General features: G+C 51.0%; 2 protein-coding genes across 5 annotated transcripts; one reads left to right on the top strand and one right to left on the bottom strand.

Moving 5' to 3' along the window:
* The first annotated feature begins 322 nt into the window (after nt 1–322).
* Nucleotides 323–13,649, top strand: EDA2R (ectodysplasin A2 receptor). Its single transcript, XM_079319230.1, has 10 exons — nt 323–551; nt 5,485–5,593; nt 6,173–6,351; nt 7,041–7,126; nt 7,275–7,439; nt 7,901–8,047; nt 8,190–8,668; nt 8,903–8,951; nt 9,337–9,645; nt 9,838–13,649. Exons 1-9 carry the CDS (start codon nt 331–333, stop codon nt 9,630–9,632), a joined length of 1,731 nt encoding a protein of 576 aa, XP_079175356.1. The 5' UTR covers nt 323–330; the 3' UTR covers nt 9,633–9,645; nt 9,838–13,649.
* A 7,192-nt stretch (nt 13,650–20,841) lies between these two features.
* LOC306808559 (G-protein coupled receptor 83-like) lies at nt 20,842–30,094 on the bottom strand. Of its 4 annotated transcripts, none has more exons than XR_013776062.1 (6): nt 30,051–30,094; nt 27,975–28,656; nt 27,072–27,197; nt 26,305–26,438; nt 22,255–23,318; nt 20,842–21,629 (listed from the first exon to the last, which is right to left on the bottom strand). XR_013776062.1 is itself a non-coding variant. In XM_079319235.1 (6 exons), the coding sequence occupies exons 2-6, from the start codon at nt 28,547–28,549 to the stop codon at nt 22,724–22,726; spliced, it is 1,230 nt and encodes a 409-aa protein (XP_079175361.1). In that variant the 5' UTR covers nt 28,550–28,656; nt 30,051–30,094; the 3' UTR covers nt 20,842–22,723. The 4 variants fall into 4 exon arrangements, 3 of the variants coding, with proteins under 3 accessions (XP_079175361.1, XP_079175362.1, XP_079175360.1); XM_079319235.1 differs by having other exon boundaries at nt 20,842–23,318; nt 27,975–28,245; nt 28,446–28,656; XM_079319236.1 differs by having other exon boundaries at nt 20,842–23,318; nt 27,975–28,337; nt 28,446–28,656.
* Between the last annotated feature and the right edge of the window lie 24,482 nt (nt 30,095–54,576).

Raw genomic sequence — 54,576 nt, forward strand, 5'->3', positions numbered from 1 at the left:
ACACAGTGTACTCCCACCGAGCGTGCCACAGCACTCGAAACCCGTGAATTTGTTATTTCTGGGGCATGTTCCCCCACGGCTGGACAGGGACGGCCGGGCCCGGCGCTCCTTCAGCCTCCAGGCGCCGGACAACCTCAGCTCTCCGGGAACAAGGTCCCGCACACCCGGGGGTCTCCAGTGTCACACCCCGGCCGGTGACAGCGGCACGCCCCGTCCTGGGCGCTGAGCTCCGGCCCCGCCGCCCCCAGATGCCGGTGCCGGTGCCGCCGCTCCCCGGCCGCCCCCGCCGGCGCCGCTCCCCGGTGTGGCCCCGCCCCGGCGCCGCCGCCAATGGAGCAGCGGGGCGGGGCGCGGGGCGCGCCCGGTGCCCGGCACGGGACGGGCTGGGACCCGCTCCGCTCTGCGCGGGGCCGCCGAGTCGCTGCGGTGCCGGTCCGGGTCCGGGTGCGGGTCCGTGCCGCCTCTCCTGGTCCCGCCGGTCCCGGTGCCCTGCCGATCTCGGTCCTGGTCCCGGTTCCGTTCCGCGCCGTGCTGCCAGCACCGGCACACAGGTAAGCTGCGGGGGTCGCGCACCTGCCCGCCCGCCCGCGGCGGTCCCGATCCTCCCCGGTACCGGTGTCACCGCGGGGCAGAGGCGGCTCGGGCTCGGGCGGACCGGCGGGACCTGCGGCGGGTCCCGGTGCCGGCAGCACAGCCCCGGCGATACACGTGGGCTGTAGCCGGCTCCGTGATCACCGGGCCGGGCGGCACCGGGCCGATCCGTGCCGGGGGCGGCGATGCGGAGAGCGGAGCCGGGCTGCCGGGGGATGCGGGGCGGCCGTACCGCACTGGAGCCCCTGCGGGACGTGCCCGGGCAAATCCCGGCTCGCTGCCGCCTTCCCCGGGCGGGCGGCGGGGGGCGCCGCGGGGTCCGGCCGCGGGGGCGGTGGGCGAGCCGCGCCGGGCCAGCGCTCGCCCACGGCCGGCACCGCGTGGGCGCTGACCCGAACCCGTCCCGCCGCCGGCCTCGCCTCGGCTGTTTCTCCAAAAACGAGCGGCTGCTAGATGCGTGGGTTGGTAGGTTTAGGTTGTGTATTAGGAGCAAGTTTTACCCCCGCCAAAGAACGTTTAGTCCCTCCACAGGCAGTAGTGAAGTCACCGTTTGGGAGATTTAATGCACGCGTGGGTTTGTGGTAGCCTAAGCAGTGCTGGGCTCCGTGGTCTCTGTGAGCTTTTACAGCTTCTGTGGTTCTCTGATTATTGTGGGAAGGTAGTGAAAGTTACTAAGAGTTAGGTGTGGAGCGAAAAACAGCTGGAAATGCAAAGTTTTAGAAGATTTGGAGGTGTTACTTGGTACCTGATAAGGCAGAGTGTGTGGTTCCGAGGTGGGCAGCTCTAATTTGGCACAAATCACTGGAAAGTGGGCATTGTGCCCTGGGGACTCCTGCTGTGTGCTAAAGAGGGGTGAGAACAACCCGGAGCACTTCCTCTCCCACCCGAGCACACGGTGCTTTCAATTAAAGCAAACACAAGTCCTCAGCCACTCCAGATAAAACAATTCGTGGGCAATTGTGTGCATAGAACCTGCAATCTGGGAAACCTGCTGATTTTCAAGCCACGTGGAAAGCCTCAGATTCCACCCTTTTTCCTCTTTTTTTTTTTTTTTTTTTCTTCTGTGAGAAGCCCTTTGCCCAAAGGAGTCTCACTTCTGCATGGATCTCCCGGGATGGTTTGTAGCACAAGGAGATGAGGAGACATTGGCTGGACCAGTGAGGGAATGGCTGAGCAGGAGACTGGAACTGGCTGTGGCCAACCATGAGGCATGCACTCATATTTTCCAGATAGCATTTTTTTCCCCCTGCTTTTCACTTGCAGTTCTTATTTAGGATTTCAGCTCTCTGTTCTTAGGTTTCAGTGTATACAAGTGTCTCATCTTGAGGCGTTGTGCTGCCTGGATGTGCCAGTCAGTCCTGCAGCAGAGTAGAAACCTCCTGTAATGTGTGTGCTGGCTCATGTGGTGACATGAAGAGTCACTGCTGGGCTGTGGGTGTCTGGGCACCTCCTGTCCCATGGCTGAAGGGGTCAGGGTCTGTGGCTGGGATGGGAAGCAGCCCACCCCATCTCCTTCTGTCCTGCCTGCATCCCTGCCAGCCCCCTCTGCCCCAGAAACTGCTGGGAAGATGGGGAGAACCAGCAGTACTGAAAGTTTCACTGATTACTTTAATTTTGTGCCCTTTCACTTACTATTTTCCTCACCCTTGTTTTCCTCCCAGAATCCTTTAGCTGAACACAAAAGAAATAGATTGGACTCCAATACTGTCTATTTTTTTTTTTTTTTAATTATACTTTCAGAGAGAAAAGACAATGGCTGGGGTGTAGTGTTGTCACAGGGTGAATGAACTGCAGCTCATGCTGTGGCACTGCTGGAACAATTTTGTCTCACGCAGTGAAACTCATTCAGGAGCTTGTGGTTTTGGTATCTTAAGGGCTGATGCAGTAAGGAGCCCATTCTTCTCTCCTGCTCAGGCAGGATGTCCCTTTAAGGCAATAAAAGAGCTCTTTAACAAATTAATGATGTTTTTAAGTTAGATCTCATGCATCTGGGACTGTTCTTCTTCCCCTCAACCTCTAACTACATTGATACTGTGTCTCATATATAATCATTGTTACCTTTTTCCCTTTATATTCCCCTATGGCAGATAAAATCTGTGGCTCTGGCAGTCTCAGGGAGACTCCACGTGCTTCCCAAAGAGGTGGGAGTTGTTGGTTTTGGCTTTTCCCTTAGCCTCAGTGAGACCAGTTGTCTCAGTCAAACATTAGGTGTTTCAAGGTTGCTGCCATACCAGGGCAGCACCAGGTGATTTAGATGGGTCCTTCACCTAAAAATCAAATATCTTGGGGCTGGTGGTGTTGGAATAAGAAGCACAAAGATCCCTCAGCTTTGAATTTCATTCCAGATATTCAGCAAGATGCTGTTTCCCTGTATTGCTGCAGCTGAGCAGCAGCAGAGCTGCGCTGTGCCCAGTATCCTGTGGCACGTTGGGTCTGGCTGTCTCCTCCATCCTGAGCAATTCCATCATCCTGGCAGATGTCCTTGTGCTTGGAGCAGCTCTGACACAGGATTCCTTTGGCCTGTGTAACTTTCTGTATTTGGCAAACTGCTTTAAACCGGGTTCTTGTGGGGAGGGGGCTTTGAGGGCATTGTCTCAGCTGCAGGCCCTCTGAAAGGCTGGGGAATTCTGTAAATATATGAGAGGAAGTGGCAAAGTTGTGTTCACAGGACAGTTTCACCAAAAACCTTGCCAGTTTGGATTTTGGGGGTTTTTTGTTTTTTTGGGGGGGGTGGGTTTTTTTGGTTTTTTGGTTTTTGGTTTTTGTTTTTTTTTGTTTGTTTTCTTTTTTTGTTGTTGTTGTTTATTGTTTCTTGGGTTTTTGTGGGGGTTTTTTAGGGTTTTTGTTTGTTTGTTTGATTTTTGTTTGGATTTTTTTTTTGGGGGGGGGGATTGTTTGTTTGTTTGTTTTGGTTTTTGGGGTTTTTTTGAGGTTTTTTTCACCAGTACTTTTTTCCTTGCATTATAGCCCTTTGGAGAACTGGTTAAAATCAGTCTTGCTGTCCATGCTCTGGTGTCTGGGCTTCTTTTCTGTTCTGTTTCATTCATCTCGTGCTGTCATTAGGAACAAAATCCTGAAGCACACTCAGACCAGAGCATCAGCAGTGCTGACCCACAGCAGGCACCTGCTGCCAGGGATAAGCTGAGCTCACCACAGGCCTGGGCTCAGACCCTGCCATGCTGCCCTCCCAGAGCACTTGGGTGACCCCTGCCTGGTGTGCCAGCCCCCCAAAAAGCTGTGTGTGATTCATCTGGGACCTGGCTCCCAACATTTTCTTTTCCCCCCTGCATTCAACCTGTAGCTGAATCCTGACACCAAACCCTGTACATCTCCTGGGGCAGTGACACTGGGCTCTCTCTTCACCACCTTCTGAGATGGTGACAACTCTTATTTATGCTGTCAGGAAGGTTTATGCTGGTTCTAAGCTGTGCCCCATGTCCCTCCTGAGGTGCTTGCAAGTTGGATTTAGTCCTTTCAGCTCCTCCTGGCCTGTCCCCCTGGGCTTGGCTGCTGATCCTTGTATCAGCCCATATGCAGAGCTACGTGAGGGTGACTCATGCACTGTGCTGCCTGGGCAGACCTCATCTCCCATGAATCTCGGGGGAGCCCAGCCAAGTGTCTGCTTCCAAAAGGCACCAGCGAGGGAGGGAGTGGTGGGATTAGGCAGAGCAGGCAGAAAAAGCCTGCAGAGGAATGCTGCTATGGGAGGGGAAGGAGCTGTGGGTGTCCTGTGGATGATCCCCCCCTCTGCTGCAAGAGCCTTGCAGGGTCTAGACATCTGGCTGAGCTTCCCTCCCAGAGGATGGCTCTGGTTCAAGTGCCAGGTTCTCCTAGGCAGTTCAGGCTATTCCTGATGGAATGTTCACTATTCCTGTATGAGTTACAGGAACACATCAGAAATGTTCACTATTCCTGATGGGTCTTAAGAACTTACTCCCAAGGCAGGTTGAACAGTTTCTCTACTGATTTTCTGTACAAGGTAATAGGAAAAGTAAAGTAGAGATTGGTCTCGTGAAAGCAGATTTTATTCCCTGTCTGTCATCATAGGAAGAACCCATCTGGAGTCTGTAGAAATAATCAGGCAGCCCCAAAACTCCAAATAAATTGCTCAGTTTTGCAGCTTCAGTCTGAACTGTTTGCTCTGAGATGCTGTGGTCCTGTGCTGTCCTTTGAGCCTCCTTTATCAGTGTGGCCCTGTGGCTCCTGGGCTGGTTCTGTTGTTACCTTCTGCTGAGCCATTAATGCACTCAGGAAGGCTCTGGAGGGTGTTTCAGAGGGAGCTGAGAGCTTGTTCTGCTGGTCCTCTGAGTTTGCTGTGAGTGATGCCATGCAGAGATGAAACACTCCTGGAGGAAGTGCCTGAGCAACTGCCCAGCTCCAGAGTGGAACAGCAGGACCACTGGGTGTGTGGATGTGTGCCCCTTTCTGTTGGGGGCCCCTTCTGTTAAAGGGACACATCAGCCACCAGCATTTGGTGCTGTCACACCAGTGCAGCCTCCTTGGCCAGATCTGGGCTGCTGGATCCTGAAGATGGGGCTTTTCTGGGGCCAAGCTCTCTGCTGATTGTCTCTGGTACCCAGAGCCATGGCTGGGGCTGGCACAATCCACTGGTGACCTGAGCAGTTAGTGGTCAGTACTCCAGTGCTGTAACTAAAATTTCATTTGCTGCAACAGAATGGGGCAGCTCATCACCAGCCTTGCTGGGAAGCCTGGGACTGATGGAGCCATGTGGGCAGGAATAACCTCCTGCCCAAGTCCCATCCATGGTGCTGAGCAGTGTCTGTGCTGTCCTGGCCAGGTGGAGATATCCACCCAGACATGGGCACACTGCTCATCCCAAGTGTGTTAGGGCTGGCTTTGATCCCTTTGCCTTCTCTCCCTCTTGTCCCCAAGCTCCCCTCTCCTTTTCAGCACCATGGCCTGCCAAGAGAGTGAGTACCTGGATGAACAGAAGAAATGTGTCCCCTGCAGAAAGTGCATGCCTGGGCAGGAGCTTTCCAAGGTAAATTGACTTCTCTGTAAGGAGCAGAAATCATCATGGGTGGCACAGCTGGGTTAATCCTTTGCCAGACTCCCGTCAGAAAAATGATCTTAGGGGGGAAGAGCTGAGACTTGGCAGGGTGGGATGGTGGATTGTTTCACCCTGGTAGAAGGGTGAGACAATGGAAGCAGGAGGTGGTGAGGGATTTGAGACAGCACAAGGAGCAACCTGTGATTTCCTTTTGACTGGTGTAATTCTAAATTTCCCCTGGTGTGCAGCCCCGAGCAAGGTCACACTGCATGGCTGGGCTGCACGTGGGTGCAGGGACTCTGCTGCAGTGGGTCCCAGACTGGCCTCAGTGGTGGGAGGCTTGGACTGGTGGGTTCCCCTGGTGGTTCCTCCTGGGGCAGGGTGCTGCTGGAGCTTTCCAGCACCCAGAGCACACCAGTGAGCCAGCTGGGCAGGAGACAGCGGGGTCTGAGCGTCTGCTGGGAGCTGCACTGGTGGCATCTGGGTTCTGTGTGGTGGCCCTGCCATCTTTTGCCCCCAAGAAGGGACACTGTTTCCCTCGGTACCACGGTGTCCCCTCGTGCCTTGCAGGACTGCGGGGATGGCAGCGGGGGGGACGCCCAGTGCGTGGCCTGCCCGCCCAGGAAGTTCAAGGACCGCTGGGGACACCACGGCTGCAAGCCCTGCCTGTCCTGTGCCCTCATCAACCGCCTCCAGAAGTCCAACTGCACTGCCACAGCTGATGCAGTGTGCGGGGAGTGCCTGCCAGGGTGAGAGGGGCTGGCCTGGGCACAGCCACTGGGACAGCAGGGAGGGGCTGGGCTTTATCTGAGATCACCCATGGGGATCCAGGAGGAGCCTGGTGATGCCTTTGTGAGGACACTGCTGATGACATGGAAGCCAGACCTGTATGCTGGGTCCTGTTGTAGCTCCAGAGAAGGGAACCTGAAGGCTCCCATGAATGAGCTGTGAAAGAGAACTTCCAGACTCATATTGTTCTGTACACACCAGGGTGGCTGAGCCATGGAGGATGAGGGGTTGTAGACCACGATGGTTGGTAGTCCCCCAAGAGGGGCTTTAAAGGGTTATTGAAATGAAATGGTGCTGCAGACACTGCTGTGAGCCTGGGACAGCAGCGAGTCAGGGCTCTGGTGTTTGAGCATCAGGTTTTCCTGGCCTGTGGGGAAATATTAATCATGAAAATCCATTTCAGCAGACACAGGGGTGGGAGGGCTGTTAGAAAGATGTTGCTTCTTGACAAATGGCTAGACATGAACAAGGAGGTGTGGTGTGGCTCCAGCCAGCCATGAGTTGTCTCACCCACCCTGTTGCTCCTGTTGCCAGGTGGGTAGGAGTGCAGGGTCAGCTGTCCCCCTCTGCTGTGGGATGGGGGCACAGCTGGCTGTGCTGGGAGCTCAGTGGGGACTGGACTGTGCTGAGCCTGTCTGTCTGTTGGCAGGTTTTACAGGAAGGCTCGGATCAGCGGGCAGCTGGAGTGGGAGTGCATCCCCTGCACCAAGCAGACTCCATCCTCTGAGCCACAGTGTAGGTGCCCCCACGCTGGTGGGGTCGGGGTTGGTGGTGTGGGCACAGGGGAGCTGAGCCCTGCTGGAGGAGGCACAGTCATGGCATGTGCCAGGGGTGGTCCAAGCCTCGGAGTTTGGCTCCAGCTCTTTGTGGATGATGTTTGCAGGTCGGTCCAGAACGAGCCTGGTGAAGGTTGCTGTCCCTACTGTACCACCACAGGACACAGCCCTTCTTGCACTGACCAGCAGTGCCCTGGTCATCATTGTCCTGGTGCTTCTGGCACTTTCCATCATCTACTGCAAGCGATTCTGGAAAAGCCAGTGCCAGAGAGGTGAGTTGGTGCTCTCCTTGCTGTGCCATTCACCTGTGCCTGTGGCCCCTTCTTTCTGTGTAGAGCATTGCTGCTTTCACAGCAGTGACCCAACTGCTTCCCAGCAGAGTAGACAGCTCATCCTGCTTCTCGTGCCTGCAGGACCTCTCGTGTGCTTTACCTGCCCAATGACACAGAGGAGCCTCCCTCCTTTTTAGGGCCATCAGGAGGAGAAGGGGGCTGTTTCACAGTCTGAACTGGCAATGCTCCTTCTGAGGTTTTTCTGGTTGGGTTGCTCTTGGCAGCAGAATGGAGAGGGCTGAAGGTTTGGTGGCCAGGGCTGGGGCAGGATGGCATCCAGCAGCATACCAGAGAACTACTGAGCTCCCAGCTCCTCACTGGCAGACATACCACAGGGCTGAGGACATGCTAGGGAAGCCAGCCAAACCTTTGCTCAGGCTGTTTCTCCTCTACCCTCAAAGTCTTCCTGAGGACTCAGAACTTCTCGGGCCAGCGAGCAACGTTCCCAACTGCAGCAGCACCTGGCAGGTTCCTGTGTGAGGAGCAGATGTCTGGACCCTGCTGCCTGGGTGTGAAGAATTTGAGCCCTTGCTACAGGCAGGCAGAAGGTACCTGCTCTTGCTGCCCTCCTGGGGAAGGGAGGGTGGTGCTGAGCTCCAGCTCACATGGTCCCAGGATGAGATGCTGTTAGACAGGGAGGATGCAGCTGGATGCTGAGCTTCACTGATCCCTGCTGGTTTCTGGTTCCAGGCCCCGTGGAAGCAGTGCAGTTCATTTCGGATGGGGAAGCCGTGGGTCTCCAGCTCCCCTCTCTCCAGCCAGAGATGGACTTGCCACCAGCCCTTGCAGTCAGCACTGCCTCCAAGGCCCAGCTGGGCAGGAGCCTCCTGGAAAGCCAGCCCCTCATCCGTGCCTCAGGCCACAGTGACTGTCTGGACGGGGTCCTGCTGCCCCCCACGCCCAGGCAGGGCCGGCCGGGCACGGCCGAGACGCTGGCCCCCCTCTCCTCCTGTGCCTCTGAGATGCAGCACAAGTGGCCACATGCACCCGTGGAGTGCACTGAGCTGGACCTGCAGAAGTTCTCCAGCCAGGCTGAGTTTGTGGGTGGTGAGCGGCTGGAGGATGCAGCGAGCCGGGCCATGAAGAGGATTCCAGCAGAGAGCTCTGGGGTGGTGCAGGAGGGGGCTCATCACTTGCCCACGGCCGAAATCCCACCTGGGGAGCAGCCAGTAAGTTCCTCCAGCCTCATCACTCCTCAGAACTACTTCCAATGGTCTAAGGCTCAGGAACAGAGGGTGGGCTTGATATAGGGGTAGGAACATGGACTGAGGTACTTCAATATGGAGTGGTAAGGCTGGAGGAGAAGCAGCATTCCCTGAGCATCTGTGACAGCCCTAGGAGCAGAGCCAGGCATTGCTGTTCTCAGCAGACTGCCACCAACCTTGGGGTCTTTGTCTTGGCAGGAGGATGATGCCCAGAGCCTCGTGACTCAGATCAGCAGCACGGCCAAAGGTAAGTGGCCTTCCAGTGTCACCTTTGTACTCCAAGTACGGGCATACCAGAGGCAGGTTCTTGGAAGGGAGCTCCTCCAGAAGCCCACCAGGGACTTAACTGGCTTGTGGCCTTTGCTGGTCCCCAGGGTGTATTTTCTGTGATGCTGCCTTGAGTGGCCTATGGGCAGGTGGCCCAGCTGTCACCAGTTACCAGCTTCCCCAGGACTGAGCCAGCTCCGTGTTGCTGAGCTCTAAAAGTGATATTGGAGGAGATGCCTGCCCTGGCAGGGCAGTCTTTGACCTGCTCAGCAGGGGCTGAGGCTGGAGGCTGGCTGTTCTCTCTGCCCTTTTCCTGTTTGGGCAGGATGGATACTAACCCATCTTCGCTGTGTTGCTGCTCCCAGGTCTCCCCATAGCAGAGCTGCCCCATTCCCTGGTGCAGTCACTCGCCTTCTTGTTGGACCCTTCCTTGAACGGCGTGAAGAACTTCAGCCACGTGGCGCTGGAGCTGGGGCTCACCCCGCAGCTGCTGGGCCGCATTTCGGGCTTCGAGCAGCTGGTGGCACAGCTGGGGCAGGCGGGGGGCGCGGTCACCGTCCCGCTGCTGGCGCGGGCGCTGCGGCGGCTCCAGCGCTTCGACGCCCTCCTGCTGCTGTGCGACCACTTCAGCACCGGCCCCGCGCCCGGCCGCCAGCGCTAGGGCAGGACCATGGGCACGGCGCCCTGCAGGACAGCACCCTGCAGGACAGCACCCTGCAGCCCTGTGCATGGTGTGGGACAGCACCCTGCAGGACAGCACCCTGCAGGACAGCACCCTGCAGGACAGCACCCTGCGGCCCTGTGCATGGTGTGGGACAGCACCCTGCAGGACAGCACCCTGCGGCCCTGTGCATGGTGTGGGACAGCACCCTGCAGCCCTGTAAATGCACTGCTACCTGAGGGACAGTGCCCTGCAGTCACATAGCCCCGCTGTGTGCACGGCAGCAGGACACAGAGATGGTCTCTGCATCACGGGATGGAAGGACACCACGGGGCGTCTCTGCGCTGGGGTTCCAGGAAGCACAGCTGTGCCTTTCCCTGCTCCAGGGGCTGTGACGCTTTGCCTGTCAGTGCTGTGCTGCCCGTGCTGTGGTGCTCTGGCTCTGCAGTGAGTCCTGCCCTGCCCTGCTGTTGCCATGGGGTCCATGGGCAGTGCCCTCCTATGAGCCCAGCCATCTCCTCCCTTCCATTCCTTCCTCTGGCCCATGCTCTGCTTTCCCAGGTGCCATTGCCATTTTCTCAGTTTACTTTTCTATTGCTTCTCTCCCTACGCACTGCAATTTCCTTGGCAGAGGACCTGACCATGGCTGATGTGCCAGGCTCCAGCCTTTCCCCTCTGTGCCACCCTGGCACCTTCCTCTCATGTCCATTTGTGGTGCAGTGTATCCTGCATGAGTTTTGGAATGATTCTTGGGATGAACTGATGTAAGTCCTCGTTGGGCTGTGGCTGTTGGCCATGGGCAGGTGCTGGCTCACCCCAGCCCTGTGGCTGTTCACTGCCCATTGTCTCCAAGGCTTCTCAAACCGTTGTGGTGGCACAGGGTGTCAGGGGCAGGGACACTGCACCATGAGTGGCAGCTGAGGGCTGAAACTGTGACTGTGGTCACAGGCAGCAATGATGTTCCTGTGCCAGCCACAGCAGGAGCTCATCCAGAAGCTCCTCCTCTTAAAATAATATTTTTCTTTTTTTTTTCCTGCCTAAAAATGGCCTGATTTCTCATTCCTGGGAGTTGCTACTGGGAAGGGGGAGCACCCTTCTGCTTGGTATTTCACCCTGGGGGATTTGTCACAACTTGCCACGGTGTTGCTGTCACCGGTCACCCTGATCTCAGTGTGGTACTGAGCTGGGGGGCTGCAGGCAGCTCCTCTTGGTCTGCCCTGGCCCCTGGGGCTGTGCTGGTGGCCGTGGCAGGAGCAGGGGCTGCAGGGCCACGTTCCTGGGCAGGGCAGAGCGCTGTGGGGGCGGCCAGGCACGCGGGGGCTGAGCAGCTGCAGTGGTGGCTCGGTGCTGCCAGCACAGGGCTGGGCTTCCATCCCTCTGAGCCACTCACTTGGGAGTTACACTCTGTGATCTTGGTGGTCCCTTCCAGCTCAGGATATTCTGTGATAAGTGTCACCCTGGCTGTGCCCAGACTCCCAGACAGCATCACTGGGCTGGTGCTGCTCTCTGCCTCTCTCTTTGTCCCTTGCTGCCGAGTTCTTTCTGCTGTCCCGCCTGTCACTGGGGGCTCAGGCCAAGCCAGTGCTGTGGTGGTCACCAGCAAGTGGCACTGTTACCCCACTGCCTGCTGCCCCCACCCTCGGCTGAGCCCACAGAGTTCTCCTTTATCTGACCACAGTACCTGAAAGGAGCGGGTGCCCTTCTAGGAAGGCAGATCTCCCCACACCCAGGGTAATAATAGCTGCTGCTGTTTCCCTGTTTAAAGATGTTGGGGCTTGAAAGCACCCAGGCTGTGCTCAGATAAGTGAAGGCATGGGCAGTTTCAGCTGGACCTGACATTTTACCTCACTGCTTGTTTCTTCCACAGTCAAGGTGGTTTTATGGCTCTTTGCTCCCCAAGACCCACAGCGTTGAGCCTTGTGCCATGTGGGCCAGGATTAGTCAGACTCTGCTAGGGAGAAGCCAGGAATGTTGCTGTAGCACACACAGCCTGGGGCCAGGGATTTCCTGTTTAAAGCTTTTCTGTGGCAGGGAGACTGCTGGGTTTAATCACCTCACAAAATCCAATAAATATTTAATCCCTCTGTGGACATAGTCATTTCCAGTGGGAAGGAAAATAACTTCACCCACTGCATCTGAGTAAGAGCCTCCCTGCAGCTCAGTTTGCTGGCCTTGGCTTTGAAGCTGGAACTGGACTGGACAGCTTGTCCTCTATGTTCTTGTGTCACCAGTGTGTGGTCACTTGGAGTGTGCAGAGCAGGGGCAGGATGGCAGAGCCCACTGCTGTCACAGGGCAGTGCCAGGAGCAAGAGATGGGCAGGAGGGGTTGTAGAATTAGTGCTGTGGTTAACAGGGACAGGTCACTGGCGTGTGCTGCAAATCTCTTCACATGCTGGGCAGCTCCATTGGTGTGCCAGGGTGGGCTCTGGGCCAAGCAAATGGAGTGAGGCTTTAGTTCATTTGTTGGGGGTTTTTTCTCACTTTTATGAAATCAACCCCTTCATAGCTTTTTAAGGTAAAGTTATTTTTCAGTTGTTTGATGTCTGAGCAATATTACAGTCAAAACTTAACCCCTGCCTGGAGGGTGCAGCTGGTTGGGTGTGTGCTGTGCTGTGTAGGGGTGTGTAGGGTGGTGTGTGCCATGCCACAGCTCCTGCCCCCCCTGCTGCTGCCCCTCAGGCCTGGCTGTGCTACAGGCTGTGCTGCCTCAGCACTGGCTGGCAAGGACTGGTTCTGTGTGTGTTTGAACTGTTGTGGGTTCTCACACGTGCTGTCAGTGCTAGTCACAGTGGCTGGTGCTCCAGCAGGGCTGGGCTCTGCACAGGAGCATTGCAGGACGTGGCTTTTCAGCAGTGAGCCTCCCCCAGCTCCCAGCCAAGGGCTGCTCCCCCCTCTCACTGTGCTCATCACCTGCCTTCAGCTGTGCTGACAAAACCAGCTGTGTTTACAGGCCAAAAGTTCAACAAGTAGCCTTTAGTCCTCCTTAAGACCCTTTGGCCAGACAGAGCCCTCAGGGAACCATGAGAGCCTTGAAAACAGGGATAACACTGTGACTTGGACATCAGAACTGTGATCCCTGAGCAGGGACCTGCCTCAGTGGGGAGCCAATGGACTTGATACTTGACTTTTGTTTTTTAATAGTGTTTTCAACATAACACATGGAATGTAAGGTAGGGAAATTCCTATAGTGCTGGATCTCCTGTCACAGCCTCGGGAAGCCTTTTGTGCCAAGCTGGCATGGCTTGCAGAGAGGTGAAAAATCAAATAACTCTGCATCTGTGCAAACTTGAGCTAGGACTGAACAGTGGAAACACTCCAGTGAATGGGGTTATTTTTTTTACAAGTGATTGGTTTCCACACCAGTCTTGCCTGGAAGTCTGATTTGAAGAGGAATTTGTATGATAAGTTTAAATCCAGCCCTGTTCTGGGAAGCTCTTAAGCATAGACTTAAAATAGGCACATACTTCACTGTTGTTAAAGTGTTTATTCTGGTGAACAATTGGTGAACATCCCTCGGGTGCTGTTGCTAAACAGGGGGCTCATCAGAGCTGTCCCTCCAATGTATTTTACAGAAATAAGCAATACAGATGAAAACTTGGTGTTACTGACCTGGGCACACTTCTTGGAAGAGTCTGCAAGTGTTGGGGGCTGACACCCTCTCTGTGTTTGATTAGTTTAACACTTCAGACTCTGGTGCTTTAAAAAAAAAAAAATCACTACATTTCTGTAGCCATGATTTACCCAAGGGAATACATGTTGTTTTTTATGGTAGATGTTATTTTTCTTTAAGGTTACGAATAGGTTATTTATATTTTTGTAAGTTCTGCACCGTTACCATTTGTAATTCTGCTGTAGCGTTGTTTCTGTTGGGTTTGGGGTGTTGTCTGTGTTCAAATCAAGCAGAAGTTGAAGCTCCTGCCCCCTGTTATTGGAAGAGGGGGTTGGTTCCTCACATTCCTCCAGACCTGGTGCTCTTGAGTGATGTGTGTTTGTAGCTCAATAAATTTTGGAACCAGACACGGTGACGCTTGGTGAGTTTTGATTCCTCTCTGTGTTGCTGTGGGCCCCTGCCCTGAGGCTGCAGGGCCAGTGGGGGCTGTCTGGGAGGAAGAAGAAGAAAAAGAAGGTGCTGTCTGGCAGGGCAGGCAGCTCTTCTCAGAGATGCTGAATCGGCCAAGGTGCTCAGCTTCATCCCCTGCTGTGGGAATGGGCAGGAGGGCTGGGCGAGTGCTGCAGGATGGGGTGGCCATGGTCCTGGTCCTGGTCCTGGTCCTGTTCCCTCAGGGCCCCCCAGGGTGCCTGCCCCACCACAAGCATCAGCTTTCACATTCCCCAGAGTGGCCAAGTCTCAGCTGTGGTTCACTGCATGGTGGGCATGGGGGAGGCAGAGACCCCTAAACAATACCCAAGGAACTCCCATTCCCAAAGCTTCCCTGAGGAACAGTTGCTGTTTAAGCTCTGTAATTACTGGGCTTGTTAAGCCTATTCATGTCCTTTTCCTGGTATGTTTAAAATAATTATTAGCATGAGGGATGTTTTCTGTTCTAATTAAAGCTATGATACTTGTCCAAACTCTGGCAGGCTCTCTGAGTGCTTGCAGTTCTGCAGCTCATCCTGTGTGTGAGGATCCCCATGCAGTGCTGTGTCTGCAGCCCTGCTGCCTCTGTCCTGCCACAGGAACAGCTGTGGACAGCACAGCCTCTGGAGCAAGAACCCAGAAGAAACACTCACCCACCACCAAACACAAAGTCATGGAGTGGTGGAGGTGCTCAGCATCCCCAGTTTCCAAAGAAGCCTTTTCTGTGGAGCATGTGGGTGCCTGGATGTTGTCACAGATGCTGTACCTGGTGCAGCCCAGGTGTTCTGGTGCCCCAGTCTCACCACAGTGTGTAAGGGTGATGATCCCCTGTCTCCCAAGGCAGAAGGTGTGGGCAGGGTGCTGTGTCCCTCCATGGGTGACCTGAGCCCAAAGCTCTGCCCATCACTTGGCTGAGGCCACTGGCACTGCAGGAGGAGAGAGCCAGAGGTGTCTGTTGGGAGAGCAGCTTCCTGCATGCTTTTGGGATGGGGATTCAATGTCTGCCATGCCTTACCTTCAAGAGATGCCTGGCCCTGGGGTTGTAACCATCTGACTCTGCATTCTCAGGTGCTGGACCTGGGGATGGGTTTGGCCACACCTCGGGTCTGTTCTGGAACAGGGGTGCCCCTCCCATGCAGAGCAGATGCTCCCACCCAAGGCAGGAACTCCCAGGGATCAAGAGGTTTACACCCCCTCTGCTCCTCACCTCAGACTGCTTGTGTTGTCTGGTCTTGCCTGGTTTTGGCTGCAGCCCAAGGAGTGATGATAAATCAGTCGTGTTCCCCTCAAAGTACTGGGGACTCTCATGCTCCCCTCTGGGATAAGAGGAAGCTCCTGTGAAGCAGGACATGTTCCATGTGAGCAGACAAGTGTGTGGGTGAGGACCCACTCCTTGGTGCTCAGAGCAAGGCTGGCTCCTGCTGCAGCCTCACCACCCTTCACAGGGAGCTTGGCAGCAGCTCAGGGTGCTGAGGTGCCCTGTCCTTACCTCAGCTGCCTCCAGCAGGAACATCTCCAGCTGGGATGCAGAGCTGTGCAGAGGCACTCACAGCTTGGCCAGCCTCCAGCCACAGGGGGAATGCCAGGGAATGCTGTTTGGCCCACAGCAGGCACACACACTGGGTCTTCTCCTGAGCTGTGTCTGGAGCAGGAAGGCAGACATCTGTCCTGAGCACAGCCAGCAGCTCTGCTGAGACACAGGTTCCTGAGCAATGGGGTTTTGCTTTAAAGGACCCAAGTGAACTGTGTGGGGTGTGGATGGCTCACCTGCACACCCTGAAATGTTCCTGCAGAGTACAGAGCACATTGCACCCTGCTCTTGTTGGACAGGGACACCTGAGCAGAGCTTATCTCAGACCTGCTGAGGTGAGACTGCAGTCAGGGGAGGTCTTTGCATCCTTCTCACAGGAGACCCCACTCTGAGGCCATGTCCTTGTCCCCATGAGCCCTGGTGTAAAGGGGAGCTGCTGGAGGGGGCTGGCAGGGTGAGGAGGTGTTCCCACTAAGGAAGTGTTCCAAGGGGGATCCTGCTTGGAATCAGATTAATTAATGTGCTAACAAGGACTGCATGGTCTGTGGACAGTGAAGTCAGAGGAGCTTTCTAAGATCTCCCTTGTGTGCAGGCTCTGGAGATACAGAGCAAGAGTTTTCACAGTTGCACTTTTTACTAAAGCCCTGTGGTTGCTTTGTGCTGAGCTGACCTGGATTAAGAACAGTGTTTTGTTAAAACACTGACTGAAATTCTGCCCTTTTCCATGCAGGAGAGGGTAAGCACACAGTACCTAGGGGAGTCTGAGCTGCAGCATTTACTGAGAAAAGGGCAGGAGTGACACCCCCAGCTCTGGGATGCCTTGGCAAACAGCTCCTCTGCTTTCACACTTCATTTCCTTGCCTAAGCCTGACCAGGATGCTCACCCGTAAAGAAACCTGAAACACCTGCCCTCCATGTGCCCCTGGCCCCTGAACAGGGGCTGGGGAGAGAGGCAGAGAAACTTCCATTGCTAAAATTGAAGACTGAAATTTGCTAAAGACATGAATTTCCATACTCAAGCTCCTTTCCTTCTGCACTTTCTTCCCCCACAGATGGTGTTTTCACCATTTCTTCTCTGATTTTCTCATTCTGTATTTCCCCCAGGCTCCTCCTGTACACTCACTTCTTACCTCACTGTGTTTCTGCAGGACATGAGGGCAATCTCAAGCAAAGGAAAACACATTTTGCAGCACATGGCTGAATTGGATGTGTTTGCCAGGAGCCAGAAATCTATTGTTGTTCTGTCTTCCACACTCACCTTCCTTCCAACCTGTCAGCTCACTCACAGGGGCTTTAGAAAAGCTTCTCAGTGCATGTTTGGGGCACAGAGTCCAAGGCTGCTGGGTGCCTGTGCAGGGAGTGCCACAGCCTTGGTTGGTGGGCAAAAGAGCCACCAGACTCTGAGGAACTGGGCAGAATGCTTGGGGGAACATTAATTAAAGCAAATATTTTCTTTTTATTGGCAGCAGATGTTCATTTTTAAGGTGAAACAAATCTAGCTCCAATCCTAAAGCTCTGCTGGAGGCAAAATAAGAGCACTGTCTTTGGAACAACCTGATGCCAAGAATTATTATCATTCAAAAATCCATTATTATCCCAAAAGAAATTCCTATATTCTTGCCCTGAGTCCTGGTAGTAAATGAGATTTTTTTTGAGCATGGTCAGGCTGTTTCTCTGTGACAATGAATGGGATTTGATAGCCTGGGCCCTGGGCTAGTTTGCCTTCCAATGCAGCTGCACTAGGGATGCAATTTTAGCAAAACAGACCAGCACAGACAGAAATGAAATGGGGAAAGGCTCCTGTTCCCACTTTGTATGGGATGGGGAGCAGAGAAGATGTTAGCAATGCTCAACACTGCAGGTAGGAAAACAGGACACTTGTCCTGCCTTCCCCCTCAATCCCTCCTTCCTTCACAGTGAGCAGGAGAAACAAAGGCAAAACAAACCATTTGACAACTTGGCTTCACAAAGAAGCTGAGAATTATTCAAGTGGTGAAGATGTTCCCATTTATAGCTGAGATGCCTGAATATACTGCTAAAAATCCATGGTCTTTATTAGCTCTGTTAATCATAACAGTTCCCCTGGAGAATCAATAACCCTACATCCTCCCCTGCAAGCTGTGCAAGACAGCAAAATACTTATATTCTCCTGAATGGAAGGTAAATTAAGGCTAGTTAGTGCAATTCCATTAAATAGAACACAGGCTGTGTCAAATTCAATAAAGGGGGAAAAATTACATCCTGCCAAAGAAACGTGAACATAAAGAGGAAAGGGACAATACATTAAATACTTTATTTGGAGTGCAGCCACTGCCATCTCCATGAGGGAACAGTCAGCATCAGTCACTGTTTGTCAGCATGAGCAACTGGTGTGTTTAATTCCAGAGCAGGGTGAGAAATGGAGACAAACAGTTAAATAACTGAACTGTGAAGAGGACTTCAGGAATGGCAACGTACTGTGAAAGAAAAACCTGTAATGGTAAGAACTAAAAGTCAATTCCTTTCCAGCCTTTAGGAGAATTTTGGTTTATTAACCTGAAAGGTCCAAGCAGTGTATCACAGTTCAGAAGCAAATGAAACTGTCCAAAATAGCCCAGAGGCACCCAGCCTACTGCAGCTCCCCACTGATGGAACTGTGGCAAATCCACCATGGGAGTGATCCAGGCACTCCTTGCATTCTGAATTCTGCCTGTTTGGCATGAATCACCAGTAAAAGGTCAAAATTAGCTGTGGAAGGAGAAGGAAGCTGCAAAAGGTTAAGGCCATTGATTAATTGATCTCTTCATTCCTGTGGAAAACTGCCTGAGGCTGTGGCTGCAAAAATACATTGTCACAAAAATAGGAACAAAATCTGCTGCTCTGAAACTCGCTGCCATCATTTTTGTTAGTCATAAATTATTTCCTAACAGTACCCAGAGTCTGAGCACCCCAGAATCACACTGATTGTGGTGCTCATCTTGGCCCCAAGTGTGGGTTTGAAATGGAAATTACTTCTGCAGTGCTCTAAGAGCTGGTCAAGAAACGTAGGAACAGCAAGAAATGGTCAAAATGAGGGTTTGAAAATCCCTTTTGATGCTACAAACACCAACTGCAGGTCACTGCAGAGTGGAAATCCTGGAGACAGGAGACCACCAAGGTCCCAGAGCCTGCAGGACACAGTAGGGATCAGACACAGATGTTTGCAATGAAAGCATGTGGGAGTGATATAGAGGATATAAACCTTTATGCTCTGAAGCCCCACTAATTGTGAAGTAATAAGCAGGAATTCCATTAATGGGGACACTCCCTGTACTTGTCCCTTACAGTGTCCCATAAAGCAATTGAGTTTGTCTCCAGCAGATGCATTAGATGGTCCATTCATCTGATTTTATAAAGCAATTAGGCTGTTCTCATCTGCCAAGGAGACTTTTATGGGCCTGTCATGGAGAAGTGTCTTCAAGTGATAGACTATTGTGCTGTACAACCAGACCTGGCTCCTGCAGAGCCCAGCCTGTGTCTTTTGGGAGGGTTTATTATTATTTTTTTCCCTCTCATGTCTGCTTAAGTGACAGCTGCTCTCCACTTCTACAATTTGGCACTACTGAAGTGGGCAGCATCAGCCAGTGTGGGCTGCTGGGGAAGTGAAACATCAATCAAGGACCAAGTGCATGAATTCAGCCCTTATCACCAGGGTAAATAACAGAATACCAGGGATGGGGAGCAGGGCAAGAGGTGCTTTTGATTTACTGCCTGTGGGGCAAACCTGCAGGCAGGGTTGGCTCCAGCACACCCCAGGCACAGCTCCCACACCCTGCCTGCTCAGAGCAGCATTTGGTACCTGCTGCTGCCTCCTGCCCCATCCCATCAGGGACCCCGAAGAACATTAGTCCTGCTCCAGTGCAGAAACCCGACACCAGCAGCACATCTGGGCAAAGAGAAATCTCCCTGCTCAGCACAGACTGGGAAGGGACAAGCACTGGGAGTGTCTGGTGCCACCTTAGGGGAGCAGACTAGGAACAGACCCTGGAACTGGGGTGGGGATCACTGCTGAGCTCTGCTGGGACAGGGCAGCCTGTGAAACATCTTTGGTCTTCAAACCAAGCTCTGCCTGCAGCCGTGCCTGGTGCTAAACCTGCCCTCACTTGCTGTGCTCCTGCCTGGGCTCCATCCCAAGCCCGGGAGATCAGGAACGTTCCTGTGCCCACCGCAGGGCGGGGTGGGGCGGGAGGAGACAGGGGGAGTGGGCAGGGAATGGGGCAGGTGAGATCTTTGGGGGGCAGGTGAGCTCTTTGGGGGGCAGGTGAGCTCTTTGGGGCAGGTGAGCTCTTTGGGACAGGTGAGCTCTTTGGGGGACAGGTGAGCTCTCTGGGGACAGGTGAGCTCTTTGGGACAGGTGAGCTCTTTGGGGGGCAGGTGAGCTCTTTGGGGCAGGTGAGCTCTTTGGGGGGGCAGGTGAGCTCTTTGGGGCAGGTGAGCTCTTTGGGACAGGTGAGCTCTTTGGGGGCAGGTGAGCTCTTTGGGACAGGTGAGCTCTTTGGGGGGCAGGTGAGCTCTTTGGGGCAGGTGAGCTCTTTGGGACAGGTGAGCTCTTTGGAGGCAGGTGAGCTCTCTGGAGGCAGGCAGGTTGTCTCCACAGCCAGTGAGAGGGCAGAGCTGTGTGCCTCGGCTCCAGGGAGAGGCTTTGCTGCTGCCTGGGGCACAGGGTGGCCGCACTTCACCTCCCAGCGGGAATTTGGGGTGTGCCTCTCACATCCAGTCTCCCAGGCAAGGGCCAGGCTCCTTCCTCCCTCTTCTCCTGGTCTGTGAGTGACCTAAGGTGCTGAATTACTTCTCAGTGCAAGATGATGGTTTGACACTGTCCCACCTCCACCCCCACTGCCAGGGCTTCAACTGGATTTAACTGAGGACATTCCCCTTATCCCTGCAGCGTGCTTTGGCCAGACCCTCCGTACTGTTTTCCACTTGAAGAGCTAAGTGATGATAATTGTATTCTGTTTCTCCTTCCTGAGCTAATTTTCTGACTCATTGTGGGGTTTTTTCTGCTAGCTTTCTGTTAATCTAGTTGGCATGTTGTGGTTTCTTTGTTCATTATGTGCTGGGGCTATATAAGAGTATTTGTCTCTGGAATTCAGGTATCCCCTGCTCTGTGTTCCCTGTTATCGTCTTCATCAGCAACTCTGCTGAAGGCACTGTGCTGCATTTGGCATGAGCTAACCTTAATAAATTCGGGCTGTTAATCACTCAGACATGTCTCGCTGGATCTTTGCACACTGATTTGTGTGTGCTCAAATAGTTTCCCGGGAGTAGACTTGTGGTGACTCAGTATTTCAACAATCTGCCCTCCAAACTCTCCCTCGGGGCTCTGCCTCCCGGGGGGCTTCTCCTGCCCGAGGGCACGGGGGAGGGTTCGGTCAGCAGAGTGGGAAAAGGAGGGGTCTGCTCATGGCAGGGGATTCTCCCACCCCACACTCCTGCCCGGTGCCAGCCTCGTGTGTGCAGGGATCAAACTGCAGCAGAAACGCAGCCTCCTGCCCCCAGGCACTGCCCATGGCCAAACCACTCTCAGGTTATATTTTTTAAATATATATAGTGCATTCTATGTCTGCCTGAGAGCGGCTGGGAGTCAAGGCATCCTCAAGTGATACAGGAGGCACTGGACAAAGGGTTCGAGGCTCTGAATCTCACTCAGGCATTGATAATTATCAGCCCAGATAGCTGAGCCATTAGGAGATTCGATACAGTCAGCTCTCACATCCTGCCCATTTAGGGCAGAAAAATTCAGCAACGAGGAGATGCTGCGATTGACAGATCCAAGGAAAACCAGCCAGGTTATTTCTGACAGCAAGAGACAGCTAACTACAGGGATTAGCAGAGGATCAAGGGAGTGTGGAGAGACCCCTTCTTTGGAGTAAGGGCATTGATTCCGCCAGAAAAAGGTTATTCAGCCATTTAAAGGAAGAAAGGAAGGAAAACAAACCTAAGAAATATTAAAGACAACACATGGCAGTTTGAGAGCTGCTCACACAAAGGTAGTGAGGAGCGAGGAAAGGTAAAAAAACAAATGATAGCTTCTCTTAATAATTAAATTAGATTATTCTTATTAATTAGAGACGATTTTAACATTTTGAAAAACTCACAATGATGTTTTTTGACTGAAAACAAGCCCTGCTGTACACTGAGGGAGGACAGCACTGGCACTCAGCACAGACAGCTTTGAATTCCCATGTTCAATAATTGTGAGCTCCAAGCAAAGTGCCTCAGGGACCAAGTATTCCCCCACTCCTGCTGCCACTCCTCGTGTTCTGCTGTTTTCTTCTGGTGCAGTATTGCAGTTTACACCCAAGGTGCCCAGCTGGGATCAAGTGGCCTGTAGCAAGGACACCCCTCCTTTCTGTCCTTTTCCTTCTCACTGCACAAATGGAAAAAAAAAAAATAAAAAAAAAAAATCAGTCCTTAGCTTCCCTTCTTTGGTCTGGCTTTTCCTCCCCCACAAAGGTGGTGGGAGTATGTCTTTATACCTTCAAGCCACCCAAGCTCCCCACTGCCTCTCTGGGCAGATCTATCTGGGCTACCACCAGGGCAGACCAGGAGCCCCCCAGCAGACATGATTGCCCTTGAGCTGCTGAAATCCACATTTGCACCAACCAGACAGCCCCAGAGTCCTTAGTTGCTCCTCACAGGACATCCCTTCTGGCCCTTTCTTGACCTCCTGTTGCTTAAATGAGACTTTTATAGCAGCTAGTAACAATGCAGAATGATTCCATTCTTCCATGAGTGGATGCTACAGCCCTGATGAAATATTTTGTGGCCTCTTGTAAACTGCCAGTGTAGCTCTCTTTACTGAATTAATATATTTATAATAAAAAGAACTCGGTGGACTACATTAATCTGTCATCGTGCCATCTGAGCCTACAGCCATGGCTCCTGGGGTGCATCCCTGCTCCCCTTGTCAGGGGAGCTGCTGTGGGTGGGATAGAGGCAGGACAAGAGGAGAAGAAGAATCTGAGAGCAAAATTGCTGTTAACAATCCTTACCTCTGTTGGAGGCTTTGCTGTACACTAACTGGTGAGGCTCCTCACTAACTGGTGAGGATGGAGTTCAGTGCATGTCCAAGCCCTTCCTTCAAACACCTGAATCATCATGGATTTGTTTCTGCTGCTGTGCAGAGCCCCACATTATAGCACAGGTTACATGCCAGTGACAGAAAACCAGGTGCACTCCCTCTGATAGCAGTAAATGGGAAAACCTGAAAGCAGATCAGCATGTCTGAGAAGCTCCATGCCCCCTGTACATATTCCTGCCCCCTGAGCCAGCTGCAGAGTGGGTTTTACTGCTAGAGTGCTGGAGAGGCTGTGCCCACCGTGCCAAGCAGAGGAGGGGCTACAGTCAGACAAGCCAAAAGCCTGCAGAAAAACAGCAGAGCAGCATTGCTGGCTCCTGAGGAGAGACTGGGAGATGCCCTTGGATCCTCTCAGAGCCAGGGAAGTCCCCTTAGCCCGTGGCTCACAGGTCCGTGCTGGCCATCGGGAGGTTCCTGGTGGAGCAGCTGGCCTGGGAGGCAGGTCCCTTCCTGCAGCTGGCCTGCTCCAGCCATGCCTCGGGGCAGGGCATGGCCCTGGCAGGCAGAGCCGGGCCCCCAGCCCCTGGGCCCCTCTGGCAGATGCAGAGCAGCGAGCGCAGCCCAGCACGGAACCTCTGGTTCAGCCAGCAGTAGATGAAGGGGTTGTAGCAGGTGCTGCTCATGGCAAACCAGTGCAGGGCAAAATAGAGAGAGTTCTTTGTCTTGATGCCCAGACTGGAGATGAGCACCACGTAGCAGTTCAGGGGGAACCAGCAGACTGCAAAGACCACCACCACCAGCACCAGCATCTTGACGCTCCTCTTCTTGTTCCTGTGGTGGGTGAGGTACTGCTGGGTGGTGATGTCCCCGATGGCATTGCGGAGCCACAGCTTCTTGGCCAGGCACATGTAGGTGATGGTGATGATCAGCAGAGGCAGGAGGTACAGAAGGAGAAAGGTAGACAGGTCCAGATATTTCCAGACCAACTCTGCGGGCTCGGGGAAATCAGGGAGGCACAGACTCCGGACAGTGGCTTCCCTTGAAAACACAAAATACAGATATGGCGTGTGGCCATGGATCTCACCCTGCCCACAGCCACTGCTCAGAGGTGCAGTGCACACAGAGGGAGGACACAGAGCCACAGCTCTGCCATGTCTCTCAGACTGGACCTGCAGCCCCTGCCCTCCATGGGAGCACCCACCCTGCTGTGTCCCCCAGCAGCCAGGACTCCTTGTTCTGCCATAACCCCCAGCACAGGATCCCTCAGCCAGGGCCACTTCAGCATTTCTAAGCCAAAGCTGTTCTGTAGAGGAGGGAAGGCCATGAGAAAATCTCACGGGCATGACCAACCAACCCTTTCCTTTCCCTTTCCCTTTCCACAACCTTCCTGCTACCACTTAGAACTGGTGTGATGATTACTCACTTGGCTGCAGTTGAACCACTGATAATTAACTAACAGAAGCACTGAGTGCAGCCATACACAGCAGCTCATTTTAACAACCCCTTACACCTGTCCCATCTCATCCAGCCCCAGGATCCAGGCGTGTTCCCACTGCTTGGCCAGCAGTGGCTGCCATCCCTTTACCCTTCACCACACTGCATGTCCCCTCCACACCCTGCAGCTGGTGACTGGAAGTGATGGAATTTATTTCCAGTGGTTGTTTTCTCCTTTCATTTCCTTTCTCTTATTCCATTTTTTCTCTCGTTGTTGGTTCTCCTCTATTCAGCACAGATTTTAGTACCACCAATCTGTACACTGCAATTCACTGCAGTATTGATTAATATCTTTAATATCCTGTTTTCAACTGCTGGAGCTGCCTTTTGTGCCACAAATAGGAGATGGTTGAGAACAGGCAGCTGGAACAGGAGATGAGATCAGAGGAGTGACAATGGATCCACCGAGTACACAGGACCTGGAGACGTCACTCAAGAGGGGAGCTGGCACAGAAGGGAAAATCATCTCTTTAGAATTTCAGCCTTTTCCTCCCCTGCATCTGGGGGACCTCACCATTGGCACAGGGGATCTACCAAAGGCAGGACAGGACAGTGTTTTGGTGAATTCTGATATGATCAGGGACTCAGATGGCTGCTGTGTAGTGCAGCCAAAGATGGATGTTGGTGGAGCCCCTATTTCCCATCCCAGAACCTTAACCACTCCCTGGTAGGAATCTCAGGAGTCCTGCCCCTGCAGGAGCTATTACAAGCAATATTACTACTGTGATATTTTTTTTTTTTCAATGGAAAGCAGGGACAGGAATAGCATGTCCTGGAAGTCCTTATATTGCTGAGCTGCCTCGTGCCAGCACAGGGCTCGGTTTCCTCTGGCCATGCCAAAGGATGAGCAGAGACAGGTGCCCCGAAACAGATCGTAGTGTTGGTTCATTCATGAGCAATTTGTTCCCTAATCCCCAAGCACAGCTGCAGAGCAATGCCAGCACAGAGTAACCCTGCCCTGTGTTTACAGTCTGGACAGCTAGAGGTATGACATCCCCTGGCTATCTCAGGCACAAGCACAGCCAGGGGAGGGCTGTGGAGCCCCCATCACTCATCCAGCCCCTTGTACACCAAAAGCAGGGACAGCCTATGCAGGCACTTACATTCTCCCACCTCATCAACAGGAGGGATCTGGCTGGGCTGCAGGAAATTAGATTTGTCCTTTATACAGAAGGTCAATGTCTACAACAGAAACCTCATTCCTGCTGCCTGTCAGTGTCTCCTTGCCCCACTCCCTGGGATGCTGATCTCAGCCTGAAAATACAGGTCATGGTAAGATTATCCCCTTGGCCTCAAGGCTGGCATTCCTGCGAGGGGCAGCACCAGCAGCGTGACACCTGCCACAAAAATCCCACTTGGGTACTGTTACAGACTGTTTTCTAGACAAGAGAGGTCACAGCAATGCCACAGGCTGGTGGGGACAGGAGGGACAGATCAGGTTGGGTACCACAGAGAAAAGGAATATAAGGGAAAAAGCCCAAGAGTCTGAGTTTGTATTTCTCCCTGTCAGAGAGTGACAAAAGAGACAAGTGCCATTGCTGAGCCTTTTGTGGGGAGATAAGCTTCTGCCTTGAATTTTTTTTCTTCCTCTCTACATCAGAACCTTCTCTTTTTTCCTGGTATTTCCATCCTCATGTCAATGTGAAATTCCACTTCATCTGCTGTCATTGTGCTCAGCCAAACAAAGAGCTCCCTTTCCTGAGGAGAGGCACTATGGCACACCAGGGGCTGCACACAGCTCCTTTTCCTGTCAAAGCACTTGTCCCTCACCTGCCCCCACCATGGCCCCCCAACTCCACAGCTCTGCTACATGAAGAAGGGGGTGGGACCTTCTCTATGTTTTTCTCATTAGTGTAACATTAGACAGAGGAACCTCAGGGAAGGTTGGTCCTTGTTCATAAATACACATGGATGAAATATAGGGAAGTCAGAACCTGAGACTCAATGTATAAAATCCTGGGGAAGAGGGATCAGAAGCCCTGCTGACAAATCACAGTGGTCCCCTGCTCCCTGCAGAGCCTTGGTGATGTCAGCACAGGCATTCCCAACAAGAAGTTCACTTTCTTTCTTTTTGAAACTGCAGTTTGACTCTCTCTCCTCCCTGCCTGGGCTTGGTCTTGTTGGGTCTGAGGAACTGAGCAGGCAAAAGGAGGGAAGAGGAAAGTCCCTCAGGAGAAAATTATCTTCTCTGTACAGAGCCTCTCCTGGCAAGGCTGTGGCACTGGAGGAGGTGTGTGCTGCTACCAGCTGTGCCCCAGCCAGGCTCTGCCTGGGACTGCCCCTGCCCCTGGCTGGGAGTGGGACCAGAGCCTCACCTGGGCACGCAGGAGGTGGTGAGAGCAAACCAGGACAGCAGGACAGGCAGGTCTTCCACCCTCTGCTGTGGGAAGTGGGATGTCACCCATCCACCAACTCCCTCTCATCCCTGTCCCTGTGCCTGGGACACTTGGTGCCCTCCCTGCTGAGCATGTGGCACTGCACAAGGGCTGCCAGACCTCCCCACACTCACTGGCAAGGGGAGACCACTCACCTGTAGTTATACTGGAAAAGCTTCTGATAGACAGCATGGGGCAGGGAGAAACAGGTTGCCATCAGCCAGATAACAGAGATGCTCAGAGCCCCCTTTGTCAGGGACATCCTCTGCTTCAGTGGGTTCAGGATGACCTGCAACAGAGACTCTGTCATGACTCTTCTCCCATGGGAAGCCAAGGCCCTCACAAGGGGAGTGGGTGGTTTGTGACATAACCTAATACAGCTAATGATAGGAAAATGACAGCCATGATTAGGAAAATGTCCTCTTCATTACAGTGATGTGGAAAATGGGAAACACTGAACTTCTCAGTCTGCTCAGAAGACCTTTCTATCCTCAGTCTTGTTAGGTAAGAACTGTTTTCCTTAAACTAGGGGTTATATTACGTCAAAAAAATAAAGATATCTACCCAAGGGTCTTCACTCAAGAGTATAGTTTCTATTCTATATGAACTACATAAGAAATGTCTCTTGTTCCAGCTGTGCCTGTGAAGCTGAGCTTTTCTCCCCTCTGCTGAGACAGAAATTCACCTTCCACAAAATCTTCTTTGTTAGATCTTTAAGCTGATAAAATCTGATAGTCTGGAACTTACTATTTGACAGTAGCACAGGAAAGGGGAGTGAATGGTAGGGACAAGCACACACCTGGGCTGCCCTTGCTGCCCTGGACACTCAGCCAGTGCTTGTCATGACCACAGACAGACACAAGTCTGTGTCACAGCTCAAGTCCCCTCCCAGAGCCTTGGAAGGAAGGGTGGGCAGTGTCACCTGGTGCCTGTCCAGGGCGATGGCCGTCAGGGTCAGCGTGGACACGTGGAGGGAGCAGTACTGCACAAAGCGGCTGATGTGGCACATGGCCTTCCCAAAAACCCACGTGCTGTTCACAAACCGGACCTGAGGGGAAACAACAGCTCATCAGCCTGGAAATGTGGCGAAAACAAATCCATGAGGATTTGTTTTGTTTTCCAAGTCCCTTGGTTGGAACCTGAGCTGGCTCAGTGGCTCTGGCTGGTTGGGGAGCTTCACCTGAAAATTCTAGAAAGATTAGTTATCCTGGTCTCTGAAACACCTTCACAGAAGAGTTTATAGGGTCAAACCCCACTGAAGTGGCAATGCCAGAACCCTCCTGGCCTGACAGACATTGTTTGTGAACAGCAGTAAAAACTTTTTTATTACACTAACAACTATATTTGGAAAAAGTGGATCAGGATTTGATATCAACCCCACTGTCAGATTTGGAGACCTTTCGTTGAAGCATTTATCCAGCTGACATCTCTGAAAAGCTTGACTACTTTCTTCCAGTCACCCACCATGACCAGCATTCAGACTGTTCTGACCCACTAAGGGACTCCAGTGCTCTCCTGCATGAACCTTAAGACACAGGAACTTGTTGTCATTCCCCAAGAAACTCTTGCTGGGGTTTGGTAGCACACATTGTGGTAGACCTTGGAGTTTCTAGGAGGTACAGAGTCTAACAGAGCAACAGAGAACCCACAGGCTGCTGAACAGTGCTTCACTTGCCTGGCAGAGTTATCAGTTAGACTTGGTGGTATTGGGTTCTCACCTCAGCTCTAGGAGGGAATGCATGGAAAGCCTAAGACCACCAGACAGAATTCTGGTGGGTGGGAGACTCCTGTCCTGGCTGAAGGGACAGCAAGACCAGCTACTTACCAAGGTGAAAGGTGTGTTGAGCAGCGTGATCATGATGTCTGACACTGCCAGGTTGACGATGAAGAGGCTGGTGGCTGAGTGCATCCTCTTGTTCTTCAGCACCACGTGGCACACCAGCATGTTCCCAAAGAGAGACATGACAATAATGACTGAGTATGCCACAATGAGGAGCGCTTTCACTGTTGGTTTCTGGGATTCTGGCTCATATTTAGCCAGCTCAGCAAATTTCTCCCACTCAACAATGCGGCTCTCTGTCCAATTGAAGATGGTCCTGTTAGTTGCATGGTAGATGGACATGAGCTCAGCCAGGGAAGAGTAATGGTCAAACTCCTCAAGAAACCCCATCACCTGTGACCTGTATGGCTGAAGCAGTGAGCGAGGCATGGTAGGTCAACCCCAATCTTCCCTGTTTAAAAGCAGTTCCAATGGTGCCATAAAGGGGCTGGTTTGGGATCACACACTCTCTCTTACATGGCAAGAAGAGCAAGAACTTCACAGGTGAGCTCTGGGCTCAAGCAGACTGTCTGACCATCCCGTGCTGCTGTCACAGGAATTTCTTCCCAATGCAGAAACATTCACCTTCTGCTCTAAACAAATCCAAAGACGTCTTTCCAGCAATGATCTGAATTCTGAATAGAAACCAATGCTTCAGTCCCTGGATCAGATAGGTCTGCGAGTGACACTGCAAACATTACAGCATGATTACACCCCAATTCCAACCACAGAGAAACCAAACTCCCCACCCGTACCCCTCTCCCTAACTCCTACCCTTACCCTCTCTCCTTTACCTTGCGCTGCTCTGCCGGTTTTGTCCCTGACGGCGCCCGGTCCCAAGGGACAGCAGCGGCTCCTGCGGCTCCTGGGCTGCACATCCCGCCCCGCACACACACAGCACAATGCACACACCCCGCACCGCACACACACAGCACACCCCGCACCGCACACACACAGCACAATGCACACACCCCGCACCGCACACACACAGCACAATGCACACACACCCCGCACCGCACACACACAGCACAATCCACACACCCCGCACCGCACACACACAGCACACCCCGCCCCGCACACACACAGCACACCCCGTACCGCACACACACAGCACACCCCGCACAGCACACACACAGCACAATCCACACACCCCGCACCGCACACACACAGCACACCCCGCACCGCACACACACAGCACAATGCACACACCCCGCACCGCACACACACAGCACACCCCGCACCGCACACACACAGCACAATGCACACACCCCGCACCGCACACACACAGCACACCCCGCACAGCACACACACAGCACAATCCACACACCCCGCACCGCACACACACAGCACAATGCACACACCCCGCCCCGCACACACACAGCACACCCCGCACCGCACACACACAGCACAATGCACACACCCCGCACCGCACACACACAGCACACCCCGCCCCGCACACACACAGCACACCCCGCACCGCACACACGCCACTCACAACACACCCCTCATCGTACACCCCGCACACTCTGCACTGCACACCCCACACACCCCGCACCGCACACACACAGCACAATGCACACACCCCGCACCGCACACACACAGCACACCCCGCACAGCACACTCTTCACACCCCACACAGCACAATCCACACACCCCGCGCTGCACGCTCCACACTGCACACACGCCACTCACAACACACCCCTCATCGTACACCCCGCACACTCTGCACTGCACACCCCACACACCCCGCACCGCACACACGTCACTCACAACACACCCCGCACGGCACACTGCCCGCACCGCACACCCCGCGCACCTTGCACACCGCTCTCACCACGCACCCCGCGCACTCTCCGCGCTGCATCCTGCACCCCGCACCCCTCTCACCCTCTGCACTGCACACATCCCGCGCACCGCACCCCTCTCTCGCCCCGCACCTCCCTCACCGTGCACCGTGCACCCCGCACCCCGCATCCCGCATCCCGCATCCCGTGCACCCCGCATCCCGCATCCCGCATCCCGCATCCCGCACCCCTCTCACCCCTCTCACCCCGTACACTCTCCGCCCCGCACCCCTCTCACCCCCGGCGCTCCCGCACGTGCAGTGGGCGGGGACGGAGCCGCCGCTCGGGGCGGGGTTTCTCCATTCATAAAACGGCCCGGGGGTCGTTAATAACCGGGGTTAATTAGTGCCGGGTTCCCGGTGCGCAGCCGCACCCGCCGTGCCGCGGCTGCTCCCGCGGTGCCCGGAGGGGAGCTGCGGACCCGGGGCGGTGGCGAGCGGGCACGGAGCATCCGCGCTTGCAGAGACCCCGGCTCTGCCTTACCGGGAAAAGGGGAAAGCCATCCCCGCTCCCTGCCCGGGTCTCCGCGGAAAGGTTCCTGAACTTTCAGTGCCTGTTTTTTTGATGTGTTTTTCTCACGGCTGGGTCCCCTTTGATAGATGCTGACACAGAAGAGGACAGTTTAGGTTGCAAAGACTTCGGGCAAAGTGATTTTAAACTAGATAGTATCATCTTTCTCATTTTGCATTCAGGATGTGCCACTTATTCATTACATATATATATGTATGTGTGTATATATATATATATATATATGTATGTATGCATATATATATATAAAGGCTGCTTTTTCCTGTCCATTTCCAGTCAGTGCATGATCTCCTTCCCCTCTCCATGGCTCTGTTCTCTCTGTCCATGTCCATACTGTGGCCAGGCCATGCAAGGACTAAGGCAGGGGAGTAGCTACAGGGTGAAGAACACATGGGACAGGAGACATAGAGAATGTGCCTCTTGCCAGACTCCAAATTCTGCTTCTGAATAAGAAGGTCCCATGCTTACATGTGGAGACAAGAATTCAATTTTATTATCAGGCCAGGGTTTAACAGCACAGTCCAGTTCAACAAACAGCTCTGGTTGTCCTGTGTGTTCCAATGACAACAACACTTTTATTTTCCAAATTATCTAATTTTTTCTAATTCAAATTAATAACACTTTCTAAAATATTGTTCATAAGCACCATCATGTCTGTCCTGGTCCCTGGCATTTGTAGCCTATATCAGGGCATAGAAACCACAATGACAGGCTCAATATTAGATTTTTCCTAATTTTGGGGCTACTTGCCATAGAGAAACTGGGCATCCCAGTTTGCACTATGTCAGGCATAGGTTTTTGGAGAGACTAATGAAGATCTTCCTGGCAAATAGTAGAAAAAGAGTCCTGAAGAATACAGGAATTCCTTCTGCAAGAGTTGTATATTTGGTGTGTATTTCCAAGGAACTGGTTCTTTGCTCAGAATTTTGTATTTATGGATTCACAGGTCTAAGAATTGCACAGGTTCCTGACTGTGGCAAAACTCCAGTTGCTTTTAGCAGAAGCAGAATGAACTTTGCATTTGCTCCCTGGAGTTTCTTGCCTGAGGGCTACAGAAAACACACACTGGATGCTTATTACCACTATAGCAAGATGATCTTGGAGGTTTCTGCTATTTTTTAGTCCCCCTGAAGCCATTCTCACCGTGGCTGTGAGATTCTTGTGCATCCAAAGAGTCATTTCATTGTGATCCCTTGCTGTTCTTGCTGGCATACACCATCACTGGCTTTTTTAGAGCTGCAAGCTCAGAAGAGAAGAGCTATGAATTTAATCACATTTCCAGCAAAATCCCAGGCATGTTAGCTTTCTCCAGGTGCAAATTATCAGACTGTGGGTACGTGCTAGAACTTCCTGAAACACTCAGGCTCCTCAGTGGCTAAGGAGTGAAGACCTGATCCCTTAGACAGCAATAATCCCTCCCAGCCTCTCCTGCCCTGCACCCCCGATGGAGCTGCCAGTCCCACGTGTTCCATGTCATTAGACAAGTCTCTGATCGATGCTTGTCTGGTTTTTATCTGTCAGAAAACACTTCAGGAGCAGGAATGGTTGTGTTGTGGGATAAAATTGTTAGAGTTTCATCCCTATCCTTCTTGAGCAAAATTCCAATTACCTGCCTGTCTCTGAGGAGACTCTTCATGCTGGAGGTATTAAAGGTATTCAGTGTCTTTCCTTCCTGTGTCTTAAATGTCAGAAAGTCCTTTTTGTTTCCTGGAGGGCTCGCTTCCCTCTGGAGAGAAGAATTAGTAGGAGTGCAGATACTGGCACCACAGGCTTTGGAACTGATGAGCTGCATTGGTGTCTGTTTGATTTTAGGGCACAGAAAGTATGGCTGAGCCCCTGAAATATTAATTACCAAGTTTTACCTTGCATGTGCTACTAATGTGCACAGCCCAGACACGTGTTACAACCCAGCTTGGGTTTGCCTGAGGTGGCAGCAGGGTGAAAGCTTTGGCACCAGGCACTTCCACCTGAGCCTGGCTCTCTCAGTGCTTCTGGAACCTCCCTCCCACCTGAGCTTCCAGCAGCCCCACAGAGACTTTCAGGCTCCTCTCACCTGGCATGGACACATCAGATTTTTAAACAATGGGTGTTGCACATCTAAAACAGAAACTACAACCAAATTTTAGATTCATCTTCCAACTTATATCCAATTAAAATTCAGGGGGCAGGAATTGGGAAGTTCAAATAGTCATCCATGATAACCAAAGATCAATTTCCCTGGGGTCAGAGTATGATCTGACATTAGTTGCCACTGGGAGAGGAACAGTTTTTTCATGTGCATTAGGTCAGGCCAGAGCCTTCCATTATTATATGCTCTGATTAGCTCTGAGATTCAGCACAGGCAAGTGGGTGGAGGGGCAGCTTGTACAAAATGGGTTTCAAAAGGAGAAAAAAGAAAATGCCATAGCAATTGATGTCCTGTGAACAGTCACAATTTAGATTTTATTATTCAAAATACAAATGGCAATTACATAATAGCTACTAATAATGCAACTTCAGGGGAGCTGGAAAAGAAAAGCTTTATAATGGATTTGATAGTCCTTGAGGTTCAGCTGTAAGGGCTGGGTGACAGAACAAAGAGAACAACCATTGTATCGATCTATTACAATCCACCATTGCAACAGTTCCCCCTCCCTGCTTTGTCTAGCGACCCACTGGGGCTGAATCTTCAGACTTCTTCTTCTTTATTCTTAGAAAAAAGTCATACAGAATGACTGACAGCACACCCAGTTCCTATCTGATTGCTGTCTCGCTGATTTTCAATGGGATGTGGAACCCTAGCAGGAAACAGCAACAGCCAGCTCCTACCTGTGCTGTCCTCCCAGCTGTGAGTGCTCCAGCCTGGCCATGCCTTGGGCCATCAAAGTCTGCCCTTTGCTTTGGTACAGCCCATGTGTGTAGGAATTCAACCATCAATGTGCATTGTCCTGTGCTGGGGTGAGCTCTCAGCTCAGAAGCCTCTGAGACTTGAACATTCCTTAAAGTGTGTTTTCTTTTTAGGAGGTTCTTCTTGCCCCTCTGCGTGGTAGTCAAGACATAAAAACAAGCAAACTAACTAAAAAAAAAAAATCCTGTTTTCCTTACCAGAAAACTCTTTGCTAGTGAAAGGGTCTTGGCAAAGAGTGGAAGGGGTTAGTGAGTTTCTATGTGTGGTGTGCATGGGGGCTGATATTGGGGGTATTAGCTCCCCCATCCCTGCCTGCAGCTCACTCTGCAGGGGCACCAGGGGAGCTTCTTTGAGTCCTCCTGCCCAGGTACAGGAGCAGGGACACCCCCACATCCAGGTGGGACCACACACCACCCACACTCACCCTGAGTGACACCACTGCACTGAGCTCACAAGGAGCTTCTGACCTTTGATGAGCAGCTCAAAACTCTCACAGTGTCTAACTCAGCCCTTCTGCTGGTCTGAGGCAGAGAGCTGCAGCTCTGCAAGCAGGACTCTCTCAGAAAAGCTTCCCTTCAGAGGTGTCTGGAGGGGAGGCCAGCAGCTGACAGACACTGCACAGACCCCGTCACAAGCTCAGGAGAGAGGTGGATATGTTTGACAAGGTGAGGAAGACTCGGGTAGCACCCTCCCCTGTGCTGTGCATTCCCTGCCTTTTAAGAAATGCCATCCTGGAATGGCTCATTATCTCTGTTCCCTTCCAAGACCCAATTAATTTAAAGCATGATAGGTTTGCTGGGATGACTCACACACCAAAGGAAAGAAGGAATGAAGATAGGACTTGAAAAGTATTGGTACATTATACATTTACTTCAAAACTCTGTCCTTCGTGCAGCTCTGACCAAAGGAAGAGATGTGACAAAGGCTAAAGGTGCCTGAGCTATAAAGGGACAGTCATGCAGAGGCTGATGGCAGCTGTAGCATCCTGCTGAGTTCTGTCTGGGGACAAGTCACCCACCAGGGCCTGATTCAGGGATCTCACTGGGTGGTGAATACCTGTGTGTAGCCGTTGAGGGATGTGTTCAGCTCAGAAAGCCCCTGAGCTGTGGAGCCCTGGTGAAAGCTCACTCCCTCAGCTGAAATCATCCCTGATGGGAAGAATCCCCCAGGATCTATGTGTTTGCCCAGTTTCTGAGTTTGGGAGGAATGTTCAGCCACCAGCAGCGTTGGTGACAGGTTCCTTCCTGTGTCCCCCTGGCTCAGCCAGGGGTGCAGCTCTGCCACACAGCCCAGGGCAGCCAGGACTGGGGAGCAGCTGCTCCCAGGGGCTCTGCCAGATTCCTGACCAGCAGAACAACCACAGGCACCAGGAGCTGATGGTGAGGGGCACTGGGGCAGGAGCTTCTGCAAAGCTGAGCTGCAGCAGATTCTAAAAGTCCATTGCTCTGGGTTTGCAGATGCATGGAAGCAGGAGCACAGTCAACCAGGAAAGGGGGGTAGTTCTGACAGACACTTGAGCTGAAGCATTTAAAACTTAATTTTCAGCTCATTCAGTCAAAAGAGGTTATGAAATTACAGCAATAAAATCTGAAGAGCGTCATCCAAATGGTGCTTTCCCGGGAGGTCTAAAGAGCTCAAAAATGAAAGTACTGATTATTGTGTTTTTAAATTATAAGTTAAACTACTTTACCACCAAGGGAACAAAACATGGCCAGTAGGGTGTCCTTTCTGAAAGGGGCTCCAGGGTCAATTCTGGTTATTTTACATCCAAATTCCCTTCCAATCAGTCTGAAATAAAAGGATCAATAAGCACTGGAGAAATGTGATTTGTTGGAGCATGCAGACACATGTATGTCAGAGAAATTACCCCCTTGCTGGAAGGAAGTACTATGCATTAAGAGGACCTCTCCACACAACCCCTTTGGATCCCTAGGAAGATTTCCACTGGTTTCCCCTGCAAAAGCTCTTGAGACTGATCTGGGTGAGATGTTGGCCCAGACCTGAGGATGGACAGACCTGGCAGAGAGTGACTGGCTGCCCTCTGCCTGCCCAGGACACACGAATGGTCACAGGACGACTTCAGGGAACTGCAACAAGGAGGAATGGCTGGGATGAAAGGGGCATTTCTCACTGCTGTGCAAAACTGGAGAGTGCTGGGATTGCTCAGGCACGACCCTGTGCAGCCCCACACTGCCCCTCTGCCTCTGCAGCAGCCAGGCAGCACTGGGGTGACTCACCAAAATCTAGCACAGGAGAAAATTGGAGCCTCTAAAGCTCAGTACCAGGAGCTAAACAAGAGCCCTGAGGAGTGAGCTCTGGCCCTAGGATCAAGCAGCACAAAGATTTCCAGGGCCACTTGCAGACTTCAATTTCTGTAATAACTGTGGACAAGGTAGTAATTTTCCATTTCTTTACTTACTAGTGCAGAATTCTAAACAACCCAGACAAGAAATCAACACACAAACCACCCAGCCAGCATATGGCTGCAGAACACAGCCAGCCAGCATCCTCTGTTCCCAGCTGCAATTACCCAGCAAAACAGGCTCCCTGTGCCAGCTTTGGCTGGTTTATCTACAGAATTTTGAACAACTTAAATGGGAACAGGCCCACAGAGTGAACTCTAGGCCCATCAATGTGTATTTCACTGGGTAAAATCAGGGCAGGTTTTTTTCCTCTTCACAACAGTAATACACTATTTCTATCAAAACTTTTGAACTTAAATCCTCTGGAACTGTGATTGCAAAACAAGTTCAGGAGCAGCAAAAGCAGAAAGGATATAGCTGAAGGTATGTGCCTTCCTCTTGTCAGTTCCCTTGGTCTCCAGCCACCAGCAACACTTGGCCCTTGGCCACTGGAACCTCTCCTGCAGCAGAGACCAGGTGAGCAGTGATGGACGGGCATCAGCAGGGAGCCAGCCCAGCTCCAGGGAAAAACATACCATTTTATTAAACCCAAAGATGAAGTTTTCACAAAAACAACCCCAAAACAAACAAACAAACAAACACAAAACCAACTTACCTACTATTAGAGAGCACAGCTAATAAAGCCTCCCAGGCTGTCACACCCACACATCTCAGGACACATCTCAGTCCCCCAGCTGGTGCTGGGCAGGAGTTGCTTGTTTCAGCCCAGTTACTGCCCTTTGGTTTGGGCTCTGCAGGGGCTGGGCCCCTCCCTATCCATGGCAGGAAGTATTCTTCTTGCCAGAATGAAGCTTGGCTATCTTTTCAATTTCCTGGGTTTCTCCTCGATTCAGGGAGCTCTGCTCAGGATTCAGTACCTGTCACAACAGAGGGGCTGTTCCTCTGCTCAGGAGCTAAGGTACCTCAGGTACCAGGACAGAATTCAAGAATGCTGATTTCTTGCTTCTGCTCAGCTTTCTTGCTCCAGGGACTGATCTAAATCACAGTCTTGTGGGGTTCCTCCCTTTCCAGGTGTAAGAGAAAAAATTACAAAAGCTGTTCTTGCTTTTGAGATGTCCAGCAAGGATAGGAAGTACAAACCTCTCAGGGGTGCTGCTGGGGCAGAGAACACTGGGCCAGGGCTGGAAGGAGCAGGGATGAGGAGAGAATGCTGGCAGGAGCTGCCTGCCTGCCCTCCCCTGCACCTGCACAGTGCCCAGCTCTTCTCCAAAACCCTGAAATCCTGAAACTCTGAAACCCTGACTGTGTAGCTGCAGAGCCTTTGGTAGCACAGAGACCCACATGTGGCAGGGTGCTCCTTCTGGGCAAAAGTGTGGAGACCAAGGGAAATATTGCTGCTGCTGTGCTGCTGCTGAGGCTTTTCCCAGGAGGAAACACAGGGAAGCATTTCAAAGCCTTCAGTGCCCTCCCACTTGGTGCTTGGACCTCCAGCAAGCCTGCCCAGATCCTCCCTGCAAACCCATTTCTCCAGTCCACAATGCTTAATTACACTGGATGATGGATTAATTTCTGTACTTGGGGCTTATCCAACCTGGGACTCAGATCATCTCCTTTTTTTCTTGCAGTTTTTTCCTGCTGTAGATGCTAACTCATTCAGGAAACTTCACCTCAAAGAAGCCACTCCTGTTAGTTTTTCCCACCTGGGGCCCTCAAGGCCATGGACATCAGTGGATGTATCTGCCAAACATATTTTCTATTTCCTTGAGACTTTAGAGGGCCTGGGATTTAATTGCACTAATGTTCCATGTTTTCTGTTTCCTTGATTAGCCTGGCAAGCACAGAAGCCAAACCTCTTCCAGAGGCACATGAATAGCTGCAAAGAAGGAGAATCAGGAGTCTCTCTTTGTTCACTTAAGAATTTGTGAACAAAAAAACTGAAAGGAAACTGAAGAGACAGGCATTTCCTTTTTGTACAGAGAATTCAATGCCCAGTACTGGACTCAAAGACACATTTTCCACTTTCTATTCAGCTCATTTATGCTAATCAACAGGGGTATAATCTAAGTGAAATGAGTGCAGGTCTGTGGCCCTGATGTGGCTTGCTGGGATGGAAGGATGGCTGGCTTAGACCAGCCTAAGCTGAATTGTGGACCTGAACCCTAAAATACTCCTGTGAAGAAAACAGCCTATTGTCAGCACTGAAGACCTCATTTGAGAGCAGAGGTACACTACAGGTCTTGGGCTGGCTCCATATTTTGGCAGTCTAAGTCCTCCCATTCTGATTCAGGAGAAAATTCTGAATTCCCTGGGGAGAGGGAAAGTACAGAATTCAGTGTTGCAGTGTGTGGCAGCTGTGAACAAAGACCAGCCAATGTGATTCTGCTTTGCAGGCAGCTCAGGTGATATAATAAAATGACAGATTCCCCATGGATCAGAAGCTCATTGATGTGCTAAAACTCAGTGTGGCTTTTCAGACAGCTACACCCCCACATCTCCTGACCACCAACCTGTGTTTTGTACTCCAGTCAATCAGCACTGACACTGAGAGCCTTTGTTGTGACAAGGAGGGACCTTCAGCACTGAGGTTCTTTGCCAGGTTGCTCAGTGAGCAAACTTCTCTCTTCCCTCCTTAGAATGTGGTTGGGCTTAAACACACCAACAGCTTAAAGAAAGGCTTAAAGCAGAAGACTCTGTTGTGTGTATGTGTGCAGAAATAGGAGCAGCAAAATAATCATACCCTGCCAATAAACCATGGCCCAAGTCTGGGGAGTTCCAGCTGTAGGTGCTGCCAGGAGCAGGGGCAGCTCAGGCTCCTGCAGCACAGCAGACAGGTACCACAGGTTCAGAGCATCCTCTCCCAGCTCAGGATTGTTCCAGACTCACCTGCAATTGCAGCCATGAGCAGGAGCCTCAGCAGAGCCCTCACTAAGGCTCAGAGCCAGAGCAAATAGATATGACTAATAGATATGACCAGAGTGAAGAACTCTTGAGCAAAGTGAACCCTGACTGATATAAGTCTATTTGATGATAGTCTGCTTCTACAGTTCTGCTTCAGGACTTCTGTTTCTTCTCCAGGACTGAACAATTCTTTTTCAATAAGCACTTAATCAATATGCAGCTACATTCTGAAAATGAGCTTCCAGACACTTTCTGCTGGATGATATTCAAATTTCTTACATAGGCATTTTGATTCAAATGAATCTTATTGTATAACAAAAGCTTTGAATCAACCTGTAGCTCTCCCATTTGAAATACTGGAGCAGTCTGGAGATAACAATGAATATTCAGAACTTCAAATCTAGATAAGACAATGTTTTTTTCTTCACGTTACTCATCCCTCCTTTCTAGGAGTCTGTGCATTAAAAGAAAAGATGTGAAGTGTAATTGTCCTCCTGGTGCCTCGTTCTGTGCTGTCCATCATCTGCTGGGGCTGCCGGGGTCACCAGTCAAGCAGGTTCTCCAGTAACACGATGGCCTTCAGCCATCTGCTCCCTCTCTCAAAAGCTGCCCCTTACACCAGGAGAGCACAACGTGGACTTTGATGCTGTCATCTGCCTTTGCTCCCCTGTTTATCAAACACTTTGAAATATGTGACACTCCTTTTGCAGGCACTCCAAACCATCTAAACGCTCCCTTTCCACAGGGCTCAGCAATTAACACTAATCTCTGGCAATAACAACATAAGAGGAACCAGAAAACAAGGGCTCCCAGCTCTTCACAGGCTGGGAATGTGCCTTTAGAGTTGCTGCATGAAAACTCTTCCTGGATACTCAGGCAGTTTATTCCTGGGTTAGGACAGAGATTTCCTAGAACCTCTTCAGATAGCTTGTAGGATTTGATTCATTAGGATGCCAGAAAAACAGCATCCCTACTCCTATGCTCTTTTGCACTGTGTTTCTTTCCCAGCCAGGAAAGACAGAGAAAAATTTCTTGAGAAATTTATAAAGATGCACAAGTTTGCAAGGATGGCCAGAGGGAACAGCTCCTGGAGCCCACCTCCTGAGCAGAGGGACACGTGGGAGGAGGCACCTCTCTGGGGATGGCTCTGCTGCTCCTTCCATACCCTCTGCCCACTGCAGCCTCATTCTCTTTGTGATCTTTAACATCCCCCGGCCTCCATGGGTTTGTTTCTCCATATCTTAGAACATGTTTGGCTTAATGCTCCCTTAGCATGGAAAACTGCATGCAGAGAGGGATGACCAAGGTCTCAGAAACAAAAAGGGAAGGTGACTGCAGCTGAGCTAATCCTTCATCAACATGCTGTTCAAAGTGCAGAAGGATTGGGAGGCAAACCCCGAGGTTCTGATTTTTCAGGAGTTCTGAACTGGTATTTCCAAGCATCACAAAATAGTGTCCTTCCTGCATTGCAGGTAATTTGGACTATGAGAGGCAAAAAGGGCAGAATAATCTAAAGCACAGAATCCTCACAGGACTGCAGTGACACTCAGGGAAGGGAGAGCTGTGGAACAGCCTGACCAGCAACAGAGGAGAAAGAAGAATAGAGGGATTCCCTGGAGGCAAAAACCACTTCACAACTCTGAAAAGCAGACTAGAATAGGCAATTATACTGATATGGCAGCAAATTAGGCTTTTAGGTGTAAAGTGAAGTTAAACTCCTGAAATCCCTAAGTACTTCAATATCTGGGAACTGGAACTTCAGCCACATCCCTGTGAGGAGCAGAGCCCCTGCCCAGTGTGGGTACCAAGCTGGAGGAGGCCAGAAACACACAGCAGACACAACCAGACCCCACTGTGCCCCAGCTCCCCACAGCCCAGAGGAATCAGTTCTGGATGCAGACCCACCAGACCCTTCCACCCACAGAGCCTGGATCTTCCCAAACCTCCTGGGCTCAGCCCTACACAAACCTCCTGGGCTTGGGTGCTAAAACCAACATTCCAATGGCAGTTCTGGAGGTTTATTAAATACCCAACAGTTCATGCACAAACCCCAGCACAGCCAATGCAGCCAGGAGCACACAGGGATTCGCTGCCCCTCAAATATCCTTTTCCAGTGGTATAATGAGATCCACTGAGCTCCAGTCTTCTTCATTTATGCTCCTCCTGAAGCTGGAGCTTACTGAAGGTGTGGATGAATCTCTAGCCTACACCATATCATGCAGCACAAACCTGCTCACAGATTCTAAGCCTGTGAAGAATTATCCAGCCCTCAGAAAATGCTGTACAATCTGTCCTATCCTGATTTCTTGCTCCTCCAGCAAATCACTCTGTAATTTCCTGCTGTACAGCGCTAAAATAGAAGGGAAATTGTTTCCTCATGAATCAGCACAGCCAGCATTTTTTGCGTGTTTGATCTGGCCGAGTAATTTTTTCTTAGAAGAGAGAAAATAGTGCCCATGATCCTGTGAAACATCTGTGGTAAAACACCCGTGCATCCAAGGGAAAGTGAGTGACTCTGGACTTAAGAGCCAAATATTGAGGGGCAAAGTTATTTCTTCATCTGCCGTTGAGGGGACCCTGTGGGCTCTGCTGGGGTGCACAGGCAGCATCTCCTGGTCCCAGGGGAGTGAAGCAGAGCATCACTGGGGCAGCACCGTGTCAGTTTGCCACACAGGCTGTTCTGTCTGCTCCCACTCTGGGAAGGGGGCCAGGGGTGACACAGCCAGGAGAGTTCATGCATTGCAGACAGACCATCACTGCTCTGCTCCGGGTGTTTGGGAAGTTTGGAGTTGCTGTAGAGACACAGAACAGGATGTGACATGACAACTCCTCTGCCTACGACCTTAAAAAAGACTTATTTTTATTAACAAGGAATGTGCGCAGACAAATATTCTTCTGCTGGCAGCCGTCTGTGTGGCTTGGCAGGCATCACAGCCCAGGGAGTGGGAGGGCAGGGGGATGGACAGAGCTCAGCTGGGTCACCCCTGATACAAGGCACAGACACTCTTGCTCCCTGTGCCAACTGGAGGTTGGTGGAGCTGCCTTGGGGACACTCCTTTGTGGGGCTGGGTGCCCTCATGGTGTCAGAGCTCATTCTCCCCCTGCAGCAGCTTCCCCAAAAGAGTTTCCAGACAGAGTGTGATGGAGGACCCCACAGATCCCTGCTCAGGACAAAACTTTTCCTCCAGCCTCTTCACAGCAGCTCACTGTTTAAAAACCCCTGACATGGAGCATCCCTAACCCTGACAAGGATCCACCTGCATCTGTCCCTGCAGAGCCATGTTTGGAGTTCCGTGGCCAGTCTCACAACAGGCACTTTGTCTGTGAGATTCAGTCTCTTGCAATTGCAGCAATCCACAAGGAATTGTGAGTGCCACAGGAGAGATTGATAATTCCTCTTTCTGAGCAAACGTGGTTTGACACAAGCTTAAAGGGCTTTTTAAACGCTGATCAAAAAGAAGCTGTAATTCATTACTGGAAGCTGGAATTAATTAGTGCTGATAATCACATTAACCAGAGAATGCACATTCTTTTCAGGGAGTGATCAGGAGTGCTGACAGGTAAAACAGTTAAGCTCAAGAGTGTGGAATTACCCTTTTCTTCAGTAAGACCAGAGACAGAAGGAGAAACAGATTCATCCGAAGCTTCTCATGGCCTTTAGCTTTCTGTCCCCGCTCCAGGACATCCCCAGTTTCTTCCCTCTCTCCAAAGCTGGCCATGCTGAACCATCCAGTCACTCTCACCTGGATCCCTGGGATCCCATCCAAATGAGCTCAGGCTCTCCGCAGTGCTATTTGAAAGGTCAGGATCTGACTCATGACTCCAGTATGGTGATATTTTTGGCTCTGCTTTAATCATTTTCTCCTGTATGTCTCATGCGCTGCCTGCCAGAAACCCTTGTCCTCCCAATTATGGTGAAAATAGATAATTAGTAATAGCCTAATTCAGGAACTACTTGGAATTATTGACGAAGAGACTCTAGCCCAACAATATGAATTCTTCATTTATCTTTTCCACTTCAGTGCTGGCACAGGGATAAATGCTGGGCCAGGCTTTCCAAGGGAGACGCTTGTCGGCTGCTGGGAAGGTTTATGTTAGAATCCTGATGTGTAATGCTAACATCCTGCTGCAAAAAGGGAGATGAAGCCCATCACTAGGATCCCTCTTGTTCCCCTGGGTCTCCTCTCAACTCCCAGTGACAGAAGTCTTTTCTGTGCTCTGCAGAAAATTCTGCTCCCCAAACCTTGTGCTCTTGCCACGCCAGCCACAGGCATTCCAGATCATATGAACTCCCAAATCTTTCTGACATTAATTTGTGTTCCTCAGTCTAGACTCATCATGTCCAACTATTTCATTCCTGAGATCCCAAACATTTCAAAACTGCATTTCCTCTGCAGAAGTTTTATTCCACATAAATATTGTTTTTAATGTCTCATCTGAAAAATATTAATTCATACTCAGCCCTCCCGTGAAGCAGAAAAATTGCTTCATCATTAACCTCACTTTATGGAAAGAAAAGAGAGGAAGAATGATTTGCTGAGGGCAAAGAGGGAAAATTGGTATTAAAGTGGGAGTGAGATCTCAAAGGCTCCGTCTCTGAGCCATCCCTCTCCTCAGCAGAGCAGTGCCAGGCATCCATTTTTGGGTGGCCAGCAGAGACGTACATTGCACTTAGCTCACATCTGCTCTTCTGTTTCATTCCACACAACCTGTTCAATAAACACCAGGGTTGCCCAGGCACCAGAACAACAAGGGAAGCTACCCTGCCTTCCCTCCCTTGTCTGCCCTACAGCAGCATCCCTTCAGAGTCCCTCCCTGCACTCAGTGCCCTTTTCCTCAGCCTGAAGATGACACCCAGACCCTGCAAAGGGACAACACCCACTGGCTCTCACCTGGGGCCAGTAACTGGCCTTTGTCTGGCTGCCACTGCAGGAGCAGCTGGGGCAGATTTGACAGCCTGGGCACCAACACATTTGCCACAGGCACCATGGGCACTGCTATACCCTGGACACCACAGTGTGCCATGGGCACTGCTGCACACTCCATGGGCATCACAGGGCTCTGCCACATCTGTGGGAACACAGTGGCACAAGCCCTGCACATCACACCAGGGTGAAACCAACTCTGCCCCCAACAGCATCCTGGCTGTGACAGAGGAACAGACCTTGCTGTGCTCTGAAGGCAGGGCTTTCTCAGCTGGTTTTATTTTTACCAAGTGACACGTCTGACCCACAGAGGGGTGGCCTAGTCCCAGCTGTTGCATGGCTGAGCCACAACAAACATGCCAACAGCACTTGACACTGGCACAAAACAGCCTTCCCCCTTTTTCATGGTATGTGTACTGGAAACTCCTATCTTTACTAGCAGAAGCCCAGACTGCCCAACACTCCATCTCAGCATGGGGAGGTGTTAGGAAAGATATTTTTGAAGTTCTGGACAAGCTCAATCAGTGAAGTGCAATTACTACGAAAAGCTCTTTGTGTAGAAGATAAATTTCACTGTGCACACAGGATCCTGCACTCCCCAATCAGAACTAAGATATAAAGCAGAGCACACATCAGGGGACTTGCTTTCCTGATACTAATGCCTCAGGTATTTATTGAGGCCTGGGAGAAGGGACAGGTATCTGACTGACACTGCATTTCCCTTTTCTCTTTCTCTCCCCTGTAAATGCATGTGGGTTTTATGGAAGAACAGGAAACTGGAGTTATTAGAAGTCACCATAGAGGCAACTTCAATGGTTGGAGATTTTTATTTTGGAGGAGACTATTTCTCTACTGCAGTTTTTCTGGTCTTCTGAATATGTGTTGAATCTTCCAATAGATGTGTCCATTGAAAGAATTATTTTGTCTGTAGCCCAAAGTATGACTTTATCACCAAAAATTCCTCTGCCAAAAGCCCTTGTCAGCTGCCTGACTGATTGCTGAGGGCTAGGCACAATTAATGAGACTGCCAATATTCAGAACTCCTGCATGACCAGGGCAAGAGGAAGTATTCAAGACATAAAATGCTTTTTCCACCCAAGAGGTAAAAGTTAAAATAGCATTAATAATAGCAGAATGGGGTTGCAGCAGCCTTCCATTCCCAGGCTACCAAGAAACCCATACATATAATTCATAGCAGTTTGGGGATCATTTAAAAACACTTTGTGTCGAGCAATTTGCAGAAATCTGGGTAAGACTCCAAGAAAGACAGGCTTTCCTGATAGTTCTTTGATTGCTTTGTGATTCTCCATGTTTAAACAGCAGCACTCAGACTGCTGATGGTCCTGGGGACACCTGGCTGAGCACAGTGAGGGGACACAGGACAGGGTAATAGCACGGGCTGAAGAGCACTGTCCTGCTTGGGAATCCTGCTCCTCACCTCTTTTCTCTGCAGGTGGCTCTGCTTGGAGACAGCAAAGGCTGAACACTGGATGCAGAGCAGAGTCCAGGCTTCCATTTTACCAACACACAAATGCTTTTCACTGCCAAACCTTCCATATGTCCCTCTCCCTGGATAAGCACCCATGAAGCTGGGACAAACAGGAGAGAAACTCTGGAGCTGGGCTTAGAAAAGCAAGTTTTGATCCTTGCCAAGGTCTCAGATGTGGTACCATGTACATTCCTGTGAGTGATTGCATTTCTCAGAGCTTCCTGTGTCCCTCAGTGCCTCCTGTGGGGTTTGTGGGTGAGTGTCTGCTTAGCCCCACTTGCAGCTGATGCATCTCCCCCTATTTTGGCAATGATGGTGAACAGAGCTGAGCAGTTCCCTACTGAACCGAGAAACCAATTATTGTTTCAGATGATTTTTAACTTACACACACCATTGAAGCAGAACGATTTCCACAGGAAGGCCTGTGCTTCAAACAGCCTTTCCATGTGTGCAGGCAAGGGTGTTCTTGGAGGAGGGGGGTACACTGGCCAAAGCCCTTCAGCTCAGGAGGAGCTACTCCCACCAAGGAGGAAGCCTTCCACTTGCAGGGCAAGTGGTTTCAAGACACACATAGCTCTGAGGATCATTCCATGTCTGTGTCTGGCATCCCCTCTGAGAGCCTGCCTGACCAAGTTCCTCAAACACACTGGTGGAAGAATCTCTTTTCTGTGTCCTATCCAGTTACTGACTTCCCAAGTACACTGCCTCTTTCCAGAACACATGGCTTATATGGGAAAACAGGGGGGGGGGGGGTTTGGGAGCAATTGGAGAGGCAGCTTTTGATGGCTGGAGCTTTTAGAGATTGCTCCTGTGGTTGTAATGTTCCCTCAAGTTGGATGATGACACATACCTAAGGGTGTCAGCCAGCCCCACTCCTGGCTCTTTAAGCCCTGGTCTGAAATGCAACACTTTAGAAATATGATGGTTTGGACAACTTTAGTCAGTGAGTCAATTCCGGATTATCAGCCCACAGAGGGAGGATACTGACTATCCCTCAAAAATTAGCAACCAGCAAGCTCTTTCTTTTGATGAATGTTATTTTAAAGAGTCAGCTCACTTCTTTGCTCCAAGAACACTTCCCATTAATCACTGCACAGGAACATTGTGACCTCCTCCCCCAATGGCTTTATGCCCAGGATGACTAGTTCAGCATGATCAGAAAAGAAGAAAGAGGGAGAGGAACTGGAGAAGATTTGATCCCACCAAAGATGTGGGGAAGTAAGTGTTGGTATCAAAAAGTCACTTCAAGGGATGGGATAGATGTGAAGCAGCATGCCAGCACTCACAAGATTTCCAGACCCAAAAAGTATTAGAAAACAACTAAACTTTAGCCTGCTTCAGGGAAAAAAAAAAAAAAAAAAAAAAAGAAAAGAAAAAAAATAGTGGGAAAGGTCCTGTGCCAAGACATGAGCAGTTCAGAGGTTCAGAGCCTGGGCTGAGCAGGCTCCCGTTGCCTCATCTGACAGATCTCCCTGAGTGCCACACACCCTCCCAGTTTCCAATGAGCTGTGCTCATTGCTATGACCAGTGCTGTCTCACCAGTACCTAACCCCTGCAGTGCTGCAGTGAGTGCCTCAGCAAAGTGCCTCTGCAGTTCTCCACCAGCTGTGATTTACCCAGAATGAGCACCAGTTAAACAGATCATGAGAAAAGATAAAGCTGCTGAGGAACAAGTTCCTTCATAGGGCTTGGACTTCACATCTCAGTTTCTAGAAACTGAGAGAACCTGTGATTACTCTTCACATAGAGTTAGTGATACCAGAGAAGAGCCTCTGGGTATGACTGATCAGGGAAAAATGTCCAGAAGCACCAATTCAGTGAATATTTACTCTAATTTGCAAGGCTCCATGAAAGGGTGGTACCTGCAAGCCCTGATCAGCCCAGAGCTAATTGCAATTTGCTCCAATAGACTTTAAAGCCATAAAACATAGATTCAAGTAGTAAAAGGTCATGGGGACTCTCTCATTGAGCTTCCAGACCTAGCAAAACCCCACCATTAGTTTTACAATTCTCTCTTCCCATTGTATATATATTTCACATTCCAGATCTTTCTGTGGCTTACACTGTATCACCAAATGCTCCTTGAGGAATTAAGAGGAGACTCACTCACAGACTCATTAGTGAAGGCATTAAAACTGAGCTTGAATGTCTTAAAACTGCTAAAGCCTCATGGTGGTACATCCAACACCTTTAACACTGTCCAGGCTTTAGGAGGAGGATGGGGCTTGCCAGGGGCTGAGGCAGCCCCAGGGAAAGAAGCTTCCAGGGGACAACTCTGTTGAGCAGGAACATGGTCTGGTCAGTACCAGGCACAGGGAAGGGTCTTTCTTCTGGGACTCATCAACTTAATCAGGAAACCTTTAAACCAAGGTCAGTGGGGTTGGTGATGTGAGCCTGCAGGTGGGTCCAAACCACACAGCCCTGGGCAGCAGCCTGAGCACACACAGCTGGAATGGAAACAAGAAAGAAAATACTGGCTCATTTTTGTTCCTCTGCTTTGATGTCCATGTCCCAGTGACAGAAATGCACCAGCCAGCCCTGTGCCAGGAACAGCGGGAGATTTCCATACAAAAACATGCAAAAAAAAAAAAAAATTGTCTGCAATAATAGTGCAAAAGGTATACTTCTTAATTTGCTACTGGAAAATACTTTCTGGCCAAGATTTTTAAAATTTCAGATTGATAGTGCTAGCTTGTATTTTAAGCTAAAACATTTTGATTTTCCCATGGCAATTGGCAAATCCTTTTGCTGGCTGGATCTCCTGTGAAACTGGCCTTTTCTATAAAATACTTTGGAAGTCTTGTCTGACTGACAGCTGTCATCCTGCATCACAGATTCTCTTCTTTTATCTCTGTCATCTCCTTCCTTATGTCTAAATTATCTCAGGGAATTTGGGAAACTGGTTAAAAGCTCCCAGCAGAGGAGCAGCAGAACCCCTGGGATCCCTTCCTTCACCCCACATGGTGGTTTTAGATCATGATCATCTCCAGCAGGCAGTGCTGAAATAACAATCTGCTGTAGGGAACAGGTTCTCCTTTTCAACCAGAGCCTCTGGAAGCTCTTCTCTGTTGTGTGTTTGCTTGGTTTCAGGCAGGTAAAGAATTTACAAAAAAATTATAGTTGGAATCTTTCTTTATACAGAGGCAGAAGTTTATGTTTTCCACTTAATATTTCTAGAAATAACAGGAACAGCTGTTAAATAAAGCTGCCTGTTTTCAGAAAAAGAGAGGAACTCTTCAGATTGGATGTGGGTTTTGCTTTCTTTAAACATACCTGCCAAGCTCTAGCTTTCCTTTCTTTCCAACTTCATTAAAAAAATTACCACTTTGCTCAAAAGAAGCACGACAACTTGACAATTGAAGCAAAATTATCAGGTTACCTTCCAGCCCCAGCAGTGAGTCCTGGGATGGCAGCCAGCCCTCCTCAGCTGGGAGCAATACACCAAAGCACATCCCTGATCCAGGAAGAGGCTCCCAGAACATGCCAAACCTGGCTCTTGAGGACACAGGGAAAGGCAAATGGTCCTTGAATTGCACTCAGCCAGCTGTACCTGGCTTTGCAGTGTCTGGGTAACACGCTCTAGGCATTAACACAGCCAATAAATAACCTTTAGTTCACAGCCACGGGTACTCAGTGCATGATTCTCCACAGGATTCAGTTAAACTGGCTCAGACTGAGTGACACCTGCTGGTCTGTCCGGGTCCTCAGGTGCCTGATCCCACCAGGCTGACCTGCTGTGTGAGGCTCTGGGGCATCCCCAGAAAACCTGGGCTTGGCTGCAGTGCCACTGGTTCTATGAACTCAGTTACACAGCCAAGGAAAGGTTTTATTGTCTCTCTGAAAGCCATGGAAACAAGTAATGATTTATAGTGGTTTATTGACATTTTGATTCTGCTACCTCAGGAGACTCAGGAGAAGAGTGAATAAAAGACAGGATGCTGACTCACGAGCAGAAATGGAGAAAAAAGATGATACCTTGTTCAAACCAGCCTTCAGAGCAGTGATGATATTCTGAGAGACATTAATGACTGGGAGAAGTATCTGTGGGATTCATCTGTTTGTTTTAACTTTCCCAGGGCAAGTGTTTTTCAGCTGTGGGCTTTCATGTATATTAAATGCAATATTATTACTCACAAATCATCAGCTGGAAAGGAAAGATATTATGTCAGAGGACGAAAACTGACACCCCCAACATTTTGTTCAGCTTCACCGGAAATCTGTCACCTCCCTGGTCTCTTTAGGAAGTCTAAAAATTTAAATTCAGTGTATCAGAGGTATTTGGCTAGTTTGCTCTGGCTGACCACTGAAAGCCATCAAGACCTATTTTTAGACACATGAATAATGAAAGATTTTGGAGTGGATCCTGAAATGTCCTGAGCCTCAACAGGAATGTGGCAGTGGCACTCAAAGGGCTTGTTTGCAAGTGTTTGATTTGTTCATTTGCTCAGAGCTCTTCATCCCAGTGTGTGCTATGAGTCACATCTCCTCTGCCCACAGCCTCCCCACGGAAATAGTTCCAACTGGGGGGTCTGTGCTTATCTGGGGTTCAGCCAGGGTCCCAGCAGTTTCACTTTCTACTGATGTTTGTGTGGCTGGCAGTGCCACAGCCCTGGCATAGTCCCCCTGCAGCCCCTCAGCCCCCTTCCAGGCCGGCAGTTTGGGTTTGTCAGGGAGGTGTTGGGGACACAACAGCTGCCTTTCCTCGGCTGCTCTGTGCTGCCACTCTCGGGAGCCCAGGGCTCAGGGCAGTGACTGGAGCTTGAGCTCAGGTTGCTTTATCTTGTTCATTGTTCTGTCAGCTGAGACATCAAACTCCCCGGCTGTTGCTGTGTCCGAGGCTCAAGAATCCCTGCCAAGGCACCAGCACAGCTCCAGACCAGCAGCACCAGCATCAGCATCTGCAGTGTCACTGTGCCACATCTGCAGTGTCACTGTGCCATATCCCAAATGAGCAGGGTGCAGTGTCACTGTGCCACATCTGCAGTGTCACTGTGCCATATCCCAAATGAGCAGGGTGCAGTGTCACTGTGCCACATCTGCAGTGTCACTGTGCCATATCCCAAATGAGCAGGGTGCAGTGTCACTGTGCCACATCTGCAGTGTCACAGTGCCATATCCCAAATGAGCAGGGTGCAGTGTCACTGTGCCATATCCCAAACGAGCAGGGTGCAGTGTCACTGTGCCATATCCCAAATGAACAAGGTTCCTGGTTTATCCGCACCTGCGACCTCTGGAATAGCAGGTGACCCCCCAGGGACAGGCGGCCACAAGCACACACTTTTTACCACAGATCACATTCTTCTCTCCTGTAACAGATGTCTGTGAAGCTCAGATCGCTAGCCAAGTCTGTACGGTTACATTTTGATACGATTCTCTGAGAAACCCCCGTTCGCTCGGAGCACGCCAGCACTGCCGAGCTCGGCAGACGCTGAGGGCCGGGCGCCGCTGCCGGGGTGAGCGGCTGGGGGCGAACCCGGCGGCCCACCCTGGGTCACGGGCACCCTTCCCCGCCTCGGTCCCGGCAGTCCCGGGGCTTTTTCCCCCTCAGTCCCGGCAGTCCCGAGGCCTCTTCCCCCCGGGGCCTTTTCCTCCTCGGGGCCTTTTCCTCCTCGGGGAGCCGCGTCCGCCCGGGGCGCGAAGCGCGGGCCGCTAGGGGGCGCTGCGGGGCCGCCCGTCCGCCCTCACGGCGTGGCGGTACCACAGCGCCCCCTGGCGGCTCCCGCGGTTCTCCATCTCCCGGTGCCCTCTCCCGGCTCCCGCCGTTGCCCATGTCCCGGTGCCCTCTCCCGGCTCCCGCCGTTCCCCATCTCCCGGCGCCCTTTCCCGGCTCCCGTCGTTCCCCATCTCCCGGTGCCCTCTCCCGGCTCCCGCCGTTCCCCATCTCCCGGTGCCCTCTCCCGGCTCCCGCCGTTCCCCATCTCCCGGTGCCCTCTCCCGGCTCCCGCCGTTCCCCATGTCCCGGTGCCCTCTCCCGGCTCCCGCCGTTCCCCATGTCCCGGTGCTCTCTCCCGGCTCCCGCCGTTCCCCATCTCCCGGTGCTTTCTCCCGGATCACTTTCTCCATTTAACGGCGCCGTTGCGGCCCTTCCCGGTGGCTCTCGGTGGGCACCGGTCATTAGATGCCGGCACCTCTGGGCTCCCCGGGACCGCTTGTGGCGATGAGACCCGTGTGTATTTTCCTGCTTTTGGAACTCAAAGCTCCCTCTGGCACGGGAGCAGCCGGACACGGCGTGGGTGAGTGGGGGCAGAGGTGAGGGCACTTTCTCCCGTGAGAAGTTGGTTCCACACCTCACATTCTGGGATATAGCAAAGCAAACCTCCAGGAATAAAGAAACCACCGGAGACATCAGTCCCTGTATTTCACAGAGAACTAAATTCCCTGAAATCCATTCAGAGGTGGAACAGTTGAGCCAGCACAGGTGTATAAAGTACCTGTATAAAGCCCTGTTGGCAATGCAGATCTTATAAAGGATCACAAGGCCTTCAGCAATGGCAGGACTTCAGTGTGACACATTCCAGCTGAAAAATAGACTCTGCTCTTCGTGGCCTTTGGGTGAGACATGGGACAGGACACAGCCTGTGTCATGTGCCACCCTCCAAGTCTTCAGCCTTTCCAAAAGCTGCCAGCAGCTCAGTCTCCTCCAGGCTCTGTCCTGCTCCTGCAGTGTCCCTGTGCTTGAAGTCTCTCTTTCATCTCTTTGTGGCAGCCACTCACACCAGGTCTCTGTCAGGTGAGTGTCAAGACAACCCCCAATTACTCTTGTCCACATAATTACAAAGGAATATTAAAAAATAAAATTAATTCAGGATCATTTAATGGTCAGTGCGGATGCCACAGAAGAGGATTTTCCACCTGAGAAAGATGGATTTTATTCTCCTGTGAAATAAAAAAGCGGCTTCTCATTTTGATGTGTAGGAGACCATGCCCATTCTTCTTCACCTGAGGTATCAGTCTCTGTGCAAACAATAGCACTGTGTGAGCTAACACTTCTCTTGTATGGAAAAAGTCATCAAGAAGAAGCAATTCCTGTACCTGAGTCAGGGATCAAAATTTTTTAAAAGGCCAAAGTCCACAGTAGCAGTAAAATGTCAGACCAAGTAATTTGGTTTTACCAGCTTAATAGTTATTCAGCTAGCTAATAATTACTTCACTGGCAAGCTTACCTCCAGCATAATGAGCACTGGACTCTTTGACAATAGCAGCAATCCCAAATTGAGTATCAGTTCAGGTGACCCCTCTGGCATGTTCAACACTGTGTCTTGGGGGGCAGAGCACCCTATGAGCAAACCCTCAGCCGTCTTCTTACCAGTCAAAGCCAGGTGTGAAGAACCCTCCATAGCCCTTCATGTCTTTCCCACTCCACTGACTTTCACATTCTTATTCCTACATCTCCCTATTTTTCAAACTAAAGCCATTTGGTTTGGATTTGGAGGGTGCCACGGTGCTTTGGGTTTGAAGTGAACTCAATTAACAGCTTCCATTATAATCACTCAAGAGTCACTTCAAGAAGCCTGTGAGCCCTCTGGGGAGCTGCACAAAGCTCATCAGAGCTGGTTAAATGATTCACAGATGCAGGTTCATTATTCTGCTTGGAAAGTTTCTTCAAAAGGAGAGATAAGAAACAGCTCTTCAGAGAGAGTAATAAAATATTTTCTTTTGGTGTAGTCACCTGCATTTAACACTTTGAATGCCAAAGGGTTATTTTAATGTAGCTGCAGGGTTCTGTATTTGGCATACTGCTGGTTTTCAGTAGATCTGTAGCTGGAAATTGATGTACCATCTTTGGTATGTAGACTATTTACCTGGCTAAGCTCTTGCTGCCCTGCTGGCAGCTTTGCCCAACAATCCTGGCTCTGGCAAAGTCAGAGTGCACGTGTTGTTACTGAGCAGCCCCTTCCAAACAAATCTGACTTTGATGACCAGTTTTCACATGTGGCAGAGCTGTAGCAGACTTGCTGTGCACAGTTCCTGCCTGTTTGCTTGCAGTCAGGTGAGGGACAGCACAAGTTTCCCAGCAAGGGGAAGGGAGCCAGGGGATGGCTGAGCATCCCAGCAGGAGCACCAGGGAGAAATGCACAAGGGAGAAATGCACAAGGGAGAAATGCACAAGGGATCCATCAGGCTGTGCTTCTCTTTGTGGAAGTGCTTATTGGAGAATAATTAAATTCAAGGAGACCTCAAAGTATCCCATGCTTCTGCCTGGGCTGAGATGCCAGGCAAAGAGTGCTGCTGGGACCAGCCATTGACTGCACGAGCTGCAGGGGAGCACACGGCAGTGAAACAGCATTTGCAGTCAGGGCACATCCATGGCTCACTCTCCACCAGGGTAACCACAAAACTTCTTTGTGCGAAGGGCTTTTCATGCTGAAAGAAGTCAAAACACATGGAGACAAAAGTTTTGGTCATGGGTTTATGTCTGCCACAAGCAGCAGTCTATGCTTTCTTGCCAATCCTCTTGTAAGAAGGAATATAATCTCATTTTCATAACTCAAAAGTTAGACAAAACCCAGAGGAGAGAGAGGGTGCTGTACCAGTATTTTATTTGACTATAAGCCCCCAAAGAACACTGGTGGATCAAATCTTACTGTAATACAACCACACAGATATTTTAACAGAGCACATATTAAAGCAAGAGCATCCGGTGAGAGGTTGTATATAATCAGGGGGAAGCTTGCCAGACTTTTACAAAAACCATCACCTCAAAGAAACAATGTTTTTAAATGCAGCTCTACATCGCCAGGCTGCAGACTCGGACTGAGGAAGGCGCTGCAACGCAAGGATCAGCACGGGATGTGCCATGAGGCAACAACGTCAGCTTTTCATCGGGGAGCAAACTGATCCTTGGAGAGCTGTTGCCAGGTGGGGGATGTCTGCCTGCGGCCACGGTCAGACAGGCACCCTGTGGTTTAACCTTTGCACCATCCACCCCTTCACACAGGCTGAGGGATGCTGAGCCAGCATGCAGAAGGATGAGGGGCAAGAACAGACTGATTGATTTAGCCCAGAGTAAGGAGTTTGACAGTTCTCTGGGAGTGGGTTGGGATACACATGCAAACTGCATTATTTAATCTCTTTTTTACCAATGTAAAGAGAAGAGCATTCGAAGGAGAATACGTTTCATTAAGTTACAGTAACAATGTTTATTTGCATTTGTGATTGGTTCGTTTTTCAAGAAGAGACATCTTGTTTATAGAAACCTCTAGACAGCAATAGTAGGGAAATGCTATTTGTAGTGCTGTGGATTCCCAGTTTTCCAGACAGTAAAAACCCATCTTAGGACTAATGTCTGGTTTATGCTGTAATTTACTTGTAATACAGAATTAAAGGTTTTGGTACTGCCTCTGTCCACTCCACTCCAGTGGAACCAAATCAAAGGCTCACCTGGTCAGAGCCAAAACCTGAGCCTTGGGTATTTGCTCTCTGAAGAGATATTTCTGTTTCCTCCCCATAGTGTATCCTCAGCAGAGTAATTCCTGCAGATGTGAAGGAAAACAGATCACTGTGCCTCAGATGGGAGCAGACCTGAAGCCTTAGTACTGTCAATGCCACTGGGATTTGCAGTGTCCCAAGCCATGCCAGGTTTTGTCCCTGTCTCTGTCCCTGTCCTAGCTGCTGTTGTCCTTCTCCTTCCCACAATAACTTAGGAAAAAACAGTATTAGTGTTGCTCTTACTC

Source organism: Erithacus rubecula, assembly GCF_903797595.1.
Source record: "Erithacus rubecula genome assembly, chromosome: 15".
NCBI classification, from domain to species: domain Eukaryota; kingdom Metazoa; phylum Chordata; class Aves; order Passeriformes; family Muscicapidae; genus Erithacus; species Erithacus rubecula.

Bases quoted from the DNA above. Each gene is read 5' to 3' on its own strand.
- LOC306808559 (XM_079319234.1), bottom strand. From the start codon at position 28,358: ATGCCTCGCTCACTGCTTCAGCCATACAGGTCACAGGTGATGGGGTTT. The intron at 26,439-27,071 runs GTGACACTGCCC...TCTCTGTTGCAG, and splicing joins TCGCCCTGGACAGGCACCAG to GTCATCCTGAACCCACTGAA. The intron at 23,319-26,304 runs GTGAGTGGTCTC...TGTGTTTTCAAG, and splicing joins CTTTTCCAGTATAACTACAG to GGAAGCCACTGTCCGGAGTC.
- EDA2R (XM_079319230.1), top strand. From the start codon at position 331: ATGGAGCAGCGGGGCGGGGCGCGGGGCGCGCCCGGTGCCCGGCACGGG. The intron at 552-5,484 runs GTAAGCTGCGGG...CTTGTCCCCAAG, and splicing joins CTGCCAGCACCGGCACACAG to CTCCCCTCTCCTTTTCAGCA. The intron at 7,440-7,900 runs GTGAGTTGGTGC...CTACCCTCAAAG, and splicing joins GAAAAGCCAGTGCCAGAGAG to TCTTCCTGAGGACTCAGAAC.